Consider the following 72,089-nt stretch of genomic DNA (forward strand, 5'->3'; position numbering starts at 1 on the left):
TGAGTTACTCTTCCAACATATTTTTTTCTTAATATCTAAAGAATTTACATAAATTAATGTATCTAAATAATAATAAAAAATTAACAATTACATACAATAAAATAAATCAATTGCACAACAATTTTTTTTATAATAAATTATAGATTAAACACAAAATAAATCTGAAATAACTTAATTAAATTTATATTAAAAATTATAAATAAACAAAAAAACATAAAAAGACGGGCTAGAATACTTGGCCCAACCTGCTAACAAATTAGTTTGATTGTTTCATTAACTAATAAAACTTGAAGTATTTTGAAATTGGTGCAACATAGTCAAAAATCGATTTAATACGGTGAAAATGAGTAAAAATTGATTAAAAAATTAGTTTGAACTAATATTGTTTAAATATAAAATACTTTTAAATTTTTAAAATTTAAAATATTTTAAATAAAAATGAAATACATATTTAACAAGAATTGCAAATTGAAATAAATTATTTTATCATTTAAATTAGTTTATAATTTTCCTTATCTTGACTTTTTATAATTTTATATTATATTAATTTGATATTTATCTATTTTAGATACAGACCTATTATTATTTATAGCCATTATTATATAATGTTTATTATATTTAATTTGAATATTTATATATACTTTGAATATTAAAAATTTATAAAATAATATTTTATTTTAATTTGTAAAATTATAAAATATATTTATTATTATTTTGTATATTAATTAATTAATTAATATTATTTTATTAATTGTAATTTAATCATTTTTCAACTATGATTGACTCATGTTGAATCCATACCTAAATCGATTTAATGAATCACCCAAATTAATAAAAAAAAATCGCTTAAAACCTTACATTGTTACACAACTATAATTTGAGTATGCAGAAAAAAAAAATAATAGGATATTACTAATGGTTGTTTTAGTGCTCTAAGAAGACAAATCAACACAGTTACAGTGACAGAAAGCATAGCAGAGATAGGGGTGATTAAAATAATCAATTATAAAGAATATTAATTATAATCATAATTAATTAATTTTATGATAATTGATTGTTCGAAAAATAGTTATAAAAATTAATAAAATTATAACTATTTTTTAACACCCGGTTTTAATTTATCATAACCGATTTTAATTTAAAAAAAAAAACGGTTATATATCATAACCGGTTATTTAACTAGTTCTAACTAAAATCAATTTAAAATTTTTTAGAAAAGTAACTTTTAAATTTAATGAACATGATAATTTTTTATTTTATGTAGTTAAAATTTTATAATAATAAGTTTTTAATATATAAATAACATCAAATGAAAATGATATTAAATAAATATTTTTATATTATTATAGAAAGCATTTTAATTATAGATAATTTATTTAAAAATATTAAATTTTAAGTTAGAAATAAAACAAAAACAATAAGTTAAAAACGCTAGAGTTAAAAGATATAGCTAATAACGTTTTTATTAAAAAAATATTTTTAAAAACGTTCTCGTTCAAAATAATTATTTTAATTTATACTAATTAATGAAGATATTACGTCTTTTTGGTACATATATTTTTATTGACCACTTTATCCTGACTTCCAAAATATTATTTTCTCTTCCATACTTTTTTTCTTATTTAATTTGTATTCCTTTTTTTTTCACTTGCTTGTAATTTTATTTTTCAAACATTTTACACCCTTTAAATAATTACTCAAAATTGCTCACTCTATATTATTATTTACTTACACATATTTAAAAAATTTATTTTATTTTATTTTTATATTATATATAAAATACACAAAGTTACGAAGTAATTTTTTACATTAATTTATATAATGATGATTGCTAAAATATAAAATATTATTGTAAAAGTATATTAAATATAAATTTTTTCTTTCAAAACAGGTTATATTATATAACTAACTTTAAAAATATATCCAGTTATATAACTGGTTATTAAAAATTTAAAACCAGTTATTCCAAATTATAACTTATTATTAAAAATTAGTTATGATTAAGTTATAATAATTACTTATAAAAATGTAAAAATGGTTATTAAATGATTATGGTAAAGTTATGGGGATAATCTAACCATGAGCAAACCCCAAGCGTGTGGTTCAGCGGTAGGGGTTGATCCACGCTTAAGCAAGGTAGGGGTTCGAATCCTGCCTTGTGTATGCAGCCGCGTTAAATCTTGGGGCCAGCTATCCCACCCTTTGAGGTGCCTCCAACGTAGTGAGGACGAACCAAAAAAAAAAAAATCTTACCATGAGCAACCCTATAACGTAACGAGGAGATTAATCACTGTTGTCGGCCCTGAATACTCCACGGACGAACCAAAAAAAAAAAATCTAACCATGAGCAACCCTAAGGAAAGAGATAGGAAAGTAGAGATCGGATAATATATATACATAAATGTGTATATATTATTGTAAATAATAAAATAAAATAAACTTTTTTATAAGTTAAAAATAAAATTAACTTATGAATAAGTTATTCTGTAGAATTTTTTTATTATTAATTTCTCTAAAATCTTATTTTTAATTTATATATAAGTTAGTTTTAATTTTAAGTGAAAGTTATCTTGATTTTCTTTTTCTAGAAGTGTTTTCAGAAAACTTATCCAAACAAACATTTTCTCTTTTATTCCAAAAAATGTTTAATATTAATTAACTTTTTTCATGTATACTCTTATTCAACTATTCCTCCCTGCTCTTCTTAAAGATATTAAATAAAAGTATTTTGAACTTAACATACTAATATTAAAAAAGAAATTAAAATGTATAAAAATCTTAAACATAAGGGAAAAAAAATAGTATTACGGTATGAAGGAAGTATAGCAGTGTCTTCTATATCATCTTTTCGTTAAGCTGGGGTTTAACAGATTATCCTACAAGTGGCTCTTATTCTTTAATCATCTTGACGTGATGTTTGCTCTTTTCTAAATCAACAGATGAAATTTAAGCCAACGATGATCGACACATTGGTATTAAAAGCTCAAATGCTCACAATACGCTAATTGCCAAGTTACATAATTATTAGCATAATCATATAGTGTGCAAGTTCTATGCACCCAATGTTTAAAATTAATGATGCCTGCAGTGTACTAATATGTTATAGACTACGCTTGAACATCATCTGAATAAAGTAAATACTAGCTATATGTCTGTCGAAATATTTTCTCATTTTAACTCCAAATTGCAAGTTTGTGTGAAATCATTCTAGATATAGTTTTTAAAGTAATAAATATAATTTTACAAATAAAGTAATTAACGCTACGTTGGAGGCACCTCAAAGAGTAGGATAGCTGGCCCCAAGATTTAACGCGGCTGCATACACAAGGCAGGATTCGAACCCCTGACCTTGCTTAAGCGTGGATCAACCCCTACCGCTGAACCACACGCTTGGAGTTGTCTGCATTCTAATTAAATTCTATATAATATCATTTCCACATTTTAAATTTTTTTCTTCTGCATTAAGAGTTGTTAGATTTTGGAAATTGTAATGTCACCATTCCTGTTGTAGAGCTTTAGCGTACTATGAAGTAATATCAGAAAAGCGACCATTCGGTGGAATATTTAACTTGTATATTGCATGGCGTACTCTAGTAACGAGCCAAGAGGCAAAAGCCTTTATCAGCAATAGGAAATTATTTCCTCGTCGTTTTTCTAAGTTTTGGAAAGGTTACTTCTAAAGAATCATTCCTCCAATGATTTTATGTATACAAAATAATTTAAAATTAGAGAAACATTTGAAATATACTCTCACATACTCCTTATGATGGATGAGTTTTATTAAGTCCTATTAAGTAGTGTACACCTATTTATTCTGAGACATGAAATTACCTAATAATTAAAAGCGCATATAGGGAAATAAATGTTGATGAAATTTTACAGTCCATGTCCATTTTGCTTGAAATCAAAATGATAGTGAACTAGGCAAAGACAGATGAACGACTAGAACATTAACAATCAAAACAATGAAATATTGAAAGATTATTTAGAAAAACAAAAACAGCTGTTTACAATAATGTAGAGCTGTAGACATTATAATTGGTTGCAATTGCACAACTCCAATTAAAAGTCAACAACGTAAGAACAAATAGAACCACAGTTCACGACATATATAGCCGTAAAAGAAATGCCGGCCAAGCTCATAATATTCCATGAGTAACATTCTAAACTAAAAAATATGCGCTCCTAACATGCATATGTCGTACTTGTTAATAGTACAAGTCTACAAAATCTAGTTTCCTTATTATATATTGATGTTGTGCGTATGTTCAAAGCACACCAAACAAAAGAACCTTTGCATTTCATTCATCCATCAAGCAGAAAGTTTCTGCTGAAAATGGATTCCTTCTTTTTCATCGCTCTCACTTTCGTGTTGAGCTTCCATTTTGCTCATGGAAGTGAACTACCATCTGCCACAAGCAGTTCAAAAACATATATTATCCATGTAAAGGGGCCACAGGGTAGGACCCTTTCTCAATCAGAAGATTTAGAGAGCTGGTATCATTCTTTCATGCCACCTACAGTTATGAGCTCCGAGGAACAGCCTCGAATAATTTATTCATACCGGAACGTGATGAGTGGTTTTGCTGCAAGACTCACTGAAGAGGAGTTGAGAGCTGTGAAAGGGAAGAATGGCTTTATTTCTGCTCATCCTGAAAAGGTATTACATCGTCAAACTACACATACCCCAGAATTCTTGGGGTTGCAGCCACAAACGGGATTCTGGAAGGAATCAAACTTTGGAAAGGGAGTAATTGTTGGGGTGCTGGACTCTGGAATCACGCCTGGTCATCCATCATTCAATGATGCAGGAATGCCACCACCACCACCCAAATGGAAAGGGAGATGCGAACTTAATGCGACATCTTGTAACAACAAACTAATTGGAGCAAGGTCTTTCAACCTTGCGGCGAAGGCAAGGAAAGGAGAAGTGGCACCAATTGATGAGGATGGACATGGGACTCACACATCAAGCACAGCTGCTGGTGCTTTTGTTGATCATGCAGAAGTATTAGGGAATGCCAAAGGCACAGCAGCAGGGATTGCCCCTTATGCTCACCTGGCAGTGTACAGAGTTTGCTTTGGAGACCACTGCCCTGAGAGTGATATATTGGCAGCATTGGATGCAGCTGTGGAGGATGGCGTGGATGTAATATCAATATCCCTCGGCCTAAGGGAGCCAGCACCTTTTTTCAATGATAGCGCTGCAATAGGCGCATTTGCAGCAATGCAGAAGGGAATCTTTGTAAGTTGTGCAGCAGGAAACTTTGGCCCTTTTCATGGCTCATTAGTTAACGGGGCCCCTTGGATTCTCACAGTTGGAGCAAGCACTATTGACAGAAGCATCGCAGCAACAGCAAAGCTGGGAAATGGGCAAGAATTTGATGGGGAATCTGTTTTCCAGCCTTCCAATTTTAATCAAGAACTGCTATCCTTAGCATATGCTGGAAAGAATGGCAAACAAGAAGCAGCATTTTGTGCTACTGGATCCTTGAGTGATGTTGATTTCATAGGCAAGGTTGTTTTGTGTGAGAGAGGAGCGGGTACAGGAAGACTTGCCAAAGGAGAGGAAGTAAAAAGAGCAGGTGGTGCAGCCATGATTCTCATGAATGATGAAACCAATGGCTTCAGTCTCCCAGCTGATGTACATGCTCTACCTGCAACACAAGTAAGCTACGATGCTGGACTTAAGATCAAAGCCTACATAAATTCCACTGCAACACCTACAGCAACCATTTTATTCAAGGGAACTATAATTGGAAACTCCCAATCTCCTGCTGTTTCATCCTTCTCTTCAAGAGGTCCCAACTTGCCAAGTCCTGGCATTTTGAAACCAGACATCATAGGACCAGGCGTGAACATCCTAGCTGCCTGGCCATTCCCCCTGAATAACAGCACAGATTCAAAATCCACTTTCAACATTATGTCTGGTACATCAATGTCATGCCCACATCTCAGCGGCGTAGCTGCTTTGCTCAAAAGCTCTCATCCTCACTGGTCGCCAGCTGCCATAAAATCTGCCATAATGACTTCTGCAGACATAGTCAATTTTGAACAGAAACTCATTGTCGATGAAACACTTGGCCCTGCAGATATCTTTGCCACAGGTTCTGGTCATGTTAATCCATCAAGAGCAAATGACCCCGGGTTAGTTTATGATATCGCGCCTGATGATTACATACCTTATCTGTGTGGCTTAGGCTACGGTGATACGGAAGTTGGGATCATTGCACACAGAGCAATTAAGTGCTCTGAGACTTCAAGCATTCCTGAAGGAGAACTCAACTATCCCTCATTTTCGGTTGTGCTTGGTTCCCCACAGACATTCACAAGGACTGTGACAAATGTGGGGGATGCCAACTCATCGTATGTTGTCATGGTTACGGAACCAAAAGGGGTTGTTGTTAAGGTGCAACCAAATAAACTTTATTTTTCAGAAGCGAACCAGAAAGAGACATATTCAGTGTCATTCAGCCGTATAGGGTCGGGTAATGAAACTGCAGAATATGCTCAAGGGTTTTTACAATGGGTCTCTGCCAAACACACTGTAAGGAGCCCTATCTTGGTCATTTTTTCATAAGACAATAACGTTAGCAAGCACCACGCAGTACTACAAAGGGACCAGTGTAATGGTTAGATAGTTGCTTTGCCAGCTACAACTGGTATTAAGTGGCAAATTTCAATCATACCACAGCATTTTCTTTCTATTTTCATTCCATCAATGCATAAGGAAAATTAAGGAAAAAGGTATATGATTTTCCACCTTTATTCTCTGATTTTACAGAAATATTTACACGAGATTGTCATAAGACAAATTACAAGCAGCTATAATTACTCCCCAAGATATTCCTAAGAAATAATAACTTGACAGATACTATTCCTATCAGTCCAAAAATTAAGCTAATTACATGACAGCTTTTACACTTAATTGACAGCAAATCAAAACTGACCAAATGTAGCTAATTGATAACCCGACTGCTAACTAAGAAAAAATTAAACTGGATGTCCACAAGATTTTGAAATCTTCCTTTCAAGTTCGGTCATGAATGTGAAAAATGAAAAAAAATAAAATCTCTTTATAAGTAAAATTTGTCAGTCAACTAAACAATGAAAGATTATTCTGTTCAGAATGTGATCAAACAATAGAGAACGTGGAATGGATGACAGAACATTAATAAAGAAAAAAATACATGGGTATTAAATAACCATGCTTAATAGGACATGCGGATAGGTGTCAGATATTTCTTTCAATTGAAACTTTCCAAGAGTCAAATATACAATACTAAATAACTAATCGATCAATTTGTGTAAATTATCAATTTTAAAGGTGCTTATAATCTCATGTTAAGTACTTAGTACTTAGACATAGTTTTTCACAGTAATTTCCTATCAGTATCTGAATTTGTATTAAGGACTTCTGAGTTAAAAGGAAATCAGTAAAAGAAAAGATAAAGGGCGTAGCCCTCCTCAAATAAGAGTAACTACTCTAGACTCCAATTACCAAGATATTCTCCACATGACTGATGACCCTACATTATTCTCTCCCCTCCTATACAACAGAATCAGCTATCTTTTCTCTGTCCATAACTAACTCTCCTCAGCTCCCCAGTTCCCGCCTGTGTAAACTATAAGATGGGTCCTGGATTGGGCCTACAGGTGTAGACCTTAAGAGGACTCTCCATTGAGTCCATTTTCATATCAGTTTTAGATCGTGGATTGATCAACCCCCAAAACACTAGTCAAATGAGCGCTATACCAAACCTTATAAAGATACAAGATAAATGATTGATAAATGCTTTGAAAAAAAAAACCCCAAAATTAAAGATATCTTCATAATTAACAATCAAAAGTCAGTCAAAATCAATTCCTCTTGCACGTTTTGGTGTAAAATCTGTAACTGAATACTGAAATTAAATTGAACACAAGAGATTCAAATATTCTATTCAACTTCAAAATAAATGAGTCAATCTTCAACTTGGATTACGGTGAGGTGCAAATATCACTTGCTTTCTTTACAGTAAAGGACATGAATGCACAATAAACATATTCAAACCACAGATCAGCAAATGCCACATATACCAAAATAATCAACGTTTTGATGTATGACAACTCAGTTTATAATAAGCAATAAATAATTAAATGAAGATTAATTTTAAATATTATAAAAAAATGAATGGAAAAAGAAAGCTACGTCCCAATTAATTGATGATAAAACATATAAGGCTTGATTACTTCTATTTCCAAGAGGAAACACATAAAGCTTTATTAATTAATGATAAAATACAAATCAAGTCTCAAAACTTTCCAACAAAAAGAAATAGAAAGAAAACACCCAAAACCTGCCAGTACATTTCAAATCTACCCTAGGCATGCTGTTAATGGTGCAACTTGTACAATAGCACTTTGCCTGAAGTGTTTCCCGCAGCCATGAAACCACCACCTGGACTAAAATCAATACAGCGAGAATATGTATTAATTTTAAGCCACTCTTCTTCATGCTTGAACAGATTGCTAATATTGAGAGTCGATTAAATCTCAAAATCCACTTTCGTAGTCAAATTCTCCATGTCATTATCATAAATTGTCAAAATTAAAACTTACAAATAATGTGATTTTCTTTTTATAAAAAGGCATGTGAATTTTTAAAATAGTCAGTTAGTTACATAATATTAAATTTTGTATGTGAGATTATATGACACTTTCATATAAAAAATGATTCTCTCAATGAATAGGTCTCCTAGAGAGATAAATAGATATTGAGAAGGTGTATGTATAGCTTCCTTACATTTTTGGGTTCATAACAGAACAACAATTATATGTAACCTCATTTATTTTTTAGGGGGTTTTCTATTGTGCAAAAAAGGAGTGCCATTCATAGAACCTTCAATTACTTTCCCTGTCGTAGTACTCGAATATCTTCCCCTTGGTTATTGATTATTGTCATTTTCAGCTTTTGTCTTTCTCCTTATCTCCAAAAGTTCATTTTGGGGATAAAAATTCATTTTGTGTACGTGTGCTTGGTCAAGAAATACCATCCAATTCGAAAAATGTGAGGAACTATGAAGTGTGAAGAACGCATTACATAACATAATTAAGAGAGAGGGCGAGAGAGAGAGAGATGTTTTATGTGTCATAGATAAGTTGCAGCAGACCAGCAGATAAAAGAGGCCCCTTCATTACTCCTCTGTCGTTTGAACTGTAAATCAATTCAGAGGCTAGCAAATAGAGTGAGATTTGACAATTGTGCAGGCAAAGTTGTATTTGAACTAGAACATAGAATGAGATTTGACAATATTAAAAAAAAAAAACCAGAAGGATGGTTAACGTGGAAGATAAAAAGGCAACATGCACAGAAAAAACAGAACAAAATTGATAGGCGGAAAGGGGTGAGCTTCGCCAAAAAGAGGTAGGTCAAGCAAAAAATGGAGTGAGTTGGCTGGAATGTGCGAGTGCTATCGCGTTTTGGCCAGATAATTAAGGGGTTGAGGTGCGAAAAGGGTATGTCTACAATATCTTTGATTTGGCTGCTATTCAGCAGTGATTGCAGCCACTATTTGCATGACGCAAAAATGTGACGCTATGAGTTTCCTGCAGCAGCTAGCAGCCACATCGCTCCAACAAAGTACTATAGCAGCACTATTTTGTAGTATTGGTTACTATGAACTTAGCAAAATCTCCAATCAGATGAATAGGAAGAAAGCCTAAGAAAAATGTACAAGATACTAATACTAATTACATACTAATTAGAACACGTCAATGAAAGAACACGGAAGTGGTGGAAAATAAATAGAAACCACTCAAAGAAACACGTTATTTCGGTCTTAAGGAACTCTCACAAACACTGAAAAAAACTCTCATAACTTTGAACCAATTTTAATATTCACCCTCTTCATACAAAAACAACAAAAATGATGAAACTGCAACCTCTTGATTGAAGAGCACCTCTATTGGTCAATAGATTTTAACAAAATTCATTGTGAAGGTCCAGCATCCATGTCAGAAAAATTTGGGATGATTTCCTACAAAAATTACAGGCAATAGTTGACCTTATGCCAATCAGAAAAAATAATGCATCCAATATTAGATTGGGTTGTCAAGAGGCCTCCAGATTGTCACTTGTTTTTAGCTGGTTCATCATAATCAAAAGCAGAAAATTTGACACCTGTAACATCCAACGACAAAAGTGGCTGCAAACAGAAGAAAAATTGAAACACCTTCGAATTCATCAACCAAAACCAGGAGGCACCTCAGGGTCTTCATCACTACAATCAGAAGGTGGCTTTTGCTCCACATCCATTGAAAATCCAGGGGGCGCATTGCCATTATCATTATCTTCACCAACTGTATCCGGTGATGGATGGGAATCATCCTTGCAATCTGCAGTTAATCCTTGCGTCTGAACCTGCACCTTCCCTTTATCCTGGTCCTCATGATTGTTATTATTTGGATGATTATGCAAGAGAGTGAAACCTGGAGGCTCGTCAGGCTCATTTTCATGCAATTTATCATCCATCTCAGTAGCTGAAGCTGTTTCCCCTTGTCTCTGAATTGGCATAACATCAGATGTGGACAACATAACCTCATCTTTCCCTTTCGGATTCGCCAATTTGTCATAGACAGATTGCACTGTTTCCATGATTTCACTTTTCATGCCATCATCACCTGATCGGATTATTTGCCATAAACTATCCGATATCTGGCCCATTACTTTATCACTGGAAACAAAAAAATAAAAATAAAAGAGCAAAGTAAAACTTCTATAACAAGTATGATGGGTCCAGCCATAGAAAAATATTGTGGTAGGTGTGATAAGTGTGGTAGGTGAGGTAGGTGTGGTAGGTGTGGCTTAATAATGACCAAGTATCAAATCAATGGTTGTGGTGTTTTCTAGCCACATATATCCAATGGCCATGATGCATTCTTGAAGCCTATATATAGGAGGCTTGAGAGGAGGCTTGATCATCCAAGAGTGAAGCATTTCCACTCATAGAAGAAATAGAGAGAGAGCCTTAGAGAGAGTTTCTCTAAGAGAGAAAAATAGTGAGCCAATTTGTGAGTGTCATCCACAAATTGAGGATACAATATCATTGTATTTTGTATTCCCATTATTTTTATAGTGGAAGATTAAGTGGCCTACTGGTCCCGTGGTTTTTCCTTGAGAAAGGTTTTCCACGCTAAAATTTCTGTGTGATAATTTTTACGTTTCCGCTCAGTGCCCATTTTGAGTTAACAGAGAAGGGAAATTATGATGTCATTTCCCAACAGTGGTATCAGAGCTCTCAGAGCTCTTGAAGACTAAGGTGTCGATCTCATAAGAAAATTCTTAGTATGCTCTGTGGTTGCAGTTTTATCTGATCTTCCACATCAGAAAAGATTATTCTTGTGGTTGGACACTATTCAGCCTGTATAATTCAAGATGGAGAGTACCACTACTCATGATGGAGATATGTTCAAGCTAACTGCTGACAATTTTTCATATTGGAAGCCGATGATGGAAGACCATTTATATTGCAAGGATTTGTATGAGCCAATCACCCAGCAAAGTAAGCCAGAGGGGAAGACTGATAAAGACTGGGAGATCCTGAATCGGAAAGCTGTAGCTGTGATCAGAAAATATATTGATCGAAGTTTGTTCGAGCATGTATCAACTTATACCAATGCGTATGAGTTGTGGACAAAACTTGAATCTTTGATTCAAAAGAAGACACCTAGGAACAAAGCCCACCTTTACAGACGACTTGCAAAGTTGGAGTACATGGACGGTCAAAACATGATCGAACATCTGAATACCTTCAAAGGTCTTGTGAATCAACTGAAGAAAGCAGAAATAAACATAGATGATGAGGTGCAAACTCTTATGCTCTTCAGTTCTCTACCTGAAAGCTGGGACACTTTAATTATCACTCTCAGCAATTCTGCTCCAGAAGGAAAGCTCAGTCTAGATTCTGTTACAGACAGTTTGCTGAATGAAGAATCAAGACGAAGAGAAAGAGGCTTAAACAGTCAGTTTGAAACCAATGTCATTGACAATAGAGGGAGGAGCAAGAATCGTGAAAAAGGAGGACGAGGAAAATCACAAGGTAGATCCAAATCTCGTACAAGAATATGTTGCTATTATTGTGGGAAACCAGGCCATAGGAAGTCTGAGTGCAGATTCTTGAAGAGAGACCAACAGGCTGGAACAGTCCATCCTGACCAAATCGACCCAAGAAAGAAGAAGGAAGATGGAACTACTACTGCAGTAACCTCAGATGATGTATTTCTTGTCGGAGAAGAAAATTATTTGAATATTGCATTTGATGAATGCATTTGGATAATTGACTCAGGAGCATCTTTCCACGTCACACCTCATGAAGAATTCTTCTCATCATATCAAAAAGGAGATTTTGGTATGGTGAAGATGGGAAATCATGTCACAAGTAAAATTGTTGGCATTGGTGAAATAGCTCTAATGACTGAAAATGGAAACAAGCTTATGCTGAAGGAGGTAAGACATGTTCCAGACATGCGATTGAACCTTATCTCAGTAAGTAAGTTAGACGAAGCTGGGATGATAAATCAATTTAGTGCCGACAGATGGAAACTTAGTCGAGGAAGCATGATTGTTGCTCGTGGCAAGAAGGAAGGCTCCTTGTATACTATGCAGGGAAAGATATGTAAGGGAGATATGAATGTTGCTCAAGATGCATCCAAAGAATTATGGCACAGACGGTTAGGCCATATGAGTGAGAAGGGCTTGGAGATTCTCGCAAAAGATCATCTTCCAAATATTAAAGGGCAGCCACTTGAATCCTGTGAAGACTGCCTAGCAGGCAAACAACATAGAGTATCTTTTAGAAGACCAGATGATGCAAGAAGAAGAAAGCATATACTGGATCTTGTTCACTCAGATGTCTGCTCTACATCTGAAAGATCCATTGGCGGTGCTCAATATTTTGTTACCTTCATTGATGATCACTCCAGAAAAGTGTGGGTGTATCCATTAAAGACAAAAGATCAAGTTCTTCAAGCTTTCAAGGAGTTTCATGCTTTAGTTGAACGTGCAACTGGAAGAAAGTTGAAATGTATAAGAACAGATAATGGTGGAGAGTACTTAGGTCCATTCGAGTATTATTGTAAGACTCAAGGGATCAGACATGAGAAAGTACCTCCCAAGACTCCTCAGATGAATGGAGTAGCTGAAAGGATGAACAGAACGATTGCAGAGAAAGTCATAAGTATGCTTTCTCATGCTAAAATTCCCAAGTCATTCTGGGGAGAGGCAGTATTAACTGCAGCTGATTTGATTAATTTGTCACCTTCAAGACCGTTAAATGGAGAGATACCAGAAGAAGTATGGACTGGAAAGAAAGCCTACTATGGTCACCTGAAAGTTTTTGGATGCAGGGCTTTTGTCCATATTCCTAAGGATGAAAGAGCAAAGTTAGATGCTAAGGTGAAGGAGTGTATATACCTTCGTTCACCAAAAGATGAACTTGGCTTTAGATTGTGGGATCCTGTAAACAAGAAGATTGTTCGAAGCAGAGATGTGATATTCTTTGAGGATCAAACGATCCAAGATATCAAGAAACCTGAGAAGCCAAAGCAAAAGGAGGTTCAAGATTCAAGCCCCATAGTGATAAACAATTCAGGGGGAGAGATTTCTCAAAGAATTGATGAACCTAATCAGACAGAACAGCCTGAGTCAGAACAAAGTCAAACAATGCAAGAAGAACAAATGGAGACTAATCAGGAAGAACAAGAACCTGAAGTTAGAAGATCAATGAGAGTCAGACAACCGTCAAAAAGGTATTTCTCAGATGATTATGTTAATCTTACTGATGAGGGAGAACCTCAAAGCTTTATAGAAGCCATTGAGATGAATGATAAAGAAAAATGGTTGCAAGCAATGGAAGAAGAATTGCAGTCCCTGAAGGAGAATGAAACTTATGAACTAGTGGAGTTGCCACAAGGAAGAAAAGCATTGAAAAACAAGTGGGTGTTCAAGCTCAAGACTGAAGAGAACAACACAAAACCCCGATACAAAGCAAGGATTGTTGTTAAGGGGTGCAACCAGAAAAATGGAATAGATTTTGAAGAAATCTTCTCACCAGTAGTGAAGATGACATCCATCAGAGCAATTCTCGGCCTAGCTGCGAAGCTAGACTTGGAGATAGAACAACTCGATGTCAAAACTGCATTCTTACATGGAGACTTAGAGGAAGAAATCTATATGGAGCAACCTGAAGGCTTTGCAGAACCAGGCAAAGAACATCTTGTGTGTCGCCTGAAGAAGAGCCTCTATGGTCTGAAGCAAGCTCCAAGGCAATGGTACAAGAAGTTTGATCTTTTTATGGCCCAACATAATTTCAAAAAGACCTCCGCAGACCAGTGTGTGTTTGTGAAGAATTATGAGAATGGTGAGTCCATCATACTATTGTTGTATGTTGATGATATGCTAATTGTTGGAAAGGATAAAACAAAAATAGCTGCTCTCAAGAAGGCATTAAGCAAGTCCTTTGCCATGAAAGATCTGGGCTCAGTGAAGAAAATTCTTGGAATGAAGATAATTAGAGATCGTTCCAAAAGAATGTTGTGGATGTCACAAGAAGACTATATCAAGAAAGTTCTTGAAAGGTTTAATATGCATAACGCCAAATCTGTGCATGTTCCATTACCTGGTCATCTCAAATTGAGTAAGAAGCAATGCCCAGTGAATGAAGAAAAAGAAGAAATGAGCAAGGTTCCCTATTCCTCTGCAGTAGGTAGCCTTATGTATGCAATGGTCTGTACAAGACCAGATATTGCTTATGCTGTAGGAGTTGTGAGCAGATTTCTATCAAATCCAGGAAAGGAGCATTGGAATGCTGTGAAAGGGATACTACGGTATCTGAAAGGAACTGCCAACAGTTGTTTGTGTTTTGGCAATGGAAATTTAATGCTCACTGGATATTCAGATGCAGATATGGCTGGAGATGTAGATTCAAGAAAGTCTACATCAGGATACTTGATTACTTTTGCAGGGGGAGCTATTTCTTGGCAATCACGACTACAAAAGTGCATTGCCTTAAGCACCACAGAAGCAGAGTTTATTGCAATCACTGAAGGTTGTAAGGAGATCCTGTGGATGAAGAAATTCCTACAAGAATTAGGACAAGATCAAGAAAGTTATGTTCTCTACTGCGACAGTCAGAGCGCCATACACCTCAACAAAAACTCGACATTTCATTCAAGGTCGAAACACATCGACGTAAGGTATCACTGGATCCGTGATGTGTTAGAAAGTAAAATGCTCAAGATTGAGAAAATACACACCAAAGACAACGGGGCTGATATGATGACAAAATCTCTACCAAAAGAGAAGATAGAAGTCTGTAAAGAAGTTGCAGGCTTAGCATCAACCCTAAACTAATCCAAGGATAATCCCTTTTTATGACTGGAGGGGGAGAATTGATGGGTCCAGCCATAGAAAAATATTGTGGTAGGTGTGATAAGTGTGGTAGGTGAGGTAGGTGTGGTAGGTGTGGCTTAATAATGACCAAGTATCAAATCAATGGTTGTGGTGTTTTCTAGCCACATATATCCAATGGCCATGATGCATTCTTGAAGCCTATATATAGGAGGCTTGAGAGGAGGCTTGATCATCCAAGAGTGAAGCATTTCCACTCATAGAAGAAATAGAGAGAGAGCCTTAGAGAGAGTTTCTCTAAGAGAGAAAAATAGTGAGCCAATTTGTGAGTGTCATCCACAAATTGAGGATACAATATCATTGTATTTTGTATTCCCATTATTTTTATAGTGGAAGATTAAGTGGCCTACTGGTCCCGTGGTTTTTCCTTGAGAAAGGTTTTCCACGCTAAAATTTCTGTGTGATAATTTTTACGTTTCCGCTCAGTGCCCATTTTGAGTTAACAGAGAAGGGAAATTATGATGTCATTTCCCAACAAAGTACACATAGAGAGACAACATGCCTTTGAAAATGCAATTTATAGCTAAAGGATAGGGTAACTTGCCCAACTTCTTCATAAATGGCATCAGAAAGTTGTCTAGGTTTCATATTTTCCGCTCCAGCACGATTGAGTGCCACTGACTGCTTCACAATTGAGGCAATATGCTGTCGTAAATCTTCCTGTCATAAATTGTTGAATTCAGTATTACTGACATGCAACTTTATGTTAGTTGTTAAATCAAAAAAAAAAAAAAAAAACTCGGATTTGGATTCCATGCATTCGATTAAACCTGCAGAGGATCCTTGTCCAAAAAACTTAAGGTCATAAACTGCACAGGCCATTAAACGAAGCTCTAAGAACTCGCCATAATGTTGGTAACAACTATAAATTATAATGAATATGAATAGTTTAATACTATGTGGAGAGAAATGGGCAGTTATGTAAAGTGTGATTGAGTAAATTTTTCTTTCAATTCATTGGATATAAACCCTAAAATGAGAATGATAGGAATTAGGAAGAAAGCATACGTTGTCCTTGAGCTTGCGAACGATCTTCAAACGAAGCCTATCAAAGTCGCCATCGTCTTTCAATTTTGCGATGACCTCTTCTTTGCCAACCACTTCTCCACTGCTTCCCATCGCTCACAATGCTCCTTGGCAACACACCAACTATATTCATTCTCCTTTTCCCTCTATCACCCGCCAAATAAATATTTACACACATTATAAAAATTTAATTATTATTGAAATATAATAATAACTAGGAAAATAGAGTCACGAAGTATCTCTACTTATTAAAAATAAAAATAAGATAAGAATAGATATTGGAAGTTAAAAGAATAGTGCATAATTAATTAGAGAATACGGGAGATTAGAAATATAATTCACCCAGAAATAGAACAAGAAATATAATAGAAACTAGATTAAAAAATAAATAAAAGGGAAATAATGATTTTGTAAGATAAATATAGTATTGAAAATATAAAACTTTTAAATTTAAAAATATTGTACAAAAGTTAATTTTCAAATAATTGTTTTAATGATCATAAATATAATCAAAGTAATTTCAAAATTCTAGTTAAGACAACGATATTCAATAATGATTTTCAAATATTTTATTATATTTAATATTGATCGAAGAATTTCAAATATTAATTAATAAAATTATGGAAAGTAAAAGACTCACTTTATTTGTTCTATACCTAATCAATAAAAATAATAATATTGATTTAATTTAAAGTAATTTTTTTTGTCATAATATAAGAAAAACACATACTAGTGTAAGATTATTTAAGAAAGTTTGTATGTCACTTTATTAAATAAATTATAAGATATAAACGACACATTATTAAAATACAAGGGACATAAGTGTATGTTTCAAAATAATAGTATTAATGTCATTAAGAAATGGCAAGGAATAGATGAGTCCCATATTTTTCTTATCACCCTAATAGAGAGTGAATTTGAAGAAGAATTGAAAGTTGTTATTAATATACCTTATTATATACATAAGTAAGTGCATAGAGGTCTCATTTACTCTCGCCTAACTTATATCAAAATTGTTTTAGATCTTTTTTTTTTTTAATGGGTTATAATTTATAATTTATACTAATATATAAAGGAATATACTTTTTGGTAACCACCTTGGTCTCCACTTTTTTGGATCATTATACCCTTTTATTTTAAAAAATTAGAAAAAATATTTTTAATTAAATTTAAAATCTTAAAACTAATGAATTTATACTAATATATAAACGGATTTCACTTTCAATAATTACTTTTAATTTTTATTTTTATATGGACTATTTTATCCTTTATTTATTTTTAATAACTACTTTTTTATGAGTAAATTTTCATTTATTTATTTATTTATTTTTTCAATACAATATAGGCACGTAGTGCCTTTTTCCTGCCAGTAATATATAAAGGGGATGCCCTTTTTGGTAACTACCTTGGTCTCCACTTTGTTGGACCATTATACTCTTTTATGTTAAAAAATTAGAAAAAATATTTTTTAATCAAATTTAAGAATTTGAAACTAATAAATCATTTTTACAATAATTACTTTTGGTTTTCATTTTTACATAAATCATTTTATCTTTTATTTATTTTTTAATAACTACTTTTTTATGAGTAACTTCTCATTTTTTTTGCTTTAAATTTTTTTTAATACAATATAAGCACGAAGTGCCTTTTTCTTGCAAGTTACAATAATAACAGTACAGTTTGAATTTAAAATTCTATGTATATTATTCTCAATCTCTCATCAGTAGGTTGAACCTAATAATTCATTTTTATTTCTTTTTGCAAACACACATTAAACAACCATAATTGATTATAGCAACTATATAATTGAAAATCAAATTTTGCGTTCCATAGACTGTATGTGATACTGTAAGCAATTATAATTGATTATGACATGCTTTTCATTATTGAACTTTATTTGTCCATATAATCAATTATATTAATATTATAAATATATAATTGATTATGTAGACTTCGATACATTTTTGGTTTTTGGTACTTTAAAAGTTTATATAATTGATTATGATTATAATCAACTATATGGACTACTTTAATAAAAGAATTCAAATAAAAGTTAAATTGTAAAAAGATATATGAGTAAATTAATTTATAATATTATTTTCTTTTTTTTATTTAATTCGATATAAACCAATAAAAAGATTTAATTCTCTTCTCAATTTTTTTCTACTTCTCTTCTACCAAACACAGATAATAATGAGGTTCAAATTCTTGTATAAATTAAACCGAACCATATAACAAGTCATATATTGAACCTAGCTCAAAGGAGAATCGAAAAACAACTCTTATTAATAGATGTTTGGTCAAAGCGTGGCAAAAGAATCACATTGTCTACATAACTTGGTGAAAAGGGGCAATGTCCTTTGTCATTTAGTGCAACTGATCTACATCAAAACAACTCTTAAATGGAATTCCAAACTGTTAATTTAAATTATGATTTTTAGTGTTTCTAAATCTATATTATATTACTATTGACTTGAATCAGCAATCAGCAATCAGCAATCATGCAATGACATTTGGTGTGGGCCATCGTTGCCCACGTGACGGAAAATCCGTGACGAGCGTAAAGCCAACGCAACACAGTAGGGTGCCCACATGGAAAGATTTTTAACGGACACGTCATCACAGACATGTAAGAAACAAAGTAAGCGATATGATGAGGTTGTCTATTAGCGAAACAACGAATGAGGAGAAGGAAGGGGAATAAGCCGTTGCATTTCCCTCCACACGTTCAACTTACCTTATCTTCCAGCTTAGCTACCTCTCTTCACTCTTCACTTCTACCATCTTCCTTTTCCCTCCAAACAAAACAATCACCACCACCTTCAACTTCCACTGCCACCACATTCATTCCAAATAACCACCAATAACCATGTTCACGGCTAGTAAACTAGCCTACATCACATTACCACCCCCTCCTCCATGCACTGCACCCTTCATTCCAATCTCTTCCTTGTCCTCTTCTTCTGCTGTTCACTTCATTCAGTTCAATGGCCGCCACTTATGCCTTCGCCGCAGGCTGTTTCTGCTTTCACCTAAGGCCACTGCAGATCAACAAGGTCTTAACAATATATATCATCACCTTTTTTAATCATGTATATATATAGAAAGGATCTCTTTGCCTACTTCTTCTTTTCTTTCAGGCAAGGTTGAAGAATTTGAAGAGGATGCAGTTGTTGATAGTAAAATCCTTCCATATTGTAGCATAGACAAGAAAGAGAAGAAATCAATTGGTGAACTTGAGCAAGAATTTCTTCAAGCACTGCAAGTATGGCCCTGGAAGTTTCGAATTTGTTGCTGTCTTATTATTTTACGTGTGATCAGTGGCGATTCTACAGAAGACAGAAATTAACTTTTTGTGTGTGTGAATTTGAATTTGTTGTTGGAATATTGGGTTCTGATTTGTTTTGTTCAACAGGCGTTCTATTATGAGGGAAAGGCTATCATGTCAAATGAAGAATTTGATAACCTCAAGGAAGAACTCATGTGGGAAGGAAGCAGCGTTGTCATGCTAAGTATGAGGCAACTTTGCTTGCTCACAGTAGCTGCAGCTGTTGTTGTCATTCATTGAATTTGTGTTTACTCCAGTAGCTTTATCTTTTTAAAGTCTTTATTGGTTTGTTGTACAGGTTCTGATGAGCAAAAATTTCTCGAAGCTTCTATGGCTTATGTGTCTGGAAACCCAATTATGAGTGACAAAGAGTATGATGAGTTGAAACTGAGGCTGAAGGTTCGCTACTTTCGTTGCGTCAATGAAAATTTACAAGTCGTTTTGTAATGATGGTGCATCTATGAACATGTGTCAATTGATCACTGACATTGTCTCACTTAATTGAAGTAATAATCTAGAAGTAAAAATATATCATCCAGACCAAATAAACGGTTAAGAACTGCGGATAGATACAATTACACGTTTTAAAATAAAAGGAAAACTAGTACCACAGTTCACGGAACATTTTACCATACTGGTTTTATTTTGGGAAAGTTTACATATATCACTTCAAGTTGTATTGATCATTAGTGTGTCTCCCTCCTTCTGGTATTATTTACTGATCTCATAGCTATTTTCAGATGGAAGGGAGTGAAATTGTGGTTGAGGGTCCAAGGTGCAGTCTTCGTAGTAGAAAGGTACGTGTTAATCTGTAATATTCTCTGATTTCAGTTTTGCTTGTTATTTGTTGTTTTATGTATAGTTGTTCTTTGATTAAATTTAAATGTTTCTTGCTATCAAATAACAAATATAGGAGTAGAGGCATTTTTCTTGTTTCATTATGAAGAGATTTGTTTTTTGAATTTGTAATAATAGGCTACTAAGATCTGTTATATCGCAAAGTAACTGACTAGAGATATAGGATCATTTATACATACTCAAATGCTTCTTAGTCATTAGAATTCAGCTTTGGGATTTTACCATGTAATTTGGGAATCATGAGTACTTGGATCTGCTCTTTTTAATCTAATTCCTTTAGTACTAATTACAGTCCGTTTATAGGTTTACAGTGACCTATCTGTTGATTATTTAAAGATGTTCCTGCTGAATGTCCCGGCTACTGTGATTGCATTAGGATTGTAAGTAGCTTTTTTCTTTCTCTCCTCCTCTCTCTAATTTTTTTAGAGCCAATGAGTTCATGATGTATTTAGTGAAAGTTTTAGCACCAGCTACTGCCAACAATTGGTTTCATTGACACACAAATACGTTGAAGTGATCAAACTGGATGTTCTAAAATAAATGTTGTAATGCCCATATTCCCGTTTTCTGCAAGTTGATATGAATGTATTTATCTTGTTTCATTTTTTTGAGGGATTAAATCATGTCTTACTCATGACTGTGACGTAGCAGGGGATGAAAGGGAATGTAGGAAATGGCAAATATAATTCTGATTCTTACGTGTGCATTCATCTACCTGCAGTCATATTCTGATTTCTGACTGCTCCCTCATATTTTACAATTTTCATATCAGTATCCACATTTTTACTTTTTATTATTTATCTTTCTTAAATAAAAGGTTTTTGATCCCAAAAGATAGATTGTTTCTTGGTTTGATTTTACTGAGTCAAATTGACGTGGAAGTTATTGTTTGCACACGATAGGTCTTGAGTTTTTTTTTTCTTTTAATTTCATTTCTTTTCTGCCTAATCCATTAGGTTCTTCTTCCTTGATGATCTGACTGGATTTGAGATCACATATCTTCTAGAGGTATGTTCCTCTCATTACCTTTCATCTAGCATCGCAAACTGGTCATTCAGAAGCAGTTTGATTTAAAAATGCCATAGCATGTGATAAGTAGTTACATTTTTATGGTCCTTTCCTTTCTTTATTAGATTGCATATATCTTCTAGTTAGAAAAAAATATGGTGTGAACTCTGAACCAGTCCAAAAAAAGGTCTAAAATGCAGACTGAACTTCAGAGAGAAAAGTGCAAAGTAAATTGCCATTTGATTAAAAAAATGATCAATAGTATCTAATTCTTTTATAATGTAAAAGCAACATGATAGCAATTCATAGATTTGTAAAAAATCATTCAATTTTCTAATCAGTAGGGGTAGTACCATCTTGCGCTTTACTCTCTGAAGTCTAAGCTGGTACATTTTAGAGGTTACAGGATCCAAATTTTTCGTAGTCAAACAAAAAGGAGATTAACTAATATTTGAATTACATTGTAATGTGTTAGCTTGATATTGTTGTGGTAAATGATTAGTCATATATATGTACCTTGCCTTGCCTGGTCATCAAAGCTGAAGAAGTCAGCATAACTAATTTGGAACATGGGTTGTTCATGAAACAAGATTTATCGATGAGGAATCAGAGATAAGGGGTCACTGAAAACTAAAACAAGGATGATGAGATTGATTTCTTCACATTACATAGAAGTGAAATAGTTTCTTAGACGTTCAAAAATATTACCATTGATGCAATTATGACATCTGAATTGTTGAGTGCAGCTCCCGGAGCCTTTTAGTTTCATTTTCACTTGGTTTGCTGCTGTTCCACTCATTGTGTGGATAGCTCTCTCTCTAACAAATGCCATTGTAAAAGACTTTGTGATTTTAAAGGTATAAATTTACTAACACAGTCTCTAGTAGGTTATATTTAACTGATACATATTATTGACACATTTATTTTCTAAAGGGTCCCTGTCCGAATTGTGGTACTGAAAATACCTCTTTCTTTGGGACTATACTTTCAATTTCAAGCGGTGGTTCCACCAACAGTGTCAAATGCTCTGAGTAAGTATAAAAATACTGGTAATTAATTATCGATTGTTGCTTCATGTGATTCACATTCTTATCATGAAACTGATTTAATTTATATTTTATAATGTGGCATTTATTTAACAATCGAATGGTACATTTTGATTCAGCTGTGGCACTGAAATGGTGTTTGATTCAACTACAAGATTGATTACATTGCCAGAAGGAAGTAACGCCTAAGCGGAGGTACATTCCTAGTATACTCTTGAATCTCTCTGCTAACTCTATCGTCGCGTATATTTTCTGCTTATGCAGCAATATAATATTGTTTTCTATCAAGTTAAAAATCCGGTAGAAGTGATTTTTTTTAAGAGATTTGTTACTTTGATGTAAGGTAATGGTACGATGACCTTCCATTTCATTATTATATATAAATTATACTTTCATGTCACCTGTCTAGGTAAAGCTTGTCTTAAGGATGTTTTAGGTTGTATTAGGAAGTTTAAAAATGGAGGATTGAAAACAAAGGATGCATTTAGCCTTCTACTGTGTCATATTTCTCATTAATTTTCACTCATCCATTCCTCAATAGTCACTATATATGCCTAACAAGCTTTCATGTGTTTATATATGTTTTTTTGCACCAACTGAATTTGAAGTTTTCTTCACCTCTTGAGTAATTCTAGTCTAGATTGACTCTGCATTATAGATGGTGTAAACACAAGATCTATTCATTGGAAATTATGATTGCAAGCAGAAAAATTATGAAATAGTTCAAGACTATTAAGTGTCTCTCATTCTGACCAATTATTATATAACATGTATATATATTTTTCAATACATAAGAAAAATTGAACAACATTTGATTACATGTCACCTAAAGACTAGTTAGGGACCATGTTTAGGAATACCTAACAATTTTTTCGTGCATAAGGCAAACTATAATGACATCATGATCACTTACATGTTATATTTATGTCAACATTCAGGTATGCCCGAAAACCAGATATATTGTTCCAGCAACGTGAGATCATTAATAGCTGTTCTTGTGAAAGTGACAAATTTATGAATTAGCAAATTGTCATGTTCGTCCGAAAAATGGTCTTGAAGTCATGTTATCATTATCACACACAATTGGTGTCATCTCAACTGTTTGTGCCACCATCCTACTTGTAAGTATATGGGCTTTGTATACTTGTAAGTAATATGGACTTTGTATAGCATACACTGGATTGTCTCTACTTGAAAGAGTTGAGTTATGAGGGTGCTTAACACCATCGATGAATCTAACCTAGAATAACGTGTGTAAGGATTATTGTTACACACTTGTGCAAACTTTTCCTTCTATTACTGAGGCCAGAACCATTACAATTACATCCCCAGGAACATTAAGAACAATAAGGAAAATTGACAATAATTAAATAGTTAAAGCTAATTCACAACATTGTTTCATGTATTCAATTAATTGAAACACTTGAGCGTCTAATTGACGTAATAAAAAAATTGGTCCTACACTTTACAGAAATGAACAAACACGACAAATGTTAATTTTGAAAATTAGTTCGGAGCTGCTAATTGAAATAATAAATGTAAAAGCAAAATTCAACGACTTGTAAAGCAAAGTTGAAACAATAAATGCCTAGATTAGATGAGAGCTCCCTGTTTGCATGGTCCGATTGAATAATCAATTTTTTTTTTTTTTCATTTTTCAAAATTTGAATAAGCAGATTTGGCCACCACAGACCAACTAACATCGGACTAATAAATTTTGGCAAATTATATTTACACTCTCATGGTGACAGAGGATGTGCTTCTAATGGGATAACCATCACCTGAGGTTGAATACTCAATACTGTATCACTGCTGTTATCAGACGGAGTCATTGTATAACCAGACATAGTTAACATATAATTGTATTGCTGCCAAGATTACATCGAGTTATAAATTGCATAACCATCATCGAACGCCAAAACATTTGTTTATTTAGTCCATAGAGTGGACTTGTTGGACAAGGTACAACAGTTACTTGGAATATGCAATTCAACTACTAGTGAACCTGAAGCTGAAGGAGTTATTATTATTGTGAAAATGGATGAATTTTGTAATTGTTGCTTCGTAGATGAAATGAAGGAAAAAACCTTAAGAAACGTCTTCGCACGTTTTTCATTTTTATAATCATAGAACATTCCTGGATCAAGTCCTACATCATTGACTAGCATTGTTTCGAGGCAAATTAATAAAAAAAAAGTAAAAAGGGTAACACCGTTTGACTTGAGAGACCAGAATTCGTGGGGATCACGAAGACAAATTTCTTTCAACAAGCGACGTGCTATATTGATCCATTGAACGACATTTATATATAAGGATGCATGTATAACCAATCAATGAACACACCTTCTCCTAGAGTTAATAGCAATCCAAAAATTTAACACAATGGCTGCAATGCTTCAACATTGTAGCATCTTGTTGATTACGTTTATAATCATCGGAAAGGCAGCAATAGTAGCAGGCACATTTCAGCCTAGTCCATGGACTCTTGCCCAAGCCACATTTTATGGTGATGACACTGCTTCTGCCACAATGGGTATGTTATCACAATTCCTCATTCATAAACCATTTCAACAATTGAAGTAAATGGCTACATAAATCAACGTTACTCACCATCTTTCATTAACCAATTAATGTCACTTTTGTATAAACATTTTTTTCTTGTGATTTATTAAAGGAGGAGCATGTGGGTACGGGAATTTGTTCATAAACGGTTACGGGACAGACACAGTGGCTTTGAGTTCAACGTTGTTCAATAACGGGTATGCATGTGGTACTTGTTACCAGATTAAGTGTGTCCAATCGAGTGCATGCGACTCCACTGTGCCTTACACTACAGTAACTGCCACCAATCTTTGCCCTCCTAATTGGGCCGAGGCCTCTGATAACGGAGGCTGGTGCAACCCACCACGCGAACATTTTGACATGTCCAAGCCCGCTTTCATGAAAATTGCACAATGGAAAGCCGGAATCATTCCTGTAATGTACCGCAGGTAGGTAATTTAATTACCTTAAAAATAATAGAGTAACATAACATGTGCATTTCTTAATTAATCATTGGGTCACTTTAACAATTTGACCAATCAATCATTGTCTAGAAATTCGAATATTTACAAATTAAAGTGGTGTGCAAATAGCAAACATCAAATTCTCTTTATTAGTATGTGTAGCTATGATGTTGATGATCCATTTATGTGTTGAATGATTTGTCAGAGTACCTTGTGTGAAGAGTGGGGGGCTACGATTCTCTTTCCAAGGAAATGGGTATTGGTTGTTGGTGTACGTGATGAATGTGGGAGGTGGTGGAGATATTGCTAACATGTGGGTGAAAGGAAGTGGAACAAGGTGGATTAGCATGAGCCACAATTGGGGGGCTTCATACCAAGCATTTGCATCACTGGGTGGTCAAACTCTTTCTTTTAAGGTTACTTCCTACACGACCAAAGAGACTATAATAGCTTGGAATGTTGCTCCTTCCAACTGGGGCGTAGGACTAACTTATTCCTCCAATGTCAACTTCACTTAAAGCACGCACTATCCACCCTTTTCATTTACTTGTTTAAACTCCACGGTTATTTTTATCTGCTGTGATCAATTTTCCACAAGAGAAGTAAATTAATGGTCTTTGTCAAGAGACTTTCTCCTTTTGTTACTTAACAAACATGAAATGTACACCCATTGAAGTTATTCTTTACACATGTTCCCATTCAACCTTTCCAATGGATAAATATAGATTCTATTTAGAATCACTCAAAATTAAAAGTTATTTGATTACTCATTAATGTATTGTAGGGGTATCAAAGAAGTTAATCTCCATATCTAGTTTTTCATGTCTTATATTGATTGGTACTTTCTTTTATGTGCAAATTTATTTGATATTATTTTATATATTATTCAATTCACGGTATTAAATAATAGACAAAACTTAAGAAGTATATATCAAATATTAAATATTATTCAAATAATTCATTTTATCAATTGACTTAGTGATAAAAAGTACCTTTTTATAAAATAAATAAAAATTATGTTACCTTCACCTTAATAATTTGCTCTTACCGTTATTGTGAGTTACAAAGTTATGGTATTAATTATGACTGCAAATTTGGGTTGTTCATGGAGGTGCAACCATTATTGTTTGTGTTTGTGGTGAAGGGAGGGTTTGGTGGCCATGACATGTGCTATGCTACCATAGCTGTGGGATTAGAGCAGCATTGGGTTGCTTATGGAGGTGCATCAATGATTATTATTTGTGTTGGTGGTGAAGGGAGGGTTTGGTGGCCTGTGGCCAAGACATGTGTGCAATGCTACCATTACATTATGGTTACGTAGGATTTTTTTAGGAGACATGTGGACACTTTGGACGATTCTAATTTAGTGATTTGATGTGGATAACCTATTGGAGTATTTTTTTTAAAGTTCCATACAGTAATTATTGTTAGAAGACCAAGAAAGTAACTAATGTGACGCAAAACGAAAGAGAAAGTTGGAAGAACAAGATATAATATAAATTAGAGTTAATTAATGGACTAAAATGTTAATTTCTCATAATTAAAGGTATTCTTAATCAAGCTAAGTTTCTTAATATTAATGCACAAATTATTTCACACGGATAATGAAATGAGAGGCATAATAGATTTCATCTTATTTTCAATTTAAAATAATAAAAGAATAAACTAAATTTCATCTTTTTCTACTACCATGTTACTTGAAAGATCCAATCTGAACATAAAAATAAAAACAACAAAAGATCCAAATCTGATTTATTTTGGAGTATGTTATAAATACAAAATGGAGACCATATAAGTTTCGAATCTTGGAAGGTAGGCTGGACCTTGTTGTTTTCTTGCCATGCCCTAGGCAGCTTGGATTGGACTTCATCAATGGCTGTCTCCTCCAAACCGTGGCTTCATTTTCTTCTTCAGTATTTTAAATATTTTCTATATCAATATCACATACTCTGCTGCTACTAGAAAAATTAACAATATTATTTTCCATTTATAAAAATGTTATATATTTTTACATCATAAGTGGAATGGAATATATTTATTCAGAAGTATTAACCGTCACTTCTTTTTATTCCTTTTTGAGTTCTTTCTTATATAGACAATAAAAAATAAAAATACTAAATGAGTTAGAATATTAAAACAGTCACTTACCTCCAACTTGAAGCAAGAAGAAAGGTTAGATACGATATGTGCCACATGAAGACGCTACACTTTGTTTATTCCACATTCCTCATCATTGCACATTTCACATAATATATTAGAGATGTAAACGGTTGAGTTCGGTTGAATTTAGACTATTTTACTACTCAATTTTAATATATCTCACTACTATTTCCGGGTATATTTCTTTTTATTCTTAAAAGTTACAATCACGGCAACGTATTCCAACTTAAAACTATGTATATATATTATTCTATTTTTTTATTATTAAGTTGATCATAGTATAGTTTGTACTATTTGGTTATATAATTTGGTTTTTCTAATGATTGGTTTTCTTTTTATTACTACCATAAATTAAATAACTTAACCAAATAATTGTGAATTTTGAAATCAGAACTAGAACTAGATATAATCATGAATATATTTTACTCGGTATTTGGTTCAACTTCAAGGATTCATATTTAGTGTATAATTATGTCAAAATCAACATAAAAGCAACCTTAAGATGTTTTAGGACTCACATTGAGTAGTATCCAACGAGTTTCCGAACACATTGTTAATTTGGAAACTCAAACCATTCAATCTATTAACATAAAAAAATACGTTAAATTAAATTATGAATAATGATCTAATCATTATTAGATCAAATATCGAATAGCATGTTCTAAAATTTAATAAATCCAATTTAAACTAGCTTAATTTTTCTCTTTATTTTTATTTTTATTTAATTTTGTGTTCCTATTAATATTGCTTTAGACATTAAAAATATATATAAATATATGTATAACATGAAATTTTATCATGTTTTCATTTATATGAATGATATCAAATAAATTTAGACTAGTATAAAATTTTACACATATATAATTCAGGTGGAGTGAATTTTCAATCTGAAGATAAATTTAGGAGAATACATGATTTTAACTAAAAGTGATTCAGCAGTATAATACTTAATAAAATTTATATTAATATAATTTGATTATAATATTTTATAAATATATTATTTTAAAAGTTAAATATAAAAACATATAATAACTTAATATTCAACCCGATTCAAACAAACAAACTTTTGATTTAGATCGAATTGAATTAAAAATATTTGAGAAACTCAATTTAACTCAATATAATCATATTTTAATTTTTTTTTTGAAAGAATAAATTTCACCCAATCTGACCCTTGATCCTCGATAAAAAAAAAAAAAAAAAGCTCATTGCATTTAAATTGAGCTTTTCTACGTAAAGGTTTTATATGTCGATGAAGACGTGAAATAACCAATTAATCTTACAAAATTAAAAAAAGACAAGTAGATAATAACTGTATTAAAATTTAAGATCTATTTATTTAGACTTAAAAATAATTAAGTAGTTACTAAAAGTACTTTCTCTGAATTTATATATAAACAAATAAAACTAATTTCATACATATTAAAAAAATTCATTAAATACACGCAATTTTTACAATGTCATATATATATATATATATATATATATATATATTATATTTTCTAAAATTATTGAATAATGTTGATTTTATCGAAATTTGTTTATATTTTAATATAAAAATGTAAGCACTATTTATTTATATATAGGTTTAGAGTGAGTAGATAGTACTTTTTAGATTAAAAATATTAAATAAAATTGATATACGAAATTTTCTTATATTTTGATTAGAAAATTTAAGTATTTTTCTACGTATATGTTTAGAGGGAGTGTTTGTGGCACATATATTTTTAAAGGTTTTTATTGTTTATTTAAGAGTAATTAATTTGATAAAAAAAAAAAGTCAAAAACTATATGCTCTGAAACTCTCTTAACTAGTAAAAATTTTCAGCTTTCTATTATTGAGTTTTTTTTAATTGAACTTATAACAACTCACCATTTACAAATCTTAGTACATTATTGATTTATTATTATTATTATTATTATTATTATTATTATTATCAGGGGAGATAAATTTGCATGATGCGTGCATTGAGCTCCTTCCAGCAGTTCATGTAAATAACGTTGTTTAACCACTATGAATTAAGATTGGGAAGAATTACTGTAGATAATATTTAATTTTTCAATTTTGTATCATTAACTACTTAATTATGTATTGTTATAATTATCATTACAAAGTGCAACCAGGAGACAAGTTAAGGGACGAGGATATGACGTGGTGGAGTTTATAAGAAGGTATTTATTAATTTAATAATCTAACTAACAGCTAATACAACGCCTAAATACCGATTATGAAATCAACGTCATATGAAATATAAAAAGATGGACACCAACTTAAGAGCTGTTTGGCTACATGGCTACGATTAAATACATATATAAGAAGACTTCTAGTTCTTTTAATAACTACTAGTTAATATTTAAATACAAATATTTTGTATTTATGTTTTATTCAACATAGACACATGATAATTAAGTATTACATTCATTATAGTACTTTAATTCAAGATTCTTCTAAAATATGTTTGAATACAAAATTAATTTTAACTATTAAATTATATTTTAAAGACATTAAAAGTTAATTTAGAAATAAAACTGAGAATAATAAATTAAGAAAATATTATAAAGTTTTATCTTTAAAGAAAATTTATGAAAATTGGTCCATTTAAAAAAGTTCTTAAAAGAATTTTAAAATGTAATTTTAAGAAAAAACAATTTTGAGAAAGTAAAAAAAAAAAAGTGTATTAAATGATATTTTAAAAATTTAATATCTCATCCAGCGTGATCCTTAGAGAGGAGGGATCAGATATTAAATGAAAAAAAAGAATAGTTTTAGAAAGAGAGATGTTGCGATGCTTAAGAGTGATTAAGAAGTGGGAGCAAAGAAATTCCAGAATTATTAAGAAGTAATTGGAGTGAGTGTTGATATATATGTTGAATGTTGAAAAAAGGAAAAAGAGAATGGAATGTATGAAATTGAGAGAGTGATATCCTTTGCTTGCATGCAAGAGGAAGAGGAAGAGGAGAGAGAGAGTTATAGGTGCGGTGGTGGAGTGAGAGGGGTCCACAATCCACGGTGACTGAGCACGAAAACCGAGGCCTCCAACGCCACTTATTAAAAATAAAAAACAAACAGCACCAACTTTTACTGGCTTTTCCCGGGAAAATTAACAGCCTCGCCGGTGGTTTCTTCTCAGATCGCGCCACCGGAGAATCCATGGACCACTCCTCCGCTCACCTCAATATTCCACCGCCGCCGGAGGCCGCGTCTCTCCGCCACGTCGACCGAATGATCAACTCCAACCACTACACCTCGCCTTCCAGACCAATTTACTCCGACCGCTTCATTCCGAGCAGATCTGCCTCCAAATTCGCGCTCTTCGACATCTCCGCGCCGCCGGAGGGCCGCGACGACAGCTCCAGCGCCTACACCACGCTCCTCCGCACCGCGCTGTTCGGGCCCGACGCCGCCGGCGTCGTGCCGCCGCTCACGCCGGAGAAGGCGGCGTCGCCGGCGATGACGCTCCCTAGTCGGAATATTTTCCGGTACAAGACTGAGACGCGGCAGTCCATGCACTCGCTCTCGCCGTTTATGTGCGACGATTCGTTGCCCGGGGTTAGTCACGGCCCGGTCAAAGCTCCGAGGAAGGTTCCGAGGTCGCCTTTTAAGGTAATTTGTGTTTAGTTTAGCTTAATTTGGTTTAATCATGGAGATTGTGATGTGAGTGTGTTTTGTGTGTGGTAGGTTCTGGATGCGCCTGCGCTGCAAGACGATTTTTACCTGAATCTTGTGGATTGGTCTTCGCATAATGTGTTGGCTGTTGGACTGGGTAACTGTGTTTATCTCTGGAATGCTTGTAGCAGCAAGGTGAGTTTTTTTTTTTTCTGCGTGTGGGGGGGGGGGGGGGGGAGGAATTGGATTTGGATTTCACTTGAGGAATGTAATGTGCATTTTGGAACTTTAATTTGTCCGAGGTTTGATTTTGCTTGTTCAAAAAAAAAATTCTGTGGTTGTGAGGTGAGGTGAGGTAGGTGGTGTTTTGTTTATGCAAATTGAAGGAGTTGTCTTTTGTGATTTCCTGTGTTGATTTGATCTTGCAGGTTACTAAATTATGTGACTTGGGGATTGATGACCTCGTTTGTTCTGTTGGCTGGGCTCAACGTGGTACACACCTTGCTGTTGGAACTAGCAATGGTAAAGTTCAGGTAAGAGTTTACTAGCTGATCGCTTCTTTGGCGCATTTATGGATTCATATCATGGGGTTTCCAAGGGTGTATTGTTGGTGGGCATGTTTTAAATTGCGGTTATGGTTTGTGTTTTGCCACAATCCTTGGTATTGCAAAAAAGTGGGACAAATGTCGTTGATGAGGCCGAAATTGCGGTCGTGGACTCTGTTTTGTCATGATCCTTGGTATTGCAAACGAGTGGAGACAAATGTGGCTGCAATTGCGATTATGTTGCCATCATTAAGACCCTAAGAATCTTGACGTTATGATCGCAATTATGGTTGTAGACTGTTTTTTAAAAGCTTTAGTCATAGATAGCAATTTATGTCATAGAAGCAACATGAGATAGCCTTCACCCTAGTGGAGCATTATAACCAATTAGCATTATTGTTGTGGGGGATCAGTAGCTATTGTTGATCCTGAAGCCCTAATTTAGGTAAGGTCTAAGCACGCTGTAAGCAAAGACAAAGAAAGAAAAATAGAAAAAATAAGGGATCATCGGGGTAAACTGTCAAGATGAGAATGTAGTCCTTTGTTTTGATTGGTGATAAAAATGAAAATAGCAAGTAATTAACAAGAACTTGCTAGAGGGAAGCAATTGAAGATAGCTTGGAAGGGTTGCCAATTACTTGCTAGACTTCCTGTAGGTGACCCGAGCCTTCCCAGGGGACAGAATGCTTCCTGGGTGGAATCTTGGCTTTAAGGAGGTGAATATCAAATTGTGTGCCACTAGTAGTTAAGAAATTCAAGATCATGGGGAATATTCTGATGATTTTGTCTTTAATAAAATGCTTCATCTTAGAAAAATAATAAGAGTATAGATATGATTGTTTGGGATTAGTTAGAGTAAAGAATAAAGATTTTCTGTACTGTTTTTCCATTTAATTATTTTATTTTTATTGATGGTGTTTAAAATTGGAAGGTTAGAAAATTTCAGTGATATCCTTTTTTTTCCCCTTTCTTTCATTCACTTTCGTTAAATTGCTTCCTTGAGAACACATCACTCCCTTTGCTTCCTTTTTATGAAGCAGAGACACTTGAATATCTTTTAAATGTTTTACTTCATAGGCATATTTGGGTATATTTATTACATTTAATGTTTTCATGTTTGGATATTATGTTTATCAATGTGGTTTTTTAATATATATGTTTATGCTGTGCCAAAACCTTGTATTACTTACCTTGTCCTTTTTGTCATGTTGTATCATGTACTGTCTTGCCTCATATTACTCTTTTCTTCCTTGATCATAATAGTTATGTTACTATAGACTCTGGATTATGGTAAACAATACCTTTGCAGCATATCCATCATTGAATTTCATAATATTCACATATTTATTATTTTAAATTATGTTTTGAATGATGGATATGTTGCCATATATAGGTTTTACCATGAACTTGAATCTATTTTAGCGCTGCTTTGATCATAATACGTCCAAACCACGGATTAAATGGGTCATTTTCCTTATTTTCCATTTTGTTTGGTCCATTGAATCCATTTTAAAAAGAAGTGATGCTCAAAGTATAACAAGGCCATGATACTGTTTATTAAAATGGATTAACTTTCTAACATTAGATTATGTGGTTGACATTTTGAGTTGGCATTTATGTAATTATACAAATATTGGATGCTGCTATTCATGTAATTGTATGAGTCAATCACTGAATACAATAAATGCATTAAAAAGTGAAAAATATAAATAAACACCTAAAATTCTGGTTTATAAATTGGGATAGCCTCCAACAAAAACGAGCGTTATGTCTCTCACACCTGATCTATATGGGACTCATGCTCGTGTCTAACCCTGTGGGTTAAAATGAGCCTTCAAAACTGCGATGCTAATTGATATGGACTGGAATCCACTCTCTGGATGCCAAGCTGATAGGAGGGAAGAGGTTCTCACAGCCAGCCAATGTGGGTTGTGCTTGTGTTCGGAGATCATTTACTAAATGGGTTAATTAAGTTTTTGGTTCTATTATACGTATGCTGAAAATCGTCAAGTATGTCAGTTTGTGTCTTACTTGTAAAACCTGTCCTCTTAACTCTGCCTCTGAGGCTCTGCTAGCTCTAGGAAATATAACTTTTTTCATGACAGTGGTTCAATGCAAATTAGTCTTCAGTTTTAAGTTGTATTAGTTTGATAATTATTTATTGATATAGTCCATACGCATGTCACATATAAGATTTTTAATGTAGAAACTTAATTTGCTTGATTTATTGAATCTTAACACCGGTTCTGTAATCCATACTCCATTGCCCTCAAGGGTGTGTAAATGGAAAGAACTTGTTCTTGAGCTAAATTGGGGCTGGGTACATATAGGTTGCTCACTTTTCCTTTTAAGTTAGATGTCTAGTGCATCACTTATATCTTAAACATTTTCCTTGAGACCAAATTCCCTAAGAAAACAGTGTCAAGTTGATCTCTGCTTGACTGTTTTGCACAATCAAGATATGTCTTTCTTCCCATCACATCCCTGAAACTTGCAAAGTTCACTTTATTCTTTCTTTCATGAACCTCTATGTTCTCTGTTACTAAGCCACCAATTAATGCATGCCTGATTCTAACTATTATCTATGTAGATTTGGGATGCCTCTCGATGCAAGAAGATAAGATCTATGGAGGGTCATCGATTACGTGTTGGGGCCTTGGCCTGGAGTTCATCTCTTTTGTCTTCTGGCGGAAGAGATAAGAATATCTATCAAAGAGATATCCGTGCACAAGAAGATTTTGTCAGTAAATTGTCAGGGCACAAATCAGAGGTCAGGCTTGTTTTTTTTCCCTTCAGTTTAATATTGTCTAACAAATGTACAGTATATGGTATTCAACAAGATTTTGATTTTCCTTTTTGGTTCTTCAAAGGTTTGTGGACTGAAGTGGTCTTATGATAACCGTGAATTGGCATCTGGAGGAAATGATAACAGAGTATGCAAATGCAAACTTGAAATCATTCTTTCTGAACTATCCAACTGCACTATTATTCTTTAGTTCTCCTGCATAAGTACTAACAATTTATTTCATGTGTTTGCAGTTGTTTGTTTGGAATCAGCACTCAACTCAGCCTGTCCTGAAGTACTGTGAGCATACAGCAGCTGTTAAAGCTATTGCATGGTCTCCACATCTTCATGGACTTCTTGCTTCTGGGGGAGGAACTGCAGACCGATGCATACGTTTCTGGAATACAACCACAAACTCGCACTTAAGCTGCATGGACACTGGAAGTCAGGTAAAAGTACTTGTGCTTAACCTGTTTATACTTGTATATCAAATTCACTGCATTTTAATATCTGCTCTGTTACAAGGATGGTTATTTGTTGGCACTAAAACGTTTTTGACTTGTTGCTAAACTGTGTACCTTTGTTTAAAGGTAATTTTGATAACTCGTTTAAGGCATGAATGAACAGCAAACTGCTGAAACGAAATCTACAAATTGGAAAATGAAAAAGAATAAAATAGTACTTGAAAAATGATTGAAAGTAAACTGTTGAAAAAGATAAAGTTGTTCAAGAAAGGATTAGAAAAGGGCTTGGTACAACAACATTGGACCTTTAGATGGACATGACTCTCTGTTAATGTAACCATTATGGTTAATGTTGAAAGGTAAGACTATATGCTTACTTGCAAAACTGTTTTCTTTTCCACTTTTTTTATTGAGCAGTAACAATTCATGAGAGTTTTTTTTCAAGTAAGTGCCCTTTAGGCTTAACATGTGCACAATGCCCGTGCCGACTACATGATGAAATTCAACCTTTAAAAAAAATGGGGGCAACAATAAATGAACCCTGACAACTTTGATGGGGAAACTCTAATACTATGTCGACGATCAACTGTTTTAAAAGCTTAAGCTATCAGATAAAGGCTTGAATGGTTTTATAGCATTTCTAACATTATTATTATACCATAACTACGGGAATGTACCTAGTTGAACAAGGGTTGATTGTTGTTGTTATTGTTATTATAACTCTGGGCTTGGAGGTGTGAATGAAGGCATGATAAGGAAATATCTCCACCCCTTAGAAATCCACTTCATGTAGTAAAATCATCATTAACTTTATCATTGTATAGAAAGTGAGACATCACAAAGAAAATAGCTTCAGTCTAGTGATTCACTACCGATTGTAAAGTTTTTTTTTTAAAGCATAAATAAGGCTAAATTAAATGTCAATTTCAGTTTACCATTCATAACTGCAGAAGTTGGATTCTTTTAAGTTTCTTTCAATTTATAAATTGTTTTCAGAATTTGTGGCATTTTCCACTTCACATATTGATATTGAGAGAAGGATTAGACAGTCTCCCTGTTCTGCCTTCACATATTGATGCTCAACCTTTATGTATGGCAGGTTTGCAATCTTGTCTGGTCCAAAAATGTCAATGAACTCGTCAGCACACATGGCTACTCCCAGAACCAGATAATTGTTTGGAGATACCCTACCATGTCAAAGGTACATAATATCTACTGTGATAAGGTGATTCTCTTTTATTTTTACTTAATTTGAACATTTTTTACCATCATTTTTTTATCTTTTGATGTAGTTGGCCACTCTTACGGGCCATACCTACAGAGTTCTTTATCTTGCCATTTCTCCAGATGGACAGGTATTTTAGTTCTTTTACGTGTTCATCTTTCTATATTATCTGTATCTATGATAAAGAAAATGAATATGTTTTTGTTTTATCACCTATCCTATATTTCTGGTTGTGATGGGTTCTACCGTTTCAGACTATTGTAACTGGAGCTGGAGATGAAACACTAAGGTTCTGGAATGTATTTCCCTCCCCTAAATCACAGGTAAGTTATTCATTCAGAGATGAATAAATAAAATTGTGCTGTGGACAGCCATGCTGCTTATTTACGTTTGTGAATATATTGCGTTTAGTTACGCTTGGAACTGTGTCCCTCTTCCTTTGAATATGACCGGGAATGAATTAATTTTACTTTAAGTAGTTTTATAAATGAGCTGCAGTTTTCGTTTCTTTTCTTGTTTTTTTTTTTTTTAAAATTTTTTTAATCTTCAGTTGTTTCGCATTTATGAAAATTACTGGCGTATCATTCCGTTGCTTTATTTATCTATTTTATGTCATTTCCATGAAAGAGACCGAGTATATAAGAAATATTATTTTTGTGCATGAAAAATGCTTTACATACACGCACGACATTAAAAATTGATTTGAATAACAATTATCATGCCAATCCTTTTCAATTCATCAGTTATGTATTGGTTAAATATGTTTGATTGCTATTTGCTACCCCTACCAACCTTAGTAAAGTGATTTAGTGATTAAATCGGTTTGATGGTTAATCTCCTCAAATAATGGCAATGAATTCCTTCGTATTAAATTTTTACATGACCATATCATTAGAAAATTTTGTTTTTATATCTATGTTCTTAAATGTACACAAATTTTAATACAACCCCGCATAATATGGCCATGTGAAAATTTAACACGAGAGAATTTCCTTTATTTCATTGTTTATATGTTAATGATTGACAAACTGGATGCGACAATTGATGCAGAATACTGAGAGTGAAATCGGAGCCTCATCTCTTGGAAGAACTATAATTAGGTGATTGCTCCCTGGCATTTTGATTCAATCATGTGGCATATTTCAAAGTAAGGGTTGCTGTGCAGAAAAAATTTCAGAACAAAGAGCACCATGGTGAAAAACTTAGCATGTGGAAAATACCATAACTATGGCATGCTTTACCAATTAGAGAGCATTGCTGAAGTTATATTATGGCTGCCAAAGATATAGACATGCATGCAATTCGTGATGAGTCTCATTTCTTATAGAAAACAGGATCATTTCATTGTCCGACGTAGATTTATACATGTTAATGGAGTTGTAGCCTTCTCTTCTCTCTCTCTCTCTCTCTCACACACTCTCTCTCTATTTCGGTTCCTTTCAACAGTGCTCTCCGATGTTAAAAATTTCAAAGTAGTCCACAGAGAACACTTCCTTAGCAAGGTTGTAACAGCTGTTGTATATAATTATTCTTTTTTAGGATTTTGATACTTTATTCCATTTTTTTTTTACCTTATGGCCATCGATATTATTTTGATTGTTTAATGAAGTTTTATTTGAAACCGTGGTATGGTGTGGTGTGCATTATATGCTCTCTCTGACCTACTATGAAACTGTGAACAGAAAATTTAGGGCGTGTTTTTATTTTTATTTTCAAAAAACTGTTTCTAATTTTTAAAAGCTGAAACAAAAAAGCTTTCTTGATGGATGGAAATTGTTTCTTTTCTAGAGACATAAGGTAGCTGACTTCGGTTTTTGCAAGATAACATAAAGCAGTGATTCTATATGGAAATGGGCCTTATTATTTGGTTACTCTGGTTGGTTGTAAATTACTTTGTTTTACACCAAAAATGCTCCCCTCCATTTTAGAGAAAACCCAACTTCTTATTCAATGTTCGCGGGGGCCTTTTTATTTTTTATTTTTTATGGAAATTCTTTTGATATATATCCTTAATAAAATACGGGTACGATATTTAATACGGGTTTGAATACGCAATTTTAAAAAAAATAGAGTACCGTATATCGGTACAGTAATATAAATTTTTTTGGGTGAAAAAGCATGTTAATATAATTTAATATATATAAGCATGAGTAAATTGTATAAATGATAAATAAAATCCAGATATGCATAATTTGTAATATAAAAGAAATTAAACTTCTCAATATGATAAAAAAAATGTAAATAATTAATAATAAAAATTATAACATCTAAGCATGAATATGAAATTACACTTTAATTGTGATATATCATTTTTTAACTATTTCTATATCATTATTTCTTTCTTCATCATTAGTAAAAGGATTTACTTGTAGCTCTTGTTTATCAAGGGAAAGAATAGTAACTTTAAGAATGTCAACTTATTCAAATGGCTTTCATTTATCTTCAACAGCATCCTACATTTTGCTTTCGCCTTCTTTATAACTTTTGCTCTTTCTTGAAAGGAAGCAAAAAATTGTATGAAAAAAAATTTGTCACTCTTCATACCGTAGGTTCTAGGTTGTACACACACGATGAAGTCATTGATGATTCATGTCTTACTTGGGGATAAAAATTGAGATTTGATAGCAAATAAGATTAATAAATCTTAAAAGAGTGAATTTGAGTCTAACTCAACATAATCTCTAGTTAATGTGAGACTTGAACTTTTTTCAATAAACTCCCTTACATTCAGTAAGGATAAGGATTTGAGCCTAATTCAACCTTATAAAACTAACTTATAAGGAATGGATTTTTTTTTTACTTATATACTATTTAATTGCCTAATCTCTAATCGACGTGAGATTTGAGTTTTTTTTTTCAATAATAAGAAACCTAATTTTTGTTGTTATTGAAAAATATAGTTTTAATTTATCAGATTTGATACAAGTTCGGTATGTATTTAAAAAGTACTCATGTAAACCTAAATTAAATATTTATTTAGTTTTTAAAAATATTTTAAATATGTAACGACGAATACCCGATATGTACTAAGTACGAGTACGATATGAATTTGGGTACGTATTGGACAAATAGCATGGTTTAAATTGGGTCATATAGCATGGTTGTACAGACTGATACTAACAAAAGTATAGGCAAACTTGATATTTGTATTTACATTGGATTCAGTTTTCATTATTTTCTTCCAAGGATGATAGTTGAGTGCAGGGTGTTCATGGATCGGTTTTTTCAGAAAATCGATCCAAACCGAATCGAACTATTTTATAAAAGTGGATTGGTTAACCGATCCATTTTATATAAAGTGGATCGGTTTTTTTTAAAATATGGATTAGTTTTTTTGAAATTGGATCTTCGGTGCAGTGCAGTTATCAACTTTTTACTCATATATAGATCGGTTTTTTTAAAAAATTAAACCGAACCGAACCGATCCACTTTGTAAAAATGGATCGGATAACTGAAGCGGTTTTATAAAGTGGTTCGGTTCGGATTTTTTTCAAAATGGATCAGATTTTTCAATACGGATCGAATTGGTTATGAATCGGTTCGGATCAATTTTGATTTTTTGCACACTCCTGTTGAACGACAGACCAATTTGCCTAATTCATTGCTGCAATACTAATTGCGGAAAAGAAAACAGGTAATTTAGGTTTGCTACATTACAAGTTGTGTTGCGTAATTCCTAATCCCATGACAAGATAAGATTTTAATTTTATGGTCGTGGCGAAGGAAGCTCTTAAGACTATGTGATGTAAATTAAGCAACATTCACAATTTCTTTGACATGGTTTTGGCATACCATCTAACTTGCTTACCCTCCTCATGGGACTCACACGCATCTCTCAGTGGACCCAACATTGTACCATGTTTAATTCTGAAATATTTGAGTGAAAGTATACCCAAACCAATGCTTCCTGCAATTCTGGGTAGTCCTTGAACAAATTTTTAGGACCGTGAATGAAGGCTTTCAATACATATATACATGCAATGCAATGATAATGGTATATAGTTACAATCAATGAATTTTATAATGAGAGATTATTCAAATTCATGATACAAATTAAACTTGCTTAATATTACCACTGGAAGCTCCTTGCAGAAGATGAAGTATCTTAGGCCAGCACATATATATAAGAGAAAATGACCTCCACTAACATGGAGGTGAACGTGCAGAGACATCTTTCCCTTAATTAATTTTCATATTCAATGTGCCACCACCTCATCTCTTTGAAATTTTTTGTACCACCCCTGCAACTCTATATAGCATTTCTCAAAACATATACACTAATAAATAAGTAGATCATACTAACTTATTTATTTAGAAACAATTGATAAAATTAGCCGTTAAATTAATTGAAATATGAGAGTATTAGTAATTCTCTTTTAAATCACAATTCAACTCATCAACCTCGACCTGTTTAAGGAACCCAACTACCAAATGTTTGGATCTTATTAGTAAAAATACACTTTCAAATACGATTAACACATTCTTTTTTATTTGTTAAAAATTTTATTGAAAATTATAAAATTACAAGGAGAATATTTTGAAAATGTGCCATAGAGTGTTTCTAACATTTTTCATTGAAAAATTAAAATTGCATAAAGAAAACATACATATTTATTTATATAAATTCTATTTTCTCAGACAACAATATTTTTAATTGATTATGAATATCAATTCTATCACAAACATTGAATTTTATCATTTTTTAAAGATAAAATAATTTTTAACAATTTAAATATAGAAAATAATGAATAAAATAAATAGTATAATCTTAAAAAAATTTAAAAAAATTTTAAATGATATTAATAATTAAAATAATTTATCATTATGTTGTAATCATATGAATTGTGACATTAAATTTTTTTTCTCCATATAAAAAAAATTATAAACACATGAAGAAGTTTCGCTTCTACCTCGACCCTAATTAAATTGTAATACTGAAGATTTTGACATTATATTCTATTTTTTGTTAATAAGTTATGTACATGCACCGATGGTATTGCGGTAATTTTATTATTCTTGTTGGGTCTTCGTCTTCTATGATGTATCTTAGGAGAAGAAAGGGGTACCTGCAAAAGACACTCCGATGCTTAAGTCAGTCCTCGATCTCAGAAATATCAATGCTAATCAAATTGGTAATTATGAAAACGTACATTTCTTTGTCACTGGTCACACTTATTTATACTAACATTGATGGGTTTAAGCCTATATACAAGCCCATAAGAGAATCCATTAACACTTGCCTATTAGATGAATTGTTGTAACGAGTCGATAAGTCTTCGGTATGATCGCGCGATGAGTTATAAATCCTTCTAAGGTGTTTTCCCTAATACTCATACTATAAGTTACATATTATTTGTCTTTGTTTTGACTAATGACCGACTCAACTGATAAAGTTTTTTTAAGGTAATAATTTATGCTCATGAATTACATCCAAAGGTTTCGACTCGAGAGGTTGTTAATAAAGTAGCATAGACATTAACGCTTTTGGACATAAGCTGACAACACAGACTTTTTAAGTAGAAAGTTGATCATAATTTTTTATCAACTTCCTGCTTACACAAAAAAAAATCCCATATATATAGTCAAAACATTTCATTTTAATTCTTATATATTCTATTTTCACTCCTTTTAATCTATGTTATATATTTTTATAGGAAATAAAAATGAAAATCAATCCCCACATATTAAAAATGAACGATTATCAACGCTTAATCAATTCAATTTTTTTTACTTATTATACTTATTTATGAATTAAAATTTAATATTTTAAAAATAAATTATTAATAGTATAAATTATTTATATTAAATAAAAATATATAATTTATATATTTAAAATTTTCTGTTTATACATATTTTAAATACAATTTTTATGTTCAAATAGAATATTTATTTATATGTATAATTTTAAATATTTAATTTGTGAAATATACATACTAAAATACTAGTAAAGTTATATAAAGACTAAATGTTTAAAAAAATATGTATAAAAATTAAAATTAAAATTAAAATTTTTTAATTATAAAAATAAAAAGATAAACTTTGTGAATATATTTGTACCGTCTCGGTCAGATCCCGATCTGATACCCTTTACAGGTTTTGATCCGATAATTCTTGAAAATCCTCGCGCTCACAAGGCCCAGGAGGCCCATGAACAGAAAAGCATAAAACCTAAAACCCTAGAGCTAAGACGGCAGATTACACTTTTGAATGCTCTGGCTCGGAGGCACGATATAGGAAAAAACCCTAGTCCAACCCTTGACCGGAACAATATTAAAAAAAAAAAAAAACCAAGGAACAAATATACAACTTGATGGAATATCATCAGTTGACAATATTTTACATTATTTTTGGTATATGCATATATTGTTAATCTTTTATTTATCAAGTGATATTTTAAATTGATTTAAATAGAAGAATTTTGTTATTAAAAATAAAAAAATTATTTTCTATAAAAAATTAAAAAAAAAAATTTAAGTTGATGTTAACAGACTCTTTTGTTTGAGAGTTGTTTAAGTTGTGGGAGATGGAGAGAGTGATTTTAGAGGTGATATCACAATGGGGTAGCGTGTAAGTCCTGGGAACATATGCAGGCTGTTTCTTTTGGTCCACTCCTAAGAATAACACCTTCAGTTTCGACGCTTCAAAACAACCTAGCAACCTACAATTATGAACCCATGCACGTTTCATGTATCATATTCATGCATGTAGGTAACAAAAACCAACACTCGTGGAAGGAAAAAAAGACATACAGGTTGGTTAATTTTCCTCTTGAGTGGTGTTGTGTTTGTGTGTGTGTAAGTGTAAGTGGGAGGAAAAGAGTAGTAAGACTTAGAGTAGCCATGTTTTTTTTTGGTGCACTGGAAAATTAAAAGAATCTACAAACGAAGGAAGGAACGTCCTCTACAATTATAAAATCATAACTTCCACTCGGATATCATATTATCAGAGTAAAGGCTCGAAACAACTAATTAATGAAGCACTAGGCTTCGCCTTCTCCTCTTGTACTTGGTCTACTCCTCCAATAGCAATCAACTCAAATAAACACATCAACAAACACAAGAAGTAAGTTATACATTAAAAAGACATATGTCATAACTAAACATCATGCATACATTTAAATTCATATCTAACATCCAAGGCACACTTTTCTCAAAAACACCATTCATCATCAACAACAACCCTTCATGTAATCCAATCAATCTCAATTATAATTAAAGACCCTGCAAATACATGCTCTTAACTTTACATGCATGTGGTACCAATCTCATCATCATCATTACACAAGACAACCTAGGAGCCATGGACCAGATCACCACACATTTGGTGGCTTTCTCAATCCACTCTCAACCAAGAGATATCTACCAGGATCCAATCGAAGCACTATAATTTAGCCATCTAAAATGGATTAGAAGCTTAACCATCAAGATATTATAAAATAATTCTACAAAATTCTAGGATGCTCTATTAAATTCTACAAAAATGGACACTTGACCACCACATGATTAAAATGAATCGAAAGCTTAACCATTAAAATAACTAAAAAAATTCTAAAAATTCTAAAAAGTGGACACCCCATCAGCATGTGATTAAATAGATTGGAAGCTTACCATTAAGATACTTAAACAATTCAACAAAATTCTAGAACATGGACACCTAATCACCTTGTGATTAAAATGGCTTAAGAAATATCAAGAAATATCTTTTAATATAGAAGATTTGAGAATGGAGGTGGAGACTAGTCTAAAAGGAAAAACCACACCAAAATTTCACCAACAATCCCTTAACACTAAGACATAAACCAAGCTAAGAAAACACCAAATTAAAAATACCCCATCTTTGCCATAATCAACAAGGAAAACCAAGGAGTAAACAACTATAGTTTCAAGAAGAGAGGAAGAAAGGAAGAAGTAAGAAAAGAAGAAATCAAGGGAATTAGGAGAAAACTAGCAAGCTTGGAGAAATAGATATGGGCTAGACGTTTAACTTTGTTCATGTTTTTGCTTTTAGAATAAGTGTACAGTAAGTCTTGATCATTACTTCTAAGTTTGGATGCATGAAACCTTGGGTTAGATGATATGGTTTATGATTATACTTATTGATAAATTTGATATTTTAAGGTTGAATCTTGAAGTGGTTGATTGTTTATGATTAGATGTTACTGTGAAAATTGTTGGAATTGCATTTGAAAAGTTTGATTGAGAATGATTTTTGAAGTGATAGATTAATAGTAATGTATATTACATATTGGATAATGTGGTTTTTTAGTCAAAAGAATTTTGGGGGGAAAAGAAAAGACTTTGTGATAAAGTTTGAAAATATTTTTATTTTGCTATCAAGGATGATTGACGGTAAAAGAAATGAGAAACAAAATTTTTGATAATGAGCCATTTATGAATGATTTGATGCATACACATGATGAAATCACTTTAATGAGTCAAGTGAGACCGCTTGTTTAGAATCTTGACGATATCTTTAAAAAACTCATAAATACGAGACACACATGGGTATATTGGCTCACAATTCGATGATGACAAAAAATATAAAATTGTAATGTAATTAGTAGACCTCTAACATACACTAAATTTCTTAGGTTTATATAACTTGCAACAAGATTTTTATTGTGTTATGTCTTATTATTCCAAGTCTGGTTCATATAGTTTATTATGCCAAGTACATTTTTTTAAATCACTTAAACCCTAAATCCTAAATCCTAAACATATTAAAAAAAATGTGATTATTAATTTGCATTTAAAGACTTGACTATTTACTCACTAACCAAGTATCAAAATATGACACTAAAACTAACAAGTCACTGATCCAAATGGTATTAGATTTGACCCCTTAAAGAAAATTTCGAATTCAAGCCTCATGAAAGGAAAAAAAATGTTATTAGAAAAAAAGACTTTGCTAATAATAATAGTGATGAACCAAATTTTTCAACCAATATAAATCATTAAAAAAGCCAGAAAAAATAAAGTGTAAGGCATCAGTCGTGAACATAACCAAAAGAACAGCAGAACAAAGTTACTAAGATTCTAGCTTTGAGGTCTTCAAATAAACTTCAATTTATTTGATCGGAAATGCTCCCAAGGTTAGGTGCTGATTCCTCATATGCGTGCACTGTCCTGCTGTTTAAGTGGTTTAAGCACAAAAAGTTAAAATTATATGTAGCTGCAAGGAGTCAAACCCACGACCCTTGATTCTTAAGTTACATCTCACTCTCACCCCTAGAATATTGTTGTCGGTTTAAAGTGCCAAACAAATAATATATATATATATATATATATATATATATATATATATATATATATTAATTCATGTAACTTAACCTGTAATCTACTTGTTTGACCGGTAACTCACTAATCACTAATCTATTATGATCGATAATGTATCCAGTTCTAATAACACTGATCCTAATTCCTTGTCTCCCATTATTTAAGTCCATTTAAACATGGCAGAGAGTAAACATAACACAACCTTGTAATCAACTTATAAAGTCAAAAAACAGATATAAAAAAAAAGGTTTGGAACGTGACTGTTGTACTCCAATTATTTAAGTAGCAGTTCACAATCGCCATTGTGATTTGTTAGGTACAACAAAAGTTAAGCATCTTAATCAGACATGAATATAACAGGGTGAAGGTGCGCTAGCGTTTACAAGGGCATTATTAATATTCAATCTACAGATTATTTGGCTATGTATGTTTTATTAGCACAATGTGTTCCAGGTTTCAACTTTAATGGCATTCTTCTCTCTGGTCTCCCTATGAATAACTCCGTCTCTACCTCTTCTCCCCCTTTTTCTGTGAAGAGTTCCACATCCTCATCGCTCCAAGAACGCTGTTGTTGCATCCGATACTATAACAATTTAATGATGTTAGAAATCCGCCTTGAATCATGAAGAAAGAATAACGAAAAAGAGGAATAATGTTAAATAAAATTGTAGCATGATAGTAGTTAGTTAGAAATATTTTCCACTAATTTGATACTTCATGCGAAACTTTTGCAACATATTAAGGAGTGGAATTTTGAAGGGAGAGAGAAGAGAAAATAATATTTTTATTTTTCAATTAAGAGACTTATATAACTTCTATAAAAATAAATAAAAGACGATGAAAATAAATTTATATTATTTTATTTTAAACAACTATCAAATTAGAGAGGGATAAAAAAAATATTTTCCCTCTCCAAAACTTCAGTCTCAAAATTAAAGAAACAGTCTATAATGAGATGAGTTGAAATAAAAGAATGCGCAGAATCTGATTTTGGAATGCGAAGAACAAAGAATGAATAACCTGGTCCCGTAAGCGTTTATTTACTTCGAGTAAGCACCGTTCCTGAAGTCAGTCCAAAGAACATGGTAGTTCTAATTAATGAGCAATCTAAAACAAATTATCGAAAGAAAGATATGCGTGCAATCATCAAGACATAACATTACCTCATCTTTTAGCTTCTCAATTCGCTCCCTGAACAATTGATTCTGAGCACAGGCAGCACCGAATTTTCAACGTTAGGTGTCTTGATTATTAATTAATTAATATTTTTAATACGCACATATCAAAGATCATAGACCATCATTATGTCATAATTAGGTTTTTTTTGCAGTTTTAGACGTTCTGCTCGTTATATTTAGCAATTGATTTAAGGGAAAATTTATTCAGACCTACCCAGGCTATGGAACCGAAAAAATTCTTCATCTTGGGCTAATTTCCTTGTTAGATTTTATGAACTTTCAGTCTTAGTCCTGCTTATCTGCTAAAATAATTAGTTCAGTAGTTTTCTCCTTCTCAGATTGGTGTGTTAACCCGTTTAATTGTATTCAGCTTTGCAGTTTAAGTTGAGGATTGGCTACAGGGGCCTTTTATGGGTTTGATACTTGTAGAGGTATCTTTTTTTCTTGATTATAGGATGTGAATTGTATACAATAAATTTCCTTTAACTGTTAATGTTGAACATTTTTTGCGTCTTAAATAATAATATCAGTCTTTAATGTGTTGTTAGCTTTCTTTAGTTTCCCTTTAAACCCAATTTATTTCAACCTTTATAAACAATTAATATATCCTGAACTACTTGTTTTGGTTAAGTGTTTGTTTAATTTTACATTGAATTCTTAAAAATTATGTAAAATGTCTGTTAACATGTAAATTTTCAGATGTATGATTTCACATTAAGAAATTTATTATATGTCAATAATTGATTCTTAATTGAAACTACTTTATTATATCAAAACTATTGTTATATTGAGTTTTAATATGATAAAAACACAAATGAATTTTACAAAAATAATTTAATTCAAAATCAATTTTTTCAACACTCATCAAACACACGTTAACATAAGTGGAAAATTATGTGATTGAAGAATACCTTTCTTGCCCTAATTTTGTTGAGGCTGCTTTCGATCTGATTCTCTAGCTGTTGTAACTCGTAAATACAACACGTATCCAATTCATCACCCAAAAGCTTCCTGCATTATGTAAGGATCTCCAATGTTGAGAGTAGTCAGTTATGTGTTTCTCTCAAAACCAATCAGATTAATGAAACTTGTGAAAGTCGGTTCTAAAAACCTTCTGGAAACTTCTAGGTGCTCGATCTTCGTTGCCATCCTGACATCACCTTCCTTCGGAGGCTGCATGTAACACAGAATATATAAAGGACACAAATACGATTTCCCACTCGTTCACTCATTAATTAAGCTATCATATTTGTGTTCTGATGAACCAAACGCGATGGTAGTGTTACTTCTTCTTCTCTTTCGTTGCATTAAATATTCGAAGTTGAAAATAAAATGCTAGAGTAAGAGTCTAGATGAAAATCCAGAAGCATCATGAGAATAAACTGAAAGCCTATCGAAGGAGAAGAGGGACAAGCACAACCAACCATCACAAACTATGCAAAAACGACTGTGAAATGGCACCGAGAAGTGGCGATTCTGGTGGAGGCACTGTGGGATTAGGGTCTAGATACTAATTGGAACACATAATGTAAAGCATACAAATGGCTAAATTCAAACGTAGAAGTCGTGCGTGCATGCATGCGTGGAGATGTGTATATATGAGCATATAAAAGTTGGGAATTCATTCAAGTGAGGGTATATATATATATATGCATGAAATAATTGAAAATTAAGCAGACAGACTCATAAAATTAAGGCTAAATTTCTTCTTCTTTTTTTTTTTTTACCCATAATTTATAACTTAAATTTTGTCATCAAAATTTTAAAATTGTACATTTAGCTACTCAATTTTAAAGAATTTAACATATTTTATCATCTTGTTAATTTACAATCTAAAATCTTTAATTAATTATTGATACGATTCATTGATTGTTGACATGTGATAGTTGATATAATATTTTATATCATATCATCATTTATATATCACATTAGTAATTGTCATGATATATCAATAGTCAACATATTATATTAAACAATTAATTGGTAAAATGATAATTCTAAAATGTAAATGAACAATTACCTTAAAATGTAAATTATAAAATATAAATAGTAAAAAATTGTAATTAAACCTAAAATTAATTATTGATTTACGTGGATATACCATGGTATTCAACCCATGTTGTTTCTTACAAGTACATACCATAGGGCTTTGGCTAAAAGATGCCATTAATGTAAAAAAAATATTATTTGGACCCAAATAAACTTTCAAAAAATTCTTTATCCTATTTGTACTTGTTTTCAAACCCATTTTGTGTTTCACATAAGCGCTTTAAACTTGTTCAGCAACTCGGGTCAAAATATATATGGACCAAAATTTCTTTCAGTCATAAAACAACCGTAGGATCCTGCAATTATAATCAAAGGACATAATTTTTTCAATTATATTTTATTTTATTAATTAATATAAATTAATTTTAATGGATAAGATTTCATGTGTGCAGCCACTTTTATGACTGCAGAAAATCCATGTTCAAAACAAAAATATCCATGGGTATATGTTGCTAAAGTACTGTTTACTGTAACATCAATGACGTATCTTGACTGTGTTTAAGGTGGAACTAAAAACCACTGTTATTTTACTTTATACGGAATATCAACCTGTTCTATTTACGGTATATTTCATGAAGACACAACTCAAAACTATAGGAGGCTAGACTGGCTAGTTAAACATCAAAACTTGCTACATTTGGCAGCAACCATGTACGCATGGATCGAAGTTTAGATTTTTCATGACACCAAAAATTAACCTGTTGAAGATGTATTGCACAACAACCATATATAATATAGTGTATGTTCCTAACAATATCATTGTCATATATTCGATAAAAAAAAATTAAGCAAATACCAATATATATATATATATATATATATATGAAGGGCTAACCTGTGTGTTTTCATGGATTCCTTTGTTGCTGACACCCTGGTCCTTGATTTTCCTTTGATATCGTTCAACTGTTTTGTTTATACTGGAGCATCTCCAATGGACAAGAGCATTAAAAGTTTCTGAGCTACCACTGATTTGATACGACAGCATGACAGGATATTTGAAATGTGAATGATCACTGAAGTCAACCAGTGAAGCACATTTCACAAGAAAATAGCATTCATCGGTGACATTCACCAGTTCACTTCAGGAATGATTCACTGGTTCACTAGTTTCTCGGAGAAACTTTGAAAACAACAGGTTTTTCATAAGTAGGAATAAGACAATATATGCAGGTGGATGTCATGAATATACCTGAGACTAAAATGGCTCGTTATGAAACTAGAACGGTCCGTTTTGCTTGTACATGTTATGTATTAACTTTGCAACTAGAACGGGCCGTTCCAAATGCAAATTTAACACACTATGAGTGTAGCAGAACGGGCCGTTCTGATTTTAAAACGGCCCGTTCTAGAACGCCAACTTCATGCATACGTTGACCAAAATGCCGTAGTGTGATTTAAAAATTGAAAATAAAGATTCATAACATACCATAAATTCAAAGACAGAAACATGGTTCAGAAACTGAAAACAAAAATTCAGAACATAACATATATTTATAAAGTTCAAAGAAATTACTGAGAAAGGAAATCATCTAGGTAACGCTGAAAGGAAACCCTAAACCACAAAAATTCAGGTTGTACCTAACAAATTGTTATTGTTGGGGTACATCGTCAATGACTTCAAGGAAAAACACTATTTCGTTTCATCCTTGACTATATAGTATCAATTTGCTAGTAAGTGGTTCACTCCAGTTTGACTAACAATTAAATAAAACCTGCTACAATTGTCCTTAATGATACACTGCATTGTCCTTAATAATACACTATATAGCCCAAATGTTTAACAATTGAAGTTATCAATCCTCATTGACAATATTACCAAATTTAGTGTTTGAAATACTTTATACCTTGGGTCTTTTTCCTTGCACGATTCACAATCGTGAACTACAATCATCGACCATTCTGGACCAGAACGGCCCGTTCTGGTTACACTATTAGTATGTTAATTTCGCATCTGGAACGGCCTATTCCAGGTACAAAATTAACACACCAATAATATAACCAGAACGGGTCGTTCTGGTTCTAGGTGTATTCAAGAAATTTGGCATCTACCTACGCATCTACGTGACATCTACGTAGCCAACAGTTAACTCCGTTTAAATCATTTGGACGGAAGTCCCAAATTGCAATAATTTAAATGATTAGCGACTAAATTGAAACAAAAAATTAAAATGAGACTAAATTAAAACAAAAAATATTATAAGAGACCAAATAAGGATTTTAACATAAGAAATATGACTTGAAAGTAAAAATTAGAGAAAATGTGTTATCACAAGTTTTTAAGTTTAAATATATGGAATCAATAATACAAAAATGTTAAAAAAAATTTAATAAAGATGTCACACAAAAATACAAGAAAAATGACTAAAAAGAAAAAAAGATACAAGGGTTATTCGTAATTACAAAGTGCCTACTAAATTTAAAGACGACTTTTATCATAGTGCTATATGTTTAACTATACTATATATGATAGTGAATGTAAGATGGATGTGTGATCACATGGATAAAAATTAGGAAAAGACGAGATACAAAATGATTGTGTATGAAAAGAAATCGGTGTAACGTCAATCAGAAAAACATGACAATCAATTTTGATGGTTTAAGATATGTTTGGGATTCAATTGAATTAAGCTCAATTGGAGTTTTAAAAAAAAATTACACTCACAAATTTCAATTTTTTTATATTGAAATGTACATGATTTTAAATTAGTATCTAGACACACATAAAAATAAAATAAAAATAAATAAAAAAAGTTATAAAAGACAATTCATAATTTTTTACTACAACAAAATAGACTTTTAATAATATTTCATATAATTTTTAGTGATAATAAAAATTATTACAAAATAATTTTTTATTTAATCTAAAAAAATTACATTTAATATAAAGATTCCTCTCAATATTCTTGTAAAAGTTTTTTTACATATCTTTCTTATTAGTAAAAAAATTATTAGTTAAAATGATTATAACAATACATAATGCATTAAAAAAAATAGTAAACTAACTTTTCAATCATGTATAAGGTCGGCCAAATAATTAATGATAGAAGTCTGAAAACAAAATTTAAGACAGACTTTTATACTAGAAATAAAAATAACTATATTTTAGGCCTTTTATCAATATATTTGACTTTTCTGTTTTACTAAATGTAATAGTAAAGAATTTTTTAGCTAGTCAACTTTAATAATTTTTCAATAGCAAAGAAATAAAAAAAAATTCTAACAAGTTATATGTAGCAATATTAACCCTATAAATACTACTTTCAGTTTAAAAATGAAATGCATTTATGTCTTCGATGTTATCAAGGAAGAGAAGTACGTAGCTAGTTGTAGACTTGAAATACTGATATTCAAAAGGAAAGTATATATTCAAGAATATAATTAGCCATTTTTTATAATAGAGAAATGCTTATTATTTCAAAAAGTGGACGGAAAATTTAGTCAATTGAGTAAGAAAAAATTGACATATGTAAATGCATTAATTACAAATTCACAACAAAAATATTTTCGGAAGAATATTCGACCGAAATGTTTCAGAGGAAATATTATTTCTCTTTATAATACTATATCTTCAAGATCATTTAGGTAGGATCATTATCAATTTATCATCAAATTTTAATTCTCAGCCATTATTAAAACAAAAAATAACCAAACTCAACAAATAAGAATTATTTCAAGGAACGGACACGCCTCAAAAGTATGTCATTGAACAGAAAAATTGCTGAATTCACCAAAAGAATATTTTCTGTTTGGAAGATTGTGGTTCTCGGAAACAATTAAATAAACTCCATGTTTGTCTAGATGTCAATTAGAAAAAACTCAAAAATACATTCGTTTTACTAAAATAAATTATTTCTTTTTTAAAAACATGCTTCCATACTTTTATCCGAACAAAGTCTTTTATAGTTTATACACTAAACATTGGAATTTGGAAGGGGTTTCTGTCATTTTATTAAAAAATTTACGTGGCATAAGTGATTAATTGACCATAGTTTAGACTTCAGAGAGATAATATAATCCTCGATATAGCACAAGACAATGCCTTGGGTTTCTGTTCCAACAGAAAATTGGCCTTGGGTTTCTGCAACTATATACACTGATAAACAGACCACACCTCAAACAATAATTTGACAAATACAAAAGGAAAAGGGCCAGTATAATTGGCAGAAGGTTTTGAATGCATTATCCTAAGATTTGGACATATTTTCATTAATGAATAGAACAAAAAAATATTACCAATAAGTGATATTCGTGGCGGATCAAAAAGAGAAACAGATTTTAATATAACAGTAATTTCAGGTATATCAAGGTCCGGCTCTTACTTTGATGTTATTTTTTAAGATTCCAATTTGTATCATACTGAATCCTGTCCTACGATTAAACAACTAATGGTTCTAAAAAAAATGCTATCTTCATTAGAAATTATTTATCATCTAAGGCCATATCCAGGGGGTGATTTATAAACAATTCCAGTTATCAGCTTCTTTTTTCCTTTTTTCTTAAGAATCAATATATAAATTATTTTTATAAATTTTAAGTACCAATTCTTAAGAAAAAAAGAAGAAAAAAAACTGATGTGACAAGTAAAGTTACTAATGACCTAAAGTAATAATATTATCTTTAATTGCTTAAAAAAGATTATACATAAATAATCTTTTTGATTAAAATATCCTTACTAAATGACTTTAAAGTGTAATTAAAAATTATTAAATATTTAAGTGAGATATTTTTAAATAAGAATAATTCAAAAACATAATACATTTTGTTGTTTTAAGTGAAAATAAGTTTTGTTTTGAATGCTGATCAGTGATCACTAGGATTTAGAAAGGCTTCTAGAAAAATGGAAATGACATATTTACACCTCACCCATCATTGGTTTTTTCTTGTTCCATTTGGTAGGATGGAAGTACAGAAAAATTTTGAAGAAAAAGAAAAGTGAGTGAAAATTGATTTTGAATTATATAATAAAAGAGAAAAAGAAAAAACCAATAATTTAATTGAACTTTTCTCTAACTTGGGTCTAATTGTCTAGTTCAAGTGAACCCTCAGTAGCTTGAACCTGGCAACGGGCTGAAGCAAGGAGTAGAGTTTTCTCTCCATCTTGTCCGAGAAAGTGCACATAAGTTTCGAAATAAATTTTTTTTTGAAAATATATAGAAAAAATATCTATTTACTTTAAGTCTATATTTAATAATTAATATTTTATATCAAATTTTAATGATTTAATTATTAAATTAAAAAAATTTAATGTATAGATCAAGTTTACAAATTTTTTAAAAAATTAAATATTATTTGATATTTTATTTTATTAATTTAAATTAACAAAAATCATAAAAGTATTTTATCAATTGATTTGAATTTATATAAAGAAATATCAAATAGTTCTCAATCTAAAAAAAATTATAGACTTGATCTATATATTAAAAAAATTTAATCTAACAGTTGAATTGCTAAAACTTGATATATGACTTAAGTTATTGAATAAAATAAGTCTTGATAGAGTTACTCTTAAAATAAATGGATCTTTCTTATACTCTAAGTGTTAGTCTAAAAACTCATACTAAATTTTATATCTTCAATATTTTTTTTGTATAGTGCAAATTTAACCGTTCCAATCAATGAATTATGTGATATTATATTCAAGATTATATATATCAAATTTTACATTATTAATTTAATTTTTTCTAAATATGTTATCTAAAAACGGATATTTACACATATCATATTATATGTGAAATTAAAACAATACGATGAACTACTAAATAATTTTAAAATTACGTAAAATTTGATATATATAATCTTGAGTATAATATTACATAATTCAATAATTAGATCAATTAAATTATTATTACACAAAAGTTATTAAAAATATAAGATTTGATGTAAGATTTTGTGTGTGTGTGTGTATTTATTTATTTTTAAAGGTAAATAATTTTAAATATAAATATAAATAGTTATTATAATAAAAGTAAGTTAGAAAAAATTTTAATTTAAAATTAAATAACCTCTCAAAAACTCAATTTTTAATTTTTTGCTTTATTTTTCTTCAATTATCCTTTAACCAAATAACTTCTATTTTCACTTCAATTTTTTAAATTTATTTCTCTATTCATCCTCTACCTCTATTCCATCGCCACACTACCAAACACATCCATTATTATAAAGACAAAAGCAGCAGCTCCCACTTCACTGTGGTGAAAGCCCGACAAGCCCCACTCTCTGAAGAACAAGAAAGTGGTCGATGATTAACTTCCTGTTGTGCATCAGTGCTTGGCAATAGTGTTGTACTAATTATAACGAAGCTGGATTCACGATGAGCTCCATAGTTAACACTCAACAAGTTATACGTTTTAACATGATGTATCTAAAGTAAATAAACATGCATGGTACCTTGTCTTGAATTATAAGATGGTCTTTGATGTAAATTGAAACAAAACATAAGTAAAATAGTACAATATAGTTCAGTCATAATAAACTTTTTTTTTTATTCTGTTTATTAGTAATCAATGCACAATACGACCAATGAACCATGGAATTATGATAGCCTATAAGTCTGGTTGGCTTTGTCGATGGTTTTTAATAAGGTTAATGAGATTTCGCCAAATCAATAGATATTTATTATTACATCACGAAATTTAGCTACTATAGTATAGAATGTGCTATTGTGTTACTAGCATTCTTTTTTTAATCAAATGTGAAATTAAAAAAATTATACTACGTAGTACTTCATGTTTCAACCAATGAATTGCATTTTAAGGAAAAAGAGGGATTGTCGTTTATACGCGAGACTAATAGGACAACTTACCTTCAATTAACTGTACCTTTTGAGGGGAAAATGTACCAAAACAATCCATATATATGACAAAAAAAAAAGGTAAAGAAAAAAACACTGACACGTATGGCTAAATATGTCTATGTCCATAATCCAGGTGAATAATAACAGACTATTCCTTTCTTAATTCACCTTGATGATTTTGGCAGTCCGTTAAATTTATTTCTTCCTTGTTAACCCTTGTGTAGGAATTCTTATTTTGCAAGTGTGATGATAATCTAATATAGTTATAATTATAAAATCAACCCTTTCCTTCTACAGTGCCCTATATATATATGAGCATCTATTATCTTACTAGCTTATTTATTTTCCAGTTTCAAAATTGATATTCAATGCGTATAGTATAGGTCTCTTATATAATATTTCTTAAGCCAGCAAGGATTAAATAGGCTAGCCATGATTAAAATTCACAAAATATTCATGCTATTACTGACAAGGGGCTGAGGTAGCTTTATGCTTATGGTACGAACCTAGCAAACTATGGCCCTGGTTCCATATATAGGCATAAGATTCAGTACTACTCAGCGTCAGGGAAAAACATTTTTACCTATATTGAGTGAAATAATGAAGAACTTAAACAAGTAATTAGTAAGCTTGAAAGATGAGTGGGAGTAACATACCTTGAACTGGAGAACTCATAAAGCCTGCCTCTGTTAGAGAAGATGATGAGTGCGACTTCAGCATCACACAGCACTGAAAGCTCAAAGGCCTTCTTAAGTAACCCGTTCCTTCTCTTCGAGAACGTTACTTGCCTGCTTGTCTCATTCTCGATGCGCTTCATCTGAGTTTTACCCCTCACCATATCCTTGGAGAGTGAAGATCTGAACTGAAACAAACTAACAGAAAGCGAGATCTGGTTAGCCATGGATTAGACCGCAAGTGGCCAAAGCCTATAATGTTGTTGGTGTTTCCAAAAATAGAAAGTGAATACTCAAAGAAATCAAACCTGACAAAATTTTAATCTGGAACCAAACAATGGAATCTTTTGTGCCCTCAAGGAGCTGATTGCAAGCTCAAATGCTCAATCACAGAAACCCTAACACAATTTTCCCGAGAAAAGCAGCAGAAGAGAGAGAAAGAGAGGCATCAGTGACTGATTGATGGATTGCTGGTTCCCCTGTATGACCTAACTTTCTTTTTAGGTCTTTTGCCTATTATTATATTATATTATTATTCTCACTTATTAATAATAATAATAATAATAGTAATGGAGTATATATCCCAACCTTGCAAAATGCAGATAATAAAGGTCGTGAAACTTAAAAGGGTAGCGACTAGAAATGAACCGAATCATATTTTTTCTTTTTTGGGTAAACCCCGAGAAAAAGAAATTAGACCTTTCCGAAATTGAAAATTTTGGGAATCAATGCTCCCGATGCACGTGAATCTCACTAGCCACTATAATTGAGCTATTTCTCAAAAGAATGAAGCTTGTTTTACTCGTTGGAGGCACAAAAACCTCGTTGCTATCGTGCATTCGGATGACACGTGGGCTTAGAAACCGACAACCCATGCTTCCGGTGACATTTACTCGGACATGGTCAATGTTGCGATGGTGAACAGCAAACAAACCTGTCGGTTTCCACTTGCCAGTTATTTTCGGACAAATAGTCACGATCGAGTGCAAGTGCAATGGAAAAATAATAGTACCGGTACTAGTTATTTGTTTTCTTAAAAATAGTTTAGTGTATTGTATTATTATTAAAAAAAATATAATCATAAAGTTCACGTAATCTAATAGTCTCTAATATTTTTTTAAAGAAAAAGTATATAAACATCTTTTCAGATGAAAAAATGCGACAGTAAGAAAGGGGTAATCCGTACGAATGATTGAAACATGTCGAGTTTTGGTACTGGTAAGAATTAAAAGTGGCCAATAATGCATTGCCAGCACATGAAGTTAGATGAGACACGTTCCAGAGGTGTCACGTGTCACGAGCATGCGGGTTGGGAGAAAAAGCCTCATTGTCATTTTTCAGTTATGAGAAAATAAGACTCGTTTATATTTTGTAAATGAGATGGGTCCCATCCCATTTCCTTCAATTTCTCGATCACTCGATGCTGGTGCTGAATCCGCATTGGAGAAATCTGCTGGCCTGGTGCAATAGTTTGATCATTGATGGTGGTGTCGTTACTTTGTGGGAACCACATTCACATTTGGTTCCATCTCCATTATCCATATACATTTTTCATGCATTAGAGAAACAAATATTACTCATTTCTTTAACTTTTTTTTCTTTCTAATTTTGGGTTGATTTAGCATTATTCTTTTTCTAAATTTTAAATTTTTAGAATTTCAATATATAATAATGTTTTTTTTATCTAATTATACATTTATATAAAGTGAAGTAATCAAGACTATTTCTTAATAGAATGTCAACAATTTTGGTTTTTATAAGGTACTTATATTTTTTTATTATGATATTGAAGACATTAATACTATTACTGGAATTTGTATCGAAAATAAATACTATTTCGTCAAACGGCTACATCAAAATATCATTCATATAAGTTTATAATTAATAAATAAGTATATTTCACTTTAAATTTATATAAATTAAATAACTCTTAATTCAAAAAATCTTAAAAATCAAATATTAAGTGTATTTTAGTTTAAATTTATATAAATAAAATAATTCTTAATTCCAAAAATCTTAAAAATCAAATATTAGGATAAAGCATAGTTTATTGTAAGATTATGATTTTTTTCATTAATAATATTTATGTATTTATTATTTATTTTTATAATTATTGGGTTGATTATATTAAAGGTTTTTATTTTGTGTGTGTGGTTTTATAATTAATTATTTTATTATTATTATTATTATTATTATTATTATTATTATTATTATTATTATTATTATTATCATATGAAGGAAAGGAAGAGTAATTTGAATTAATTATTTTAACCGAGAGGAGTTAAGTTTTAAGAGGGAGTGAGTCAGTCTTTTTTTTTACGTTTCTCATATTTTCTTTTTTCGTAAGTTTGCACTCTAAAGAATTGGGAAAATTAGAGTGGGAGATCACTTGAATATCCATATCCATCTTCTAAGGTTCACTAAATTAAGGAAAAGTGAGTAGTCTCATTTTGAACGTGAAATATAAGCTAGATAGTGAGATTCATCCTAAATCTCTTCTCTCTTGCATGTGTTGTATGAGGGGAGAAATCTCAATTTACATGTATCTTGTGTTTCTATCTTCTCCGTGATCGTTCAATGTTCAATTTAATAATGTTAGCATGTATACGTGTTTAATTTAATGTTTTAGACTAATCTTGTGAATTTTGTTTTGCTCATGAATTTTTGTAGGAAGTCTAGGGAATGTATTGGGTGATTGTGAGCATATAGTAAGTAATGTGTGTAGTTTGTATCTTTTAAAAGTGTAATATGAACTATGGAATGTGTTTACCGATCGTAATTGCAAATTGGATGATTGACACTTGTTGCATGAGATTTGTATTTCTACTATGTTACATTTCTGATACGACCCCAGACGCCACCTTAGGTTCTTCGGGCATTATCATGTGGTTGAGAACAAAATTTGCTCTATGTGCCATTCTTGCTAAGCGTGGATTGGTCCACATCGAACGTGGGAGTTCTAAGAGCTCCCTGTGGTGTTTTCATCGAGCCTGATCTTGGTCACACTAGACACAATCTAACCAAAGAGCAACATGTGTTCTCTAGGGGATCTGCGATGGGTGCAAGGTGGATGTTGCTGGGTGCTACTTTGTTTTTCTTGATTCTTTTGTTCGTAATTTACCATATGTCTAATGGTCATAATTCTTATACTATTTAATGTTATTATTAGTTGAGGTAATTGCATATGCTAATCACCTGACTATGAACTATATATAAGTTGAATGACATTGTACTATTGGTATCTTTGTGTATGGATCCAGTTAGACACTTATGATGGAAAGTCTAAGTAAGGCTTAGGCACAACGTGAATATGAAAAGAAATAAGTTGATGTACATTATGGATTATATTGTTGTAATATGATAATGCATCAAGCAGTCTTGTTTGACATGTATCATATGCATCTTGTTTTGGATGAATACGATATGGAATACGCCACCAAAAAGGCTCCTTGTGTAAACATTTAGGGATCAATTCTCGAGGATAGCTGGATTTGGGAAATCCAAATCTCATCCATTGTGTGTATGGGGCGGAACTTGCATGACACAATTGTTCTAATGAAACCCTGGTTGTATTTACACCTATTATAGAGTGTAATGAGGGTGTGACTTGTTATACCGTTTGGCAAGTGTACCAAATCGTATACGTAGTTCAATGAAAGTATGAGTATCGTCTCCCAAGGGACTTGCGCAATACTTTGCAATTTCACTTGTTATAATAACTAAGCTACCGAAAAACAATAAGAGTTTGATTTGCTGCAGTAAATAATGTAAACAAGTAATAACAATTCTTTTTGGTGTTTTGGTAAACACTTATAGTGCAAAACTTGATTCTAATGCAATATTAATAAATTGTTGGGGTTTGACTTCACTAAACCTTCCTCTCATGCTTATCACTAAGTTCACAATAGTTATTATTTAGAATTTATCAATCACTCTCAAAAGTAACCAACCCTAATCTCTTACAAGTTGGCATCTAAGTTACTAACTTAAACTATCAATCTCTTGCATAGTTTAACCTAGAAACCAGCTTTAAAAACAAGAGCTTAAGAAAGACCAATGGCATTTACTCTATCTCTAGCAATAAGCACCATTAGCTGCTCTATTTCAAGTCAAAGGTTTAAAATCATTTCTCAATCTCTTAAAAACCTTAAGTTCAAGTTAAGGGTGATCAAGCCATAACAAGCATTATGCACAGAAAAAGAGCAATAAAACTGAATAACAACTTAGATTGATAGCTTAGAGTTTACACATGAGAATGGATTTAGTTACATCAAACCCCAACAAGGGTGAGTTTAGCTACACATAGACATGTAGAACTCTACAAATGATGAAGAAAGGAAGAAGCTTGATCTTGAAGGTTCCAGAGCTCTCCAGCCGCCACACAAAGTCCAAGAATGATCCTCCCTCCTTTTCTCCTCGAAAATCCCACTTTTAGGTCATAAAAGCTTTTGTCTTATGTGAATAATGACATGTCAGCACAATCCACGCTAAGCGTCAGTTCCACGCTCAGCGTGGGGATCAAAATTTTGTTCAGGGATTCTCTGCCATGCTGAGGCTAAGCGTGGATCTGGGGCTTAGCCTGGGAACTTAACCAAAAATTCCTTCAACTTCAGATTCACCACTTTGTGCTTGACTTCCTTCCTTCTTTCCTAGCTTTCTCCTAAACTACAAAACAACAACCAAATACTTGTAAGTTACCTAAAAACATGATTCAAAAACAAAATGTGATCACCTAACAATTTAGATATGTTTTGAGTTAAAAACAAAGTCTAAAGCAAGGAAAATTGATATAAGTGCTTCAAACTAGGCCATAAACTTAATAAAATCATAGCACTTATCAATACCCCAAACTTAAGATCTTGCTTGTCCTCAAGCAAAGAAAAATAAAGCAACTAAGTTAGCATACAACCTAATCTCCAAATTGAACACGATTTGAAAATTGGTAATCACACAAAACAGCCATACATGTCTTCCAATAGTTGAACACCAAAAAAAAAAATGTTTACACTTGATCAGCCAATTAATGTGGTGCCCACACAATTTGATATCAGAAGTGTATTGCAACAGTTCCCAAAGGGATTAACAAGCATGGCAATGATACTAGTGAAAATTAGTGAACAACCTCTTCCTCACCAAGATCAGTGTTTCTCTCATCACACAAGTGTATTTAGGTGGGAATCTCTCAAATTTACACAAATGAATCACACAAGTCAACTTTGCTTTTCATCTCAATCAAATTCAAACAGTCATATAATCATGCATAGATCACAAGGTCTTTCATGAATTTTGCATAAGTGGGCATCTCTTCTAATGCCTCTGAGAAGGGAATGTTGATTTGAAGCTTCTTAAAAAGCTCCATGAAGCGTGCAAATTGCTTCTCTTTATCATTTTTACTTGGGGCTGGGGGATATGGCATATCCTTGGTACTAGACACCTTGGATTTCATCTTCAATTCTCTTGCTAGCTGGCTCTTTTTTTTTTTAACAGCAACTTCCTCAGCCAACTCTTCTCCCTCTATGACATTCTCTTTTGCATTTTCTATTTTTTTATTTTTTTCACCTCCCTCTCTCTCTTCAGCCTTGTTTTCTTGTTGCTCTTCCTCATCCTCCAACACACCCACTCTCTTACCACCTCTTGTTGTAATTGCACTACAATTCTCCTTTGGATTAGTATGAGTATTGGCTGAAAAATTTCCACCAGAATTTTCAGCCAATTGTTTGGCTAGCTGCCCCATTTGAATCTCCAAATTCTTTATAGATGCTTCAGTATTCTTGTGATTAGAGATTGAGACTTGCATGAACTGATTCAATGTTTCTTCTAATTTAGTCTGCCTGTCATACAAGTTGGGCCTTTGCATAGGAGGTCTACTAGATTGAGCAATATCATTCTGGTTCCACCCTGTGCTAGGGTGTGATTGCCAATTCTTCCCATAATTACCACCATAATTTCCTCCTTGTCGAGCTTGATTTCCCATGTAATTCACCTCTTCTCCATGAGATGGGAAAGTATCAATGCACTGCCCGTGAGGATGATTCAACCCACAAAGATCACAACTTAGAACTTGATGTTGAGTGGATTGTAGTTGTTGTGGAATCCGAGCAACTTGCTTGGTAAGAGCCTCAATTTGTTGGGACAAGAGCTTATTTTGAGCTAATAAAGCATCTTGAGATCCCAACTCTAGAATTCCTCTTTTCTGTCTTGACTCCCTTTCAGCTGGTAGATCATAATCATTTGTTGCCATAGCATCAATCAACTCTATAGCCTCCTTCGGTGTTTTAAAACGCATACTACCTCCAGCTGAGGCATCCAATAGAATTTTCACCCATGGCTGTAATCCACCCAGAAAAATATTAACCTGAGTAAGGTCATCAAACCCATGACTTGGACATCTCCTCAACAAGGATTTGTATCTCTCCCAAGCCTCGAATAGAAGTTCATCTTGCTTATGAGAGAATGTGACAATCTCACTTTTTGCTTGATTTATCTTAGCAAGAGGGAAGAATCTTGCCAAGAACTTTGTCTCTATGTCAGACCACCTGGTTAAGCTTTGATGTGGTAGAGCATTGAGCCACATCTTAGCTTTCCCAAGTAGTGAGAAAGGAAACTACTTCATCCGAATCACCTCTTCAGGAACCTGATGTATCTTCACTGTGCCACAAAGCTCAACAAAAGTATGGAGATGCAGATATGGGTCCTCATGATCAAGGCCCGCAAATTGGTTGTTCTGAATCAGATTCAACAGTGCTGGCTTCATCTCAAAATTAGTGGCTGCGATTGCAGGAGTGGCAATGCTAGAGAAATGAGTAGTACCAGTAGCAGCTGCATGATCACCAAGAGTAATTCTTGGTCTTTCCTCTGCCATTTCAACTTCCTCTAAGATTTCAGATAAAGAAGGACTGAGAAAGGACGAAGTAGCCTCTCTGTGTTGTGCCTGCTTGGCTAGTAACCTTTGCTTCTTACTGCTCCCCTGTTCCTCCTAGTTGTTTTCTCAATTTCCGGGTCGTAAGCTAAATCACTAGCAGGAACAATACCTCGCATAAACCAGAATCACAAAGCTACAACAAACAGTCAGCAACACAGATACAATGAATTAAAAGACAAGGAATATAGTAATTGCAAAATGTAAAAGAATAAATGAATCAAAGCCTAGATTAGTAATCCAAGTGACTTTGCCTAAGTATTGAGACGCAACTCCCGGCAACGGCGCCAGAAACTTGTTATACCATTTGGCAAGTGTACCAAATCGTATACGTAGTTCAATGAAAGTATGAGTATCGTCTCCCAAGGGACTTGCGCAACACTTTGCAATTTCACTTGTTATAATAACTAAGCTACCGAAAAACAATAAGAGTTTGATTTGCTGCAGTAAATAATGTAAACAAGCAATAACAATTCTTTTTGGTGTTTTGGTAAACACTTAGAGTGCAAAACTTGATTCTAATGCAATATTAATAAATTGTTGGGGTTTGACTTCACTAAACCTTCCTCTCATGCTTATCACTAAGTTCACAGTAGTTATTATTTAGAATTTATCAATCACTCTCAAAAGTAACCAACCCTAATCTCTTACAAGTTGGCATCTAAGTTACTAGCTTAAACTATCAATCTCTTGCATAGTTTAACCTAGAAACCAGCTTTAAAAACAAGAGCTTAAGAAAGACCAATGGCATTTACTCTATCTCTAGCAATAAGCACCATTAGCTGCTCTATTTCAAGTCAAAGGTTTAAAATCATTTCTCAATCTCTTAAAAACCTTAAGTTCAAGTTAAGGGTGATCAAGCCATAACAAGCATTATGCACAGAAAAAGAGCAATAAAACTGAATAACAACTTAGATTGATAGCTTAGAGTTTACACATGAGAATGAATTTAGTTACATCAAACCCCAACAAGGGTGAGTTTAGCTACACATAGACATGTAGAACTCTACAAATGATGAAGAAAGGAAGAAGCTTGATCTTGAAGGTTCCAGAGCTCTCCAGCCGCCACACAAAGTCCAAGAATGATCCTCCCTCCTTTTCTCCTCGAAAATCCCACTTTTAGGTCATAAAAGCTTTTGTCTTATGTGAATAATGACATGTCAGCACAATCCACGCTAAGCGTCAGTTCCACGCTCAGCGTGGGGATCAAAATTCTGTTCAGGGATTCTCTGCCATGCTGAGGCTAAGCGTGGATCTGGGGCTTAGCCTGGGAACTTAACCAAAAATTCCTTAAACTTCAGATTCACCACTTTGTGCTTGATTTCCTTCCTTCTTTCCTAGCTTTCTCCTAAACTACAAAACAACAACCAAATACTTGTAAGTTACCTAAAAACATGATTCAAAAACAAAATGTGATCACCTAACAATTTAGATATGTTTTGAGTTAAAAACAAAGTCTAAAGCAAGGAAAATTGATATAAGTGCTTCAAACTAGGCCATAAACTTAATGAAATCATAGCACTTATCATGACTCAACATGATCTCCTAGACTACTCCATGTGCTGTCTTATGGCAATACCACAATTTGATTTTATTGGCACCATGTGCATGAACGTTTTGTAATCCGTGCCCATTTCATTGTGCATGTGAATGAATCAATATATTGAACTCGTGATGTTTATGAGAAGATATATTGTTTGATCTATTATATTGAATTTTGTCATTCTATGATAAAGTGCATTGTTACCTTGTTGCTGCCATGATTTAGTCGTCTACTATATTGTTGTTTATTTGGTTATTCAGCTATATTCTACGTCGTAAGCTAAAATAAAATATTTCTCACTTCTTATTTTTTATATTTGTTCTTTTTGGATGTTATTGCATGTGAGATTCATCATGATGTTGATAATGTCAGTAATAAAATCTAGTCTTTGTTTTGATATGATGTAACATCGAAACTTAACTATTATTTGATTTCTTTTGTTATGCTTTTAGCCTTCCGTTGTTTATTATTTAGTTAAAATGTGATACTCTATTGTTAGACAATTTGATTTATATTAATGATGGATTCCTTTTGATCCAGTTATATGTGAACATATATAAATATATTAGTATGTGGAGTAGAAGATGTCATATTTTTTGGTTATACAAAAAAATGGAGAAAGTCCATGCAACAATAAAAGATTCTCTCAATATTTTTATTATTAAAGTTCTGAAAAGATAAATGTTATTTTTCTTAAAATGTGTCATATTTATTTTATTTTTAAAAATTAAATTAAAACTGAAAGAAATTTAAAAAAATGCAACTGACAGCTCAATTTCAAAGTCTTGTTTCGCATTTTTGTTGTAGTTTTTAAACAAGTTAATGAAATAATTAGAACACATAATATTGTGTTTGGTTCGATGTTTACAACCCAATATATGATCCCTATCACTCACGATTCATAAGTGATAGTTCTTATAACATTTATTGATTTCTTTTTTACAGTACTTTCGTTTTTTTTAATAGTCCTAAACGTTTAAAGTTGTTTTATAAAAATAAAAAAGTTATAATATATTTTTGTATTTTGATATCTCAATTATATCAACTTCAATTTTTTCCACAATAAACGCATATTAATTTTCAATGCGTAAATTAATTAAAAATTATATAAAATATAAAGATATAGTTGAAAAAAAATAGCATTTTGAACTTAACTTTAAAAATGATAACTAAATAAAAACAAAAATCTACTTAAAAGAATCTAACAATTAAAAAGGAATTGAGAGAATATTTTATTTTCTTAGACATTTAAAATACCAAACTCAGCCTTTCTCTCAATTCTCACTTCACTTGACACTTGACACTTGACAGTCGTCCCCTTCCTGTGCACCCCCTCCTCTCCTTTCTATTATTACATCCATAATCTCATTATTTATTTATTTTCTTTTCTCCAAAGTCATTTCGGGCATTTCATGTCCTCAGTTCTGGCTTTCCAACCACATTTGACATCTTCGGTGAGCATCATTTTTTCCCCTTAGGAGATATCTTACAAAAATTAATTTCCATAATGTAGTTTTTATTTTTTATGTTATGGAAACTAATTGGAAAAGAAAAATCAAGTTGTATAAAATTTGACGTTACATTGATTATGATCTTGTATCGAAGCAGCTTACTTTGAAGCATTTTTATAAACACGAGATTACAATCATGTGCTCCTGAGTCACAGACATTGGCATCTTGCTGTATACATGTTATGCCAGTAGGTGCTACTGCTAGTAACCTTTTGCGAAGATTGAGGAGTATTTGTATATTATCCGGCATACATTAATTTTATGGATGGAGCTAATCTCCAGATTTTGATCCTTTTAATCACTCCTTGCAAACCAGATATGATTTCCACACAGAGAAAAGGAAGAGAGAAGAAGTTGGTCCCCTTGCCTTGGGAGGATGAACCAGCAGGGTGCGGGGGTACTATGTATTCAGCAAAATTCTATAAGAAACTCTAAATATTATAACTTATACTTTACTATATTATTGTAAATTTTTCATTTTGAGGATATAGGAGAACACCTCAGCGCAAATAAATAATTGATATGGGGTAAAGAGGATATCGCCTTTCTGAACCCTCTAGTGTTGTGGTTTCGGAAAAATCTTTAGCCTTTAGGTTGGCAAATAAACCATCAGCTTAATCCAAGGGTTATGACGATATCAAAACTAGTTTGTTAACTTATATGTTTCTTAATTAATAATTAAGATTAATAAAAAAAAACTAATGATCAAGGTCTTTAAATATAAAGTTACAATTAGATGTAAATACTGATCCGTAAAAAAAGTTATATTTTTTATTGAATAAAAAAATATTACTCTCTTCTAATTAATTCTTAAACAAATAAAATTATATAATAGTAGTATTTGAAACATATGGAATATTCAATAATTTAGCCATATGAGATTATATGTTTTAGTAATTGAGAGAATAATTTGTATAATTTTGCAATAATTGAAGGACTGTATATCGTGATTTCTTATATTTTAAGAATTACTTATATTGGTGTAAAAAAATTACTTATATAATAAATCTCAGTAGTTCAAGAAGAGGGAAAATGATACATCAATGATTAAATATAATTATTGGTTTATTCTCTTGGGTACAGCTGCACCGAAAGGAAAAACTTTCGGTGATTTTTTAAATCAAAAGCGGGTCCCACATAATAATAAAATAATATTAAAAGTTTAGGAGAAATTACGAAAATGCCATTGGGACTTTCCTATAAATAGGGAAGCTGAAAACCATAATTTTCATCCCAAACCTTCTTCTCTTCTCTCTTCCTCTCTTATACACCTTGAGATCTGTTCTCGGTAGTAGTAGTCTCCTAATTCAAAGGAGTAAGTTATAGAGAGAGAAGTGTTGTAATTTCCTCCCTTTCAGTAAATAATATTTTTACTGTGGTTATTTTCTCCCTTGTCTCTTTTTTACTCATCTCTTATTTTAGTTGTGAGTAACTATTAAGCCTACTCTGGACCTAACAGTGGTATCAGAGCCACTAGGTTGTTTATTATTCCGCTGTGGTGTACATTGGTATAGTATCGGAGAAAATTCTTAGTATGCTCTGTGGCTGCAGTATTGTCTGATCAGTCACATCAGAAAAGAATTATTCTTGTTACTGGATTTTATCATTGTTCCAGTAGGCGGTACTATTCTAGTGGAAGTTACTTAAGTCGGTTTAATAGAAGAAATTATGGCAGCAAAGTTTGAGATAGAGAAGTTCAACAGGAACAATTTTTCCCTGTGGAAATTGAAGATAAGAGCAATTTTGAGAAAAGACAACTGTCTTAAAGCAATTGAAGGCAGGCCATCAGATATTACTGATGAAAAGTGGAGAGAAATGGATGACAATGCTGTTGCCAATTTGCACTTAGCAATGGCTGATTCAGTTTTGTCGAGCATAGCAGAGAAGACAACTGCAAAGGAGATTTGGGACACGCTCGTAAAATTATACGAGGTCAAGTCACTTCACACCAGAATATTCTTAAAGAGGAAACTCTACACTCTTCGAATGAGTGAGTCCACAGCAGTGACGGACCACATCAACAATCTGAATACGCTATTTGCTCAGCTTTCAACAGCTGATTTCAACATAGTGGAAAATGAACGTGCGGAGCTTCTACTTCAGAGTTTACCAGATTCATATGATCAACTCATCATCAACATAACAAACAATAATGTTGTTGGTCGTCTATCCTTTGAGGATGTTGCCGGAGCTATTCTTGAAGAAGAGTCCAGGCGAAAGAATAAGGAAGACAGACTGGAAAGTTCAAAGCAATCAGAAGCTTTGACGATGATGAGAGGAAGATCAATGGAACGTGGCTCCAGTGGGAGTCAAAATCATGGTAGATCAAAATCTCGAGGAAGGAAGAACCTCAAATGCTATAATTGTGGCATGAGAGGGCACATGAAGAAAGATTGTTGGCACAAGAAGAGTGGAGGAGGGAAGAATTCTGAAGCGTCAACCTCTCAAGGTTGTGTTGCTAGTACCCAAGAAGATGGAGAAATCTTGTACAGTGAAGCAATAAGTTCCAGAGGCGAAAAACAACTCCATGAATGTTGGATATTGGATTCAGGTGCAACCTGGCACATGACTCCAAATAGAGATTGGTTTTGCACTTATGAATCAATCTCAAGAGGATCCGTATTTATGGGAAATGATCATGCTTTGGAAATTGCTGGAGTTGGTACTATCAAATTAAAAATGTATGATGGTACTATTCGTACAATTCAAGGGGTACGACATGTGAAGGGCTTGAAAAAGAATCTATTGTCCATTGGGCAACTAGATGATCTCAAGTGCAAGATCCACGTTGAAGGTGGAATCTTAAAGGTAGTTAAAGGCAATTTGGTGGTGATGAAAGCTGAGAAGATCACATCAAATCTATACTTGCTTTTGGGAGAAACGTTGCAAGAAGCAGATGCATCAGTTGCAGCAATAAGTCAAGAAGAGGCAACGATGATGTGGCATCGTAGACTAGGACATATGTCAGAGCGAGGCCTGAAAATTCTTGCGGAATGTAATCTCTTGTCAGGGCTTAAAATGGTAACCTTACCATTTTGTGAGCACTGTGTGACAAGCAAGCAACATAGATTACAATTTGCCAAAGTAACTACAAGGAGCAAACACATACTTGACTTGATCCATTTTGATGTCTGGGAATCACCAGAAATTTCCATGGGAGGAGCAAAATATTTTGTATCATTTATTGATGATTATTCCCGGAGATTGTGGGTGTACCCAATCAAGAAGAAGTCAGATGTGTTCCCAGTATTCAAGGAATTTAAAGCACAAGTGGAACTTGATACTGGAAAAAGGATTAAGTGCTTGAGGACAGATAATGGAGGAGAATATATAGATGGTGATTTTCTGGCATTCTGCAAGCAAGAGGGTATTAAAAGGCAATTTACAGTTGCTCATACACCTCAGCAGAATGGGGTAGCAGAGCGGATGAATCGAACTCTTCTAGAAAGGACAAGAGCTATGTTGAGAACTGTAGGATTAGCCAAGTCTTTCTGGGCAGAAGCAGTCAAAACTGCTTGTTATTTGATCAATCGCTCACCATCAACAGCAATTGGTTTAAAGACACCAATGGAGATGTGGAGTGGAAAACCATCTAATTATTCTTCATTACATGTGTTTGGATGTCCTGTGTACGTGATGTACAACTCCCAAGAAAGAACAAAGCTGGACCCAAAATCCAGGAAATGTATATTCTTGGGTTATGCTGACAATGTTAAGGGGTATCGCTTGTGGGATCCCACTGCTCGCAAGGTTGTTGTTAGCAGGGATGTAGTGTTTGCAGAAACTGAACTGCAAAAGGAGCAGGAAAATGACAGCACTATCAAAGACACCAGTATAGTGGAGATAGGAGGAAAGTCTAAAAAGGATGACACCTCTGAAGCAGAACAAGAGCATGAGGAACAAGAACCAGATGAAGCCAATGATGAAGAAGTTCAACAAATAAGACGTGAGAGAAGGAGACCATCTTGGCATTCAGACTATGTTATGGCAAGTCATGATGCGTACTGTCTCTTAACTGAAGAAGGAGAACCATCAACCTTTCAAGAGGCGTTGAGGAGTTCTGATGTTTCTCAGTGGATGGCAGCAATGCATGAAGAAATAGAGGCCTTACATAGAAATAAAACATGGGAACTTGTTGATCTTCCAAAAGGTCGAAAAGCCATTGGTTGCAAATGGGTCTATAAGATCAAACGTGATGGCAATGATCAAGTGGAGAGATATCGTGCAAGATTGGTGGTTAAGGGATATGCTCAGAAAGAGGGCATTGATTTTAACGAGATATTCTCGCCAGTTGTTCGATTAACCACAATCAGAGTTGTTCTGGCTATGTGTGCTGCATTTAATTTACATCTTGAGCAACTTGATGTAAAGACTGCTTTTCTTCATGGGGAACTCCAAGAAGAAATATATATGCTCCAACCAGAAGGCTTTAAAGAACAAGGAAAAGAAAACTTGGTTTGTAGGTTGACCAAATCTCTGTACGGTTTAAAGCAGGCGCCAAGGTGTTGGTATAAGAGATTTGATTCCTTCATTATTAGCCTTGGTTACAACAGACTGAGTTCAGACCATTGTACGTACTACAATAGGTTTGATGACAATGATTTCATCATCTTGCTGTTGTATGTGGATGACATGTTGGTGGTAGGCCCCAACAAAGATCAAATCCAAGAATTAAAGGCACAATTGGCTAGGGAGTTTGATATGAAGGACTTGGACCAGCAAACAAGATTTTAGGGATGCAAATTCACCGAGACAGAAAAAACAGGAGGATTTGGCTTTCTCAGAAGAATTATTTATTGAAAGTCTTGCGGCGCTTCAACATGCAAGACTGTAAGCCAATTTCTACCCCACTTCCTGTCAATTACAAATTATCCTCAAGTATGAGTCCTAGCAATGAAGCAGAGAGGATGGAAATGTCTCGAGTGCCGTATGCATCAGCGGTGGGAAGCCTTATGTATGCCATGATTTGTACGAGACCAGACATTGCACAAGCAGTGGGAGCGGTCAGTAGGTTTATGGCAGATCCTGGTAGAGAGCATTGGAGTATTGTAAAGAGGATCCTTAGATATATCAAAGGAACCTCAGATGTTGCATTATGTTTTGAAGGATCGGAGTTTTTTGTCAAAGGCTATGTTGATTCAGATTTTGCAGGAGATCTGGATAAAAGAAAATCTACTACTGGTTATGTGTTTACACTTGCTGGAGGAGCAGTGAGCTGGTTGTCTAAGTTACAGACTGTTGTAGCTCTATCTACTACAGAAGCTGAATACATGGCAGCTACGCAAGCATGCAAGGAAGCAATTTGGATTCAAAGGTTATTGGAAGAACTCGGGCACAAGCAGGAGAAAATTACTGTGTATTGTGACAGTCAAAGTGCCTTGCACATTGCAAGAAATCCAGCCTTTCATTCCAGGACAAAGCACATAGGAATTCAATATCACTTTGTTCGTGAAGTAGTAGAAGAAGGAAAAGTGGATATGCAGAAGATCCATACAAAAGACAACATAGCAGACGTAATGACAAAGCCTGTCAACACTGACAAGTTTACATGGTGTCGATCCTTATTTGGCCTATTGGAGACATAAGCAACATGAAGTATCAATGGTGTGAAGATATGATTAACTTAATCATAATCTTCAAGT

General features: G+C 32.8%; 6 protein-coding genes across 8 annotated transcripts; 4 read left to right on the plus strand and 2 right to left on the minus strand.

Annotated features, from left to right (window-relative positions):
- Positions 1–4,161: 4,161 nt before the first annotated feature.
- Positions 4,162–6,821, plus strand: LOC109809481 (subtilisin-like protease 4). The gene has a single exon (XM_083075418.1). It carries the CDS (start codon positions 4,265–4,267, stop codon positions 6,578–6,580), a length of 2,316 nt encoding a protein of 771 aa, XP_082931544.1. The 5' UTR covers positions 4,162–4,264; the 3' UTR covers positions 6,581–6,821.
- Positions 6,822–9,762: 2,941 nt separating this feature from the next.
- On the minus strand, positions 9,763–16,616 carry LOC109808971 (uncharacterized). The gene is made up of 3 exons (XM_020372174.3): positions 16,457–16,616; positions 15,993–16,108; positions 9,763–10,715 (listed from the first exon to the last, which is right to left on the minus strand). Exons 1-3 carry the CDS (start codon positions 16,565–16,567, stop codon positions 10,226–10,228), a joined length of 717 nt encoding a protein of 238 aa, XP_020227763.1. The 5' UTR covers positions 16,568–16,616; the 3' UTR covers positions 9,763–10,225.
- A 2,559-nt stretch (positions 16,617–19,175) lies between these two features.
- On the plus strand, positions 19,176–23,998 carry LOC109808267 (PGR5-like protein 1B, chloroplastic). The gene is made up of 11 exons (XM_083075419.1): positions 19,176–19,530; positions 19,615–19,739; positions 19,890–19,986; positions 20,101–20,201; positions 20,543–20,599; positions 20,964–21,040; positions 21,617–21,668; positions 22,415–22,525; positions 22,602–22,699; positions 22,834–22,909; positions 23,653–23,998. The coding sequence occupies exons 1-10, from the start codon at positions 19,344–19,346 to the stop codon at positions 22,901–22,903; spliced, it is 975 nt and encodes a 324-aa protein (XP_082931545.1). The 5' UTR covers positions 19,176–19,343; the 3' UTR covers positions 22,904–22,909; positions 23,653–23,998.
- A 156-nt stretch (positions 23,999–24,154) lies between these two features.
- LOC109807170 (expansin-A7) lies at positions 24,155–28,779 on the plus strand. Its single transcript, XM_083075420.1, has 3 exons — positions 24,155–25,247; positions 25,389–25,704; positions 25,925–28,779. Exons 1-3 carry the CDS (start codon positions 25,097–25,099, stop codon positions 26,235–26,237), a joined length of 780 nt encoding a protein of 259 aa, XP_082931546.1. The 5' UTR covers positions 24,155–25,096; the 3' UTR covers positions 26,238–28,779.
- A 1,843-nt stretch (positions 28,780–30,622) lies between these two features.
- On the plus strand, positions 30,623–38,075 carry LOC109808539 (B-type cell cycle switch protein ccs52A). The gene is made up of 10 exons (XM_020371576.3): positions 30,623–31,483; positions 31,559–31,681; positions 31,915–32,019; positions 34,622–34,801; positions 34,902–34,964; positions 35,071–35,265; positions 36,380–36,481; positions 36,573–36,635; positions 36,760–36,828; positions 37,556–38,075. The coding sequence occupies exons 1-10, from the start codon at positions 31,031–31,033 to the stop codon at positions 37,607–37,609; spliced, it is 1,407 nt and encodes a 468-aa protein (XP_020227165.1). The 5' UTR covers positions 30,623–31,030; the 3' UTR covers positions 37,610–38,075.
- A 7,941-nt stretch (positions 38,076–46,016) lies between these two features.
- On the minus strand, positions 46,017–56,973 carry LOC109807806 (agamous-like MADS-box protein AGL19). 3 transcript variants are annotated; one of them, XM_020370444.3, is made up of 8 exons: positions 56,783–56,973; positions 56,457–56,662; positions 49,843–49,933; positions 48,070–48,131; positions 47,870–47,969; positions 46,944–46,985; positions 46,801–46,842; positions 46,017–46,363 (listed from the first exon to the last, which is right to left on the minus strand). In XM_020370444.3, the coding sequence occupies exons 2-8, from the start codon at positions 56,636–56,638 to the stop codon at positions 46,193–46,195; spliced, it is 690 nt and encodes a 229-aa protein (XP_020226033.1). In that variant the 5' UTR covers positions 56,639–56,662; positions 56,783–56,973; the 3' UTR covers positions 46,017–46,192. The 3 variants fall into 3 exon arrangements, with proteins under 3 accessions (XP_020226033.1, XP_020226032.1, XP_020226034.1); XM_020370443.3 differs by having other exon boundaries at positions 56,457–56,672; XM_020370445.3 differs by having other exon boundaries at positions 49,843–49,924; positions 56,457–56,672; positions 56,783–56,972.
- Between the last annotated feature and the right edge of the window lie 15,116 nt (positions 56,974–72,089).

The sequence above is a fragment of the Cajanus cajan genome, chromosome 5 (genome assembly GCF_000230855.2).
Source record: "Cajanus cajan strain Asha chromosome 5, NIPB_CcT2T_4, whole genome shotgun sequence".
In the NCBI taxonomy this organism is placed as follows: domain Eukaryota; kingdom Viridiplantae; phylum Streptophyta; class Magnoliopsida; order Fabales; family Fabaceae; genus Cajanus; species Cajanus cajan.

Coding starts and splice junctions, on each gene's coding strand:
- LOC109809481 (XM_083075418.1), top strand. CDS start 4,265: ATGTTCAAAGCACACCAAACAAAAGAACCTTTGCATTTCATTCATCCA.
- LOC109808971 (XM_020372174.3), bottom strand. CDS start 16,567: ATGGGAAGCAGTGGAGAAGTGGTTGGCAAAGAAGAGGTCATCGCAAAA. Junction 16,109..16,456: donor TTCGCAAGCTCAAGGACAAC/GTATGCTTTCTT, acceptor AATTTATGACAG/GAAGATTTACGACAGCATAT. Junction 10,716..15,992: donor GCCATTTATGAAGAAGTTGG/GCAAGTTACCCT, acceptor TTTTGTTTCCAG/TGATAAAGTAATGGGCCAGA.
- LOC109808267 (XM_083075419.1), top strand. CDS start 19,344: ATGTTCACGGCTAGTAAACTAGCCTACATCACATTACCACCCCCTCCT. Junction 19,987..20,100: donor AAGCAGCGTTGTCATGCTAA/GTATGAGGCAAC, acceptor TTTGTTGTACAG/GTTCTGATGAGCAAAAATTT. Junction 22,700..22,833: donor AACAGTGTCAAATGCTCTGA/GTAAGTATAAAA, acceptor ATTTTGATTCAG/CTGTGGCACTGAAATGGTGT.
- LOC109807170 (XM_083075420.1), top strand. CDS start 25,097: ATGGCTGCAATGCTTCAACATTGTAGCATCTTGTTGATTACGTTTATA. Junction 25,248..25,388: donor CACTGCTTCTGCCACAATGG/GTATGTTATCAC, acceptor GATTTATTAAAG/GAGGAGCATGTGGGTACGGG. Junction 25,705..25,924: donor ATTCCTGTAATGTACCGCAG/GTAGGTAATTTA, acceptor ATGATTTGTCAG/AGTACCTTGTGTGAAGAGTG.
- LOC109808539 (XM_020371576.3), top strand. CDS start 31,031: ATGGACCACTCCTCCGCTCACCTCAATATTCCACCGCCGCCGGAGGCC. Junction 31,484..31,558: donor TTCCGAGGTCGCCTTTTAAG/GTAATTTGTGTT, acceptor TGTGTGTGGTAG/GTTCTGGATGCGCCTGCGCT. Junction 34,965..35,070: donor CTGGAGGAAATGATAACAGA/GTATGCAAATGC, acceptor ATGTGTTTGCAG/TTGTTTGTTTGGAATCAGCA.
- LOC109807806 (XM_020370444.3), bottom strand. CDS start 56,638: ATGGTGAGGGGTAAAACTCAGATGAAGCGCATCGAGAATGAGACAAGC. Junction 46,986..47,869: donor ACAAAATTAGGGCAAGAAAG/GTATTCTTCAAT, acceptor GCCTGTGCTCAG/AATCAATTGTTCAGGGAGCG. Junction 46,843..46,943: donor TTGAGAAGCTAAAAGATGAG/GTAATGTTATGT, acceptor GACTGACTTCAG/GAACGGTGCTTACTCGAAGT.